Consider the following 60,948-nt stretch of genomic DNA (forward strand, 5'->3'; position numbering starts at 1 on the left):
TCCTCATTTTTCTGTGTTCCAACTGCTTTGGGAACAAGCCAAGCTCTCTCTCACCTCAGGATCTTTGCATCTGCTAGTCCCTCTGCCTGGAACTGGCTTCCCCTGGCAGTCTGTCAACCTGGCATCCTCTTAGTCTTCAGATCCAGCTCTAATGCCACCGCCCCAGAGAGGCCTTTCCTAATCTCCTAGTTAAAATATCCACCCTCTTGATTCCCAAAGGCAGAGGGCATTTGATCCAGCCAACCAGGGCTGTAGCTGCTAAAATCCAGCCAGCTCCCTAGAGCATCAGCCTCACCTAGGGTGGTGGTTCAGACCTCTCCCCAGGGGTAGCCACAAGCCACGCCTTTCCCCGAGGCCTCACTCCTCTTCATCAACTGAAGATCCTTCATGAATGGGCTGCTGCAATTAAACCATTGGAGCAACATTGGACCATTTCTTTACTATGGCACTTAGAGCTGGAATGGCTTGTTTTGGTGGCTTCTATTTTCAGCTCCGTTTCCTAGGGGTGGCAGGGAGAGGGTAGGCAATGAATCCTGGTCTATTCAAGCAAAAAGATGCTTCAGTGAATCCTAGAATTTCAGAGTCACAGAATTCTAGAGTCATTGTCATGGAATGTGAAAGCAGTTTAGTTACAGGTTCCTAGATTCATGGGATTCTAGAATCTTACACAACAAGAATTAGAATCGCAGTGTCAAACCACTCATAGTCTTAGAGCGATGGAATCTTAAGAGATTTCTCACTCTGTTGAGTTCTCTGCTGGCTATTACCTCCTCGGAAGACCTTCTCTGATGACCTTATCTACAATGTGCCCCCCTCCGCCACACCCACACTCTATCACTCTCTATTGTTTTACTCTGGTTCCTTTTGCTTCACAGCATTGGTCATCACCTGACGTCTGATACATATATTTCTCTGCTTATTTGCTTATTGCCTGTCTCCCCGACACATTGGATTAAGGTCAAGAACTCTGTTTTGTTCACTGCTTAGAAAGGACTTAGAACATGTAGTAAGGACTAAAAAAAAAAAAAAAAATTCTATTCATCTAATAAATATTTTTTGAGTACCCACTTCACGTTGGCCCCTTGGAGATGTCCCAGGATGGGAAGTAGGTCTTATTTTGCATTGCTCAAATCCAATTGGTAGTAAACACCCAGGGCACTGTGTTGAAAAGGATTCGTAGGGCTCATCCAAGCTTGGGGGTTGAGGGTGGGGGGATTGATTAGCAATGTCTGACATGGACCCCGCAATGGAGAGAGGCAGCCGTCTCTTCTCTGACCTCTCATCTTACACTTACCAAAACTGAGGTCCAAAAGAGGATGGGAGTGCAGCAGAGTCGGCCAGCTTGGGGGTGCTGCGGCCAGGATTGGAATCCCCATCGCTCTGTCTCTGCTCTCCAGCCTCACCTCACAGGGCTGCTGCCTCAGCCTGAGTCTGTCTCAAGGGCATGGGTTTAATGCCCTCCCCATCCCTCCAGCCTTTTTGCTTTCACTCCTCCCAGGTCTTCCCAGGAGTGAGGGGCAGCTGAAGTCCCTGGCCCTGAACCACAGCCTGGGAACCCAATTCTAGAATGCTGCCTGAATGCAAAGCCAGTTATTTTTAAAAATCCAAAAAGGAAAGGAAGAAAGAGAAAACACTGCTTCAGTCTCTGCACCAACCCTGGCTGAGACTTGAAAGGAACAAAGGGTTTCCTCAAACACGGCAGATCAAGGGCTTGGCTTATGTGGTAACCAGTAACCGACCACCGTGATTTGTGACAGATCCTTTAGAAGGTAGAGGGCTCTGTTCCTGCTGCAGCTCTGGGGGTGGCAGGGAGGCACAGGGGACATCCTCACCACCCCCACCCCCACTCCAGATCAGGCCACTACAATCATAGACTTTGAGAAGCCCTGAATGTTAGGGCCTCAAAGGCCCTACGGAGCCTGGAGTCTGATACCCTCTGTCAGACAGGCAGGAAGAAGCCCCGGAGAGCTCATGCTCACAGAGGAGCCATGGGCTAGGGCACTTCTCTTTTCACTAGGCCCCCTTTCAGGAGTGTGGAAACCAGTTAAATGTTCCGACCTCCCCCCTTACCTTTTGTACTCACTAACGCTGCCTGCGAAAGCCTTCTCAGCAACTCTCCCAACCACCAAATTTCTGGTTCCCTTCCTCCCATAGACTTCCCCTTTCAAACTTATAGGGTATAAGTTTTACCCTCTAGGTCTCCAGGGTCAGCACTGGTCAGTTCTGAGGTCACAGAAGAAGTATAGTCGAGTCCCAAATATCAACTGATTCATGTAAGGTGAAGCACGTACTACCAGGTGCTGTGTCAAGCCCCTTACAGGTGTTGCCCCATGTGGGTGGCAAAACAATCCTATGATGTAGGCACCATTATCCCCACTTTTCAGATGAGAAAACCAAGGCTCCAAAAACTGGAAAAAGTGCCTAAGGTGACACAGCAGTGGTTTGGAAGAGCTGATGCTTGGACCCACCAACTCCTAAGGCAGCCTCCTGTTCCCCCAACCCTCCCTCATGTATCAAAGGTCAACAGTGCTTCATTCGAGGCATGGGACTGAGGGAGGCCCAATGGGGCCAGGCTGGGAATGAGGAGCTTCCCTCCATCGGATGCCACCCTGCACACAAGCCATGAATTCATCCCCAGCCCAAGCCAGCCTCCAGCCTGAGCGTGGCACCAGCCTTTCCAGTCTCCTTTTCATTCACCCTGTGTCGCTGTCTCACCATGTCTCTGTCCTGTGACTCTTCCCTACTCTGCTTGTCAATCTGTGTCGTCTTCCTTCTGTGGGCCTCTCTCTGCATCGTCGTCCACCCCTGGCTCCCTGTCACCTTCTCCCAGTCCCCCTATCCCTGAGTCTTCCCTTTCTCTTTCTGCATCACATGCTACTCTCTCTCTCCGTATTCTGTGTCTCCTTTAATCCTCAGGCTCTAGCTCTGTGTCTCTACCTCTCTTGCCCCAGCCCCTCTCTCTCTGGGTTTTTATGTCTCTTTCTCCCTCTAGAACCACTTCTCTCTCTCACTCCGTCTCTCTTCTCTCCCTCCCTGATGTACCTCTCTGTCTCTGTCTCTCTCACTCTCACTCTGTCTCTCCATCTTTCTTGCCTCCATCTCTGCAGCCTTACTCACCTTCCCTCTCCCCACCCCTCCCGAGCCTGCTCCTTCCCTCTCACACCCCCATATTCCAGCACATCCCAGCTTAGCCATAGGGGCACGAGGAGGGACGGGTCAGGGGTATTCCAAAAGGTGGGAGGGGTCACGTTAGAGGGAACTGAGCCACCCCTTCCTTTTCTTCCTCAGAAATGACTGGTTGCTTTCCTGGGAGGCAGACGAGAAATCCCTGAACAGGGATTTAAAGCACTAAGCTCTGATTCCTTCTTTTTAATATTTATAAAGAGAGAAAGGGGATAATTTCAGGAAGATCATTTCAAGGCGAAAACCCACATATTTTCAATAGAATTATTCCAAAAGCCCCTTTCCGGCTCATTGGAGTGTATAATTTTGTAAGTTAAAGACACGAGGCCTGGTTTCCAAGTTGCCTAAAATGACGCAGCTAAGTGAGGGCCAAAAAAGAAGTGTAAGATGAGAAGGAGGGGATGGCAACAGAGGGAAGCCACAGATTGGGGCCACACGTGGGCCGAGGGGGCAGCAGCAGACAGTGTCTCTGCCCCACCCTCCCCTCCTCTGCCCATGTCCTTCAACAGATCAGACAAACTCAGGCATAACCATCATCAAATACCTGTCCCCAATCCTGAGACCTCTAAGTCCAGACCTGCAGAGCCAACTGCCCCTGCAAAGAGCTCACAGGCTCCTCAAGCAAGACGTGTCCAGAGCTGCCACCACCATCTTCCTTCCCAGACCTCGTCTGTCCCAACCATCCAGCTGTCAGTCTGTCTTGAGTCCTCCCTCCACCCATCACTTCTAGTTAGTTGTCAAGCCTTGTTGATTGTACACCTCACCTGGAAAATCCCTCCGCCCACACTTCCAAAGCTGGGCCTCATCATCCCTGGCCTAGACCATTGTAATGGCTCTGAACAGGGATCAGGGCCTCTGGTCTGTGTATGGTCTTCCCAAAGCCCAGCTCTAAGAATGATCTTCCCTTCTTCAGAAACAGTCACATCTCCCATCATTTGCATGGTGAGGACCAAATTCCTCTACCCTGGTATCCATGATCTAGCCACAATCTAACAACTTTGTGTCTTTGTACTCACCATCCTATCACAAACTCTTCATATGGCTAAAGTGAGCCAGTCTCTTTTCTACCTACCGGAAAGGAATGAGAAACATTTTCTACCTCCAAACCTGGCAGAGGCTTCTCCCTTCTCCTGGAATGCCAGACTGCCATCTTGGCATGTGTATCTCCAACCCAACCTCAAGGCTCATCTCAAATACCACTCACTGTCTATGAGGAATGGACACAATGGCTCATCATTCTTCCTTCTGCACGTTCTCTTTCCTTCTCTTTGACATTTCACTTTGAACATAAGACGGGTTGCAGGACCTGAGAGCAGGCGAGCTCTGTGGCTGAGACAGAGCGAACAAGAAGGGATCACTCTTTCTGACATTCTCCCAAACCAGACCAAGCTGGATTCTGTGGTTCTGATGAGTTCCTAAAATTGTTGGCAGGATCCCCTGCTAATAATTACAGTTATCAAACTAATTAGCAATGTCATTGCAAAGATCGAATATTGAGCACTTACTATGAGCCAGGCACCTGTTAAGTGCTTTGCACACATTATCTCACATAGTTCACGATAAGCCAGTATTGTGGGGACCGTTATCACCTCAGTGGTACCGATGAGGAAACTGCGGCTCAGAGAGGGGCAGCAGCTTGCACAACATCACACTGTGAGTCACAGGTTCAGGATTCTGGCCAGACCAGCCCAACGTTGGAATCCTTGCGTTTAACCTCAGATACAGAGAATGTTGACTCATCAGTGTTAGCAGGAACTGAGTGATGTGATCCCTGACTCATCCCCACTGAAGGGGGTCCACTGGCTGTGAGACCATGGGCATGGTCCCTCCATGGGGCCCAGCTTCCCAATCTCCTCAATAAACAAGTATTTGTTTAAAAACATGGACCTTTCAGATGCTGATTCTGCAAACCCCAGGGGCACAGCTTGTCTTCTTTTCCCTGGAGAAAGGCATGGATGGGAGAGGCAGAGCACAGAACTTCAAAAGAAGTCCACAGGGGCAAAAGTGGCCCTCTCCCCTGCACCAACTTGCCCTGGCACCAGACTTGGTTTGACTTGGCAGAGGTTATTCCCTGGTCTACCTCTGAAAGCCCTCAGGGATGCTGCCAGGCTGTTCCCACAAAACTCAGCCTCATTGGGACTCCCGCCAAGCGCTGTCCCCTAATTCTCAGACTCTGGCTTCATCTCTCACTAGGGCATATATACCACCCTCCTCACTGGTCTCCCTGCTTCCATCCTAGGCCTTATCTACACAGTGACCTTGTCATTTAAACAAAAATCACAAGGCCTCTTTAGTTCTTTAAACCCTCCATGTTAGTTAGAATAAAGCCAAACTGTTCATTCTGGCTTCAGGTCCTGTGTGCTTTGACCCCCAGGCCTCCCTGGGCTTCAATATTAGCCTCTCAACAGAGTCCAGAACAAACTAGGTTCTTTCCCATCTTGGGGCCTTTGTTCTTCTCTTTCCTCAGTTCCATTCCTGGTCTCTTCATTCCTCTCCTCAGTTAAAAAAAAGTATCCTTTCTCCAAGGCCTGATCCTAATTATTCACAGTAGCTTCTGCCCTGTACATATTCACACCAGTAGTGCTGTTCGTTTCTCTGTATTGTGCAGTTAAATATTTGAGTGTTTCCCGGACGTGGTCCTGCCCACCAGAAAGACAAGATCCAGCCTCATCCACCAGAACACAGACACTAGTTCCCTCCACCAGGAAGCCTAAACAACCCACTGAACCAACTTAGCCACTGGGGGCAGACACCAAAAACAACGGGAACTACGAACCTGCAGCCTGCAAAAAGGAGACCCCAAACACAGTAAGTTAAACAAAATGAAAAGACAGAGAAACACACAGCAGATGAAGGAACAAGGTAAAAACCCACCAGACTAAACAAATGAAGAGGAAATAGGCAGTCTACCTGAAAAAGAATTCAGAGTAATGATAGTAAAGATGATCCAAAATCTTGGAAATAGAATGGAGAAAATACAAGAAACGTTTGACAAGGAACTAGAAGAACTAAAGAGCAAACAAACAATGATGAACAACACAATAAATGAAATTAAAAATTCTCTAGAAGGAATCAATAGCAGAATAACTGAGGCAGAAGAACGGATAAGTGACCTGGAAGATAAAGCAGTGGAAATAACTACCGCAGAGCAGAATAAAGAAAAAAGAATAAAAAGAAGTGAAGACAGTCTCAGAGACCTCTGGGACAATATTAAACACACAACATTCGAATTATAGGGGTCCCAGAAGAAGAAGAGAAAAAGGAAAGAAGGGAGAAAATATTTGAAGAGATTATAGTTGAAAACTTCCCTGATATGGAAAAAGAAATAGTCAATCAAGTCCAGGAAGCACAGAGAGACCCATACAGGATAAATCCAAGTAGAATCATGCCAAGACACATACCAATCAAACTATCAAAAATTAACTACAAAGAAAAAATATTAAAAGCAGCAAAGAAAAAACAGCAAATAATATAAAAAGGAATCCCCATAAGGTTAACAGCTGAGCTTTCAGCAGAAACTCTGCACGCCAGAAGGGAGTGGCAGCACATATTTGAAGTGATGAAAGGAGAGAACCTACAACCAAGATTACCCAGCAAGGATCTCATTCAGATTCAATGGAGAAATTAAAATCTTTACAGACAAGCAAAAGCTAAGAGAATTCAGCACCACAAAACCAGCTTTACAACAAATGCTAAAGAAACTTCTCTAGGCAGGAAAAACAAGAGAAGGAAAAGACCTACAATAACACACCAAAAACAATTAAGAAAATGGTAATAGGAACATACATATCAATAATTACCTTAAATGTAAATGGATTAAATGCTCCAACCAAAAGACATAGACTGGCTGAATGGATCCAAAACAAGACCCGTATATATGCTGTCTACAAGAGACCCACTTCAGACCTAGGGATACATACAGACTGAAAGTGAAGGGATGGAAAAAGATATTCCATGCAAATAGAAATCAAAAGAAAGCTGGAGTAGCAATTCTCATATCAGACAAAATAGACTTTAAAATAAAGACTATTACAAGAGACAAAGAAGGACACTACATAATGATCAAGGGATCAATCCAAGAAGAAGATATAACAATTGTAAATATTTATGCACCCAATATAGAAGCACCTGAATACATAAGGCAAATGCTAACAGCCATAAAAGGGGAAAGTGACAGTAACACAAAATAGTAGGGGATTTTAACACCCCACTTTCACCAGTGGACAGATCATCCAAAATGAAAATAAATAAGGAAACACAAGCTTTAAATGATACATTAAACAAGATGGACTTAATTGATATTTAGAGGACATTCCATCCAAAAACAACAGAATACACTGTCTTTTCAAGTGCTCATAGAACATTCTCCAGGATAGATCATACCTTGGGTCGCAAATCAAGCCTTGGTAAGTTTAAGAAAACTGAAATTGTATCAAGTACCTTTTCCAATCACAACACTATGAGACGATATCAGTGACAGGAAAAAATCTGTAAAAAAATACAAACACATGGAGGCTAAACAGTACACTACTTAATAACCAAGAGATCACTGAAGAAATCAAAGAGGAAATCAAAAAATACCTAGAAACAAATGACAATGAAAACACAACAACCCAAACCTATGGGATGCAACAAAAGCAGTTCTAAGAGGGAAGTTTATAGCAATACAATCCTACCTCAAGAAATAAGAAACATCTCAAATAAACAACCTAACCTTACACCTAAAGTAATTAGAGAGAGAAGAACAATAACAACAAAAACCCCCAAGTTAGCAGACAGAAAGAAATAATAAAGATCTGATCAGAAATAAATGAAAAAGAAATGAAGGAAACAATAGCAAAGATCAATAAAACTAAAAGCTCGTTCTTTGAGAAGATAAAAAAAAATTGATAAACCATTAGCCAGACTCATCAAGAAAAAAAAGGGGCAAGACTCAAATCAATCGAATTTGAAATGAAAATGGGAAAGTAACAACTGACACTACAGAAATACAAAGGATCATGAGAGATTACTACAAGCAACTCTATGCCAATAAAATGGACAGCATGGAAGAAATGGACAAATTCTTAGAAAAGACAAGTTTCTGAGACTGAACCAGGAAGAAATAGAAAATATAAACAGACCAATCACAAGCACTGAAATTGAGACTGTGATTAAAAATCTTCCAACAAACAAAAGCCCAGGACCAGATGGCTTCACAGGCAAACTCTATCAAACATTTAGAGAAGAGCTGACATCCATCCTTCTCAAACTCTTCCAAAATATAGCAGAGGGACAAACACTCCCAAACTCATTCTACGAGGCCACCGTCACCCTGACACCCAAACCAGACAAAGATGTCACAAAGAAAGAAAACTAAAGGCCAATGTCACTGATGAACATAGATGCAAAAATCCTCAGGAAAATACTAGCATACAGAATCCAACAGCACATTAAAAGGATCATACACCATGATCAAGTGGGATTTATCCCAGGAATGCAAGGATTCTTCAATATACGCAAATCAATCAATGTGATAAACCATATTAACAAATTGAAGCATAAAAACCGTATGATCATCTCAAAGATGCAGAAAACCTTTCGACAAAATTCAACATCATTTATGATAAAAACCCTCCAGAAAGTAGGCATAGAGGGAACTTGCCTCAACATAATAAAGGCTATATATGACAAAGCCACAGCCAACATTGTTCTGAATGGTGAAAAACTGAAACCAGTTCCACTAAGATCAGGAACAAGACTAGGTTGCCCACACTCACCACTGTTATTCAACATAGTTTTGGAAGTTTTAGCCACAGAATCAGAGAAGAAAAAGAAATAAAAGGAATCCAAATGGAAAAGAAGAAGTTAAGCTGTCACTGTTTTCAGATGACATGATACTATATAGAGAGAGTCCTAAAGATACTACCAGAAAGCTACTAGAGCTAATCAATGAATTTGGTAAAGTATCAGGATACAAAATTAATGCATATAAATCTCTTGCATTCCTATACACTAATGATGAAAAATCTGAAAAAGAAGTTAAGGAAACACTCGCACTTACCATGGCAACAAAAAGAATAGAATACTTAGGAATAAACCTACCTAAGGAGACAAAAGACCTGTATGCAGAAAACTATAAGACACTGATGAAAGAAATCAAAGTTGATACAAACAGATGGAGAGATATACCATGTTCTTGGATTGGAAGAATAAATATGATGAAAATGACTATACTACCCAAAGCAATTTACAGATTCAATGCAATCCCTATCAAGCTACCAATAGCATTTTTTACAGAACTGGAACAAAAAATCTTAAAATTTGTATGGAGGCACAAAAGATCCCGAATAGCCAATGCAGTCTTGAGGGAAAAAAGTGGAGTTGGAGGAATCAGACTCTCTGACTTCAGAGTATACTACAAGGCTACAATAATCAAGACAGTATGGTACTGGCACAAAAACAGAAATAGAGATCAATGGAACAGGATAGAAAGCCCAGAGATAAACCCACACACATATGGTCACCTTATTTTTGATAAAGGAGGCAAGAATATACAATGGAGGAAATACAGCCTCTTCAATAAGTTGTGCTGGGAAAACTGAACAGCTAGTTGTAAAAGAATGAAATTAGAACACTCCCTAATACCATACACAAAAATAAACTCAAAATGGATTAAAGACCTAAATGTAAGGCCAGACACTATCAAACTCTTAGAGGAAAACATAGGCAGAACACTCTGTGACATAAATCACAGCAAGATCGTTTTTGACCCACCTCCTAGAGAAAGGGAAATAAAAACAAAAATAATCAAATGGAATCTAATGAAACTTAAAAGCTTTTGTATAGCAAAGGAAACCATAAATAAGACAAAAAGACAACTCTCAGTATGGGAGAAAATATTTGCAAATGAAGCAACTGACAAAGGATTAATCTCCAAAATTTCCAAGCAGCTCATGTAGCTCAATATTAAAAAAATAAACAACCCAATCCAAAAATGGGCAGAAGACCTAAATAGACATTTGTCCAAAGAAGATATACAGACTGCCAACAAACACATGAAAGGATGCTCAGCAACACTAATCATTAGAGAAATGCAAATCAAAACTTCAATGAGGTATCACTTCACGCCAGTCAGAATAGTCATCATCAAAAAATCCACAAACAATAAATGCTGGAGAGGGTGTGGAGGAAAGGGAACCCTCTTGCACTGTTGGTGGGAATGTAAATTGATACAGCCACTATGGAGAACAGTATGGAAGTTCCTTAAAAAACTAAAAATACAACTACCATACAACCCAGGAATCCCATTAGTGGGCATATACCCTGAGAGAACCATAATTTAAAAAGAGTCACGTACCACAATGTTCATTGCAGCTCTATTTACAATAGCCAGGACATGGAAGCAACCTAAGTGTCCATCGACAGATGAATGGATAAAGAAGATGTGGCACATATATACAATGGAACATTACTCAGCCATAAAAAGAAACAAAATTGACTTATTTGCAGTGAGGTGGATGGACATAGAGTCTGTCATACAGAGTGAAGTAAGTCAGAAAGAGAAAAACAAATACCGTATGCTAACACATATATATGGAATCTAAAAAAAAAAAAAAAGGAAAAAGAAAAAAGGTTCTGAAGCACCTAGGGGCAGGACAAGAATAAAGACGCAGACATAGAGAATGGACTTGAGGATATGGGGAGGGGGAAGGGTAAGCTGGGATGAAGTGAGAAAGTGGCATGGACATATATACACTACCAAATGTAAAATAGGTAGCTAGTTGGAAGCAGCCACATAGCACAGGGAGATCAGCTTGGTGCTCTGTGACCACCTAGAGGGGTGGGATAAGGAGAGTGGGAGGGATACACAAGAGGGAGGAGATATGGGGATATATGTATAAGTATAGCTGATTCACTTTGTCATAAAGCAGAAATTAACACACCATTGTAAAGCAATTATAATCCAATAAAGATGTTTAAAATATTTTTGAGTGTTTCTAACAAGTTTTCCATCAGAGGCAGCAAAATGGCAGACTAGGAAGCTCCAAGCTCTCGTTCCTCCCACAAAAGCATCAAAAACAAAAACAGAAACTGGGCTGAACTAATATAGGCACTCTGAAAAACAATCAAGGGTTTATAGCAACCAAATGGACACAAAATCAAGAAAAATCCACCTTCAAAACAGTAGGAAAGGGGCTTCCCTGGTGGCGCAGTGGTTGAGAGTCCGCCTGCCGACGCAGGGGACACGGGTTCGTGCCCCGGTCCGGGAAGATCCCACATGCTGCGGAGCGGCTGGGCCCGTGAGCCATGGCCGCTGAGCCTGCGCGTCCGGAGCCTGTGCTCCACAACGGGAGAGGCCACAACAGTGAGAGGCCCGCGTACCGCAAAAAAAAAAAAAAAAAAAAAAAAAAAAAGTAGGAAATATTTTGTGGTGATTTTATTAGCTCTTATTCCATCTTCCCCCTGGCACAACAGTAGTCTTGGTCTAGGGAAGGCAGCAGCCCAGTTCCTAGTTCCCTCCCTCAAACCAGAGGTTGCAAAGCAGACCATATTTGCAACATTCTAAGCTGATGAGAGCTGCCTGAAGAACTGGTCCCTGTTTCATCTAATTTGGATCTCAGATGGGAGAAACAGCAGGCACTGTTCATGAAAGCTTCAGGGAGAATGTAGAACCACAGATGCCTGGGTCCATAGGTGGTCTATTTTATGTGTCCACCCATAATCTGTTGCCCCAAGCATCTTGATTGGATGTTCAGTTGAAATAAAAAGATACTAGATGGTAACTCAAAGCTGTATGAAGAAATAAAGATCTCTGGTACAGGTAAATACTTGGGCAAATGTAAAAGCAAATATTATTGTAATTTTGGTTTGTAACTCTACCTTTTATTTTTTACAAGATTTAAAAGACAAATAAAAATTAATTATAAATCTATGTCAGTAGGTACACAATGTATAAAGATGTAATTTGTGACATCAATATCTAAAGTGAGAGAATGAACAGAGCTGTAAAGGAGTAGAATTTTTGTATGCAATTGTAATTAAGTTGGTATCAATTCAAATTAGAATGTTATAACTTTAGGATGTTATATGTAATCCCCATGGTAAGCATTTTAAAACTATGTTTTAAAGATCTGTCTAGTTATCTATAGAATATATTTTATAGATGACATACATATCTATAGAACATACGTAAAAGGAAATGAAAAGGGAATCAAAACATGTCACAAAAAAAAATTAACCAGGGACTTCCCTGGTGGCGTAGTGGCTCAGAATCCACCTGCCAGTGCAGAGAACACGGGTTCAATCCCTGGTCTAGGAAGATCCCCCATGCCACGGAGCAAATAAGCCCATGCACCAAAACTACTAAGCCTGCGCTCTAGAGCCCATGAGCCAGAACTGCCTGCATGCCCTAGAGCCTGTGCTCCACAACAAGAGAAGCCACCACAATGAGAAGCCTGCACACTGCAACAAAGAGTAGACCCCACTCGCCGCAACTAGAGGAAGCCCACTCATAGCAACGAAGACCCAACGCAGCCAAAAAATAAATAAAATTTTTTAAAAAATTAACCAAACACAAATAAAGGCAATAATGGAGGAAATAAGGGATAAAAAAAACTATAAGACATACAGAAAACAACAAAATGGCAAAAGTAAGTTCTTCCTTAAGTTATTATGTTAAATGAAAATGGATTAAGGTCTCCAATTACAAAACATAAATTGACTGAACGAATTTAAAAATTTATATCCCACTAAATGTTGTCTATAAAATCTCACTTTAGGTCCAAAGACACAAAAATGTTGAAAGTGAAAGGATGGAAAAAGGTATTCCATGCAAATAGTAACCAAGGAGAGCTAGGGTGGATATACTAATATCAGACAAAATGGACTTTAAGCCAAACACTGCTATAAGAGACGAGGAAGGACATTATATATTAACAAGCATCAATTGAACGAGAAAATATAACAATAATAAACATATATGTACCAAAGAGCAGAGCTCTAATATATTGTCCATCCTACTCCCTGAATGTCGGTCCCATGAGAGCAAGAACTGGATCTTTATCACTCATTGCTTTGCTCCAGTGTTAGGTACTGTGTCTAGCACACATTTACTCAATTCCCACTGTTCCCAGCAGGTGACCATAGGGAAAGCAGGCAGGTAGGATCTGGAAATTGTCACCAAGCCTCAGGCAGGTGATTGTCCTCAGCTCTCCCAACTACCCCCCTCCAAAAGTTTGTGATCTTTTCTTTGCCATGCTTGGGCCAGTCACGAAGAGGAGAATGAAGGTGTTTAGGAATTGTGGGCAATTTGAGTCCCCTCTGCCAAGCATTTCCAGGAACCAAAGGCTTATGGCTGCACAATAGGGAATCTGAGGACCCAAGGGGGGTGCATCATTGGAGGTCATCCAGTCTAACTGGCTCATGTCACCTATGAGGACACTGGGGCTTAGAGAAGGCAGAGCACCAGCTAAAATTCACACAGGAAGCTAATGGCAGAGCTGGCATTCAGACTGAAATCAGCCGACTGCCCACCCCATTCTATTTCTATAAAGTTGCCCAGGGGACTGATCAAGGGACTGCATATTTCATGAATTTCCTCTAAGTCATTCCCTCCCCCTCCACTTTCCCTTTCACTCCTTTCTTTCTTTTCCATTTCTGCATGACACTCTTTGCTCTCCATCCCCATACCATACGAGGCCCCTTATTTGACTCTTACAACGGCCTTGTGAAAAAAGTGCCTTTGTAAGCTATATTTTACAGATAAAATAACTGAAGCCTTAAGATAGGAAGAGGTCAGTCAGTGAAGCTATGTGGGGCTAGAACCTTGCCCGGCCTTCTGACTCTAGGTTCCAAGGCCTTGTCTGCCTTATTAGATGCCCTTGCACATATCAAGAGACTTGTTTCAGCAAAGTCCATCAAGCTCACTGCCAACTTCCTAGGGAAGCTTTCTTCCAACCACAGAGACTCCTGGCTCCCTTTCTCCTATGGATTTCCCCTTTCATCTCAGGATGACCATGGATGACCAGGTACCCTCCAAACCGGAGCATGCAGGGAGGCTGGGGCCCAGACTCCAGGCTGGAGGCAGAGGCGAGGATGTGGGGTCTCCCAGGTCTGGAATCCTCAATCTCAACTAGCTCAGCGCAGCTGCCACTTGACAGGTGCTGAGCTAGATGCTTTGCAGATATGATCCCAAGTTCATGCCCACCATGCCCAATACGGTCAAAACCGTCACCGTTTTGCAGTTGAGGGCACAGATTCAGAAGGGGAAGGGGGCAGGAACACAGGTCCTGGGGGTCCCAGGCCTGGGGGGCAGGGCTCTCAGAACTCAGCAGTTCCTCCCTTTCGTCAGTGGTGGGGATCCCAGGACTGTGGTCAGGAGAGGACTGGGGGTGGGGTGGAGAATGTTCCTCGGGGGAGGCAGGGGATCCTGGTTCCTCCACAGTTAGGGGTAGGGGTCATTGTGCCTTTAGGGAGGCAGTGGGCCGTTGGCTGGAGGCCCAGTGTTCTGGCTGCCGGTCACTTGATCTTCTTACTTCTTCTGTCAATGAGGAAGCTGTTTACTCCCAGAAAGTCATTTATTCCCTGATAAGATCAACCTCATTGTTCAAGAGAATTCTCACTTCCTTCCCCGGGAGGAGGTGAAAGGCAAAATTCCAGCACTTGGAGCTCCATAAACAGTCAGTGTGCGACGGGCTGTAGAGAACACTGTCCAACAGCCCCTATCTTCAAACTGGGGAAACTGAGGCCCCAAGAGAGGGAGAGCTGGGGAAAGGGTCAGTGGCAGAGCTGAACCCAAATCCAGCCGTCCTGCGCTGGCCAGCCCCACATCACTCTGCACCCTATCAAAGCACCCTGCAGTTCCCTGAGCTGGCTTCTGATTTTAAGATTCCTCTTGCCATCCTAAGAAAAGATGCTAACAAAACATTTTGACAATATTTTAGTGTAACATTCTAATATACTCTTATAACATAATATTCAAATACTACGTCTGGCACAGCTTAATATTCTACTTCAACGTTTTAGCGCAGTTCTAACCCACATTCTAATCTCACACTCTGAAGCAACATACTATTCTAACACATAACATTATATAACGTCCTGCTACAATATTATAAGACACTGTAACACAACATTCTAATCTAAGGATATGACATTTCTGTATTATTTTAACACAATTCTAACGCAACCCTCTAAAATAACTTTCTAAGTTATTACTCTAATACTGAGGACTCTGAGAGCCTAAGCCTCTGAATTCCACTAGACAAGGTGACACTGAGAGCCCTAGTCAGGCTGACATGCTCATGACCTAGATACAGACAAGGCTACCTCCCCCTCATCTGGCCATGCCCAGTCTGCTTCCCATCTGTGAGGCCAGAGCACCCCTTAGCCCTGGGGCCCCCAGGATCCAGGTGAAATAGACCCAGCTGCCCAGCCTCAAGGCACAAGGTGGGGCTCCTTGACCTCTGATGGCTACCTCTCCCCTCCACCCTCCAAGCTCCATGTTTCTATGGGCTGGGGTGGGGGTGGGGGTGGGTGAGGGAGAAGGAGGGAGAGACTTGTTCTGATCCCATCAGAGCACACGGGACAGGTGAAGACAATCCCAATATTTGGATCAGGATTTTCTTGCCACCTTCTACTTGGGTTACTAAAACAAGGGGTGAGAGGATCTTCCTGGAAGATATAGCCAGGATGGAAGGAGAGAATCAGGACCTCAAAACAGCATTAACTCCTTCAGGTCCGAGGAAACCAGGATGCTGGAGCTTAAGGATTGGTGAGAGTAAGAGTTTCAGAACTTCTCTTAGTCAAGGATCCATCTGTTCACCTAGAATCACACCTTGGCCGCTCCCCCTACCCCCAGATTTCTCATGATTCATTCCCTTACTTTCTTTTGGTCCCTCCTACTGCAATGCTACCTCCCTAAGCAGCCGTCTATGACCAAGAGTCTTAAACAACAACCGCCTCTCGTTGGGCCCTCCTCCCTGCGAAGCTCTCCTTCAGTACCTACCCCTGCCTGATATGTATTTCCGGTGATTTGTTCATTTGTCTCCTCCCCCAAACTTGTGGTTCTCCAAACATCACTGTGCACTGCAGTCACCTGGGGAGCTCTTTAAAATCCTGCTCCCCCACTGCAGACCAGTTGAAATCAGATCACTGGGGTAGGGCCCAGGCATCAGGGATTTTTTTAAAGCTCCCCAAGTGACTTCAACGTGCAGCCAAGGCTGAGAGACCCTGAGTTAAAATGTCAGCCCCCGGAGGCGAGGATCTCGTCCATCTTGTTAACAGTGTCTGATGGATAGTAGGTGCTCAGTAAGTATCTATTAAATGGATAAACACATTCAACAAAATATTTCCATTTTAAATCTTTTACACGTAGAAAACAATTAAACATTACAAAAGGTTTCCCAATGAAAGGTGAATTTTCTCCTCCACTAGGCTAAGTTGAGTCTCAAAAGGCAAAGCAGCATTAACCTGTCCCTACACCCCCCCCCAAAAAAAAGAAAGGAAAGTGCATTCCCTACAGAAGGCATAACATGTGCAAAGGCCCTGAGCATTATCTCTGGGTCTCTCAACATTTCTGCCTCGGAGATTCTTTTACCGTCTCAGGATCTGTCGGCCTATGCCACTCACGACCTTGCCAGGGCCCTTCCAGAAGGCCTCCCCAGGAGTTCGGCTTCTCCAAGTTTCCTTCAAGCCTCAGTTTCTTCTTCAGTCAATAGGGGTGATTATCCCCATAGCCTCCTAGTTGGGGAGGGTGGTGGTGGTATTCTGAGCATATATTGAGATAATAGATGTAAAGTGCTGTGCGTCAATAATGACCGAGAGCCCTCTCTGTGCCAGGTGTGAGCCTTGTTCTTTAGAAATGCCACCTCATTGAATCTATACAACAGCTATAGGTGAACTATTATTGTGCCACTTTGCAGATGGGGAAACCGAAAGTCAGAAAGGTGGAAGACTTATCCAAGGTCATCCAACCTGGAACCAAACCCAAGAAATGTGTTCATCTCCGAAGGCCGTGGAAGCCTCAAGGCCTCTCGACCCCACAAGTACCAGGTCTGTAGGATTTAGGAATTCCGAACTCCACGAGTACAAGGTGGCCAGGATACAGCCGACAGTCTGGTTTCATGATTTATTTCACTCCCATCCAATTGTTTGCCAAAGGGAGGGGTGGGGGTGGCTGGTGGCTAGGAGCCTGGGCTGCCCAGTCACGGGGTGGGCTTGTCTGATCGCCAGCCAATCCGGGCTGCCGGAGCTGGCATTGGAAAGGCCCTGGCCCCATCTTGCCGGGACACTCTATCTTTGTCCTGGTGCACAAAAGAGGCTTTGTCTTGCCCCAGCAGTGCTTATTCCACATGCTCCCGACTGCCCCAGCCCCTCTGCCTTGAGAAAGGCCCACTTTGTCAAGTCAAAAGACTAACTTGTTTCTTTTTCATCAAAATGTGTTGACTGACCTGGTTGATTTATCTTGGGAAAGTGGTGAGTGAGGAAGGGGAGTGAGGTGACAGAGACCAGCACAGTCCAGAAGGCCGTGTAGTCCAGCCTGACTTCAGGGTGGGCACCCAGAGAGCACCTGGGACAGAGGGATAGCCACACACTGAATATGCTCTCAGGGAGTCAGGACACTCCCCCAAGCTCAAGCAGGAATTCCACTATTAGCAATTCATATCTTTGGCTTCAACCTTTGAAAGTAGCTAAAAAAAATAAAATAAAAACTTCATTTGAATGAGACTGCTCTGTTATCACACCTGAGTGTGAATTAGTTTTCCTGAGAATAAGGGTGAGTCAGTAGCAAGAGAGAGCAAGCAGCAGAAAGGGGGCCACTAGGAGCGCAGAAGGAAGGAGGAGGGTTCTACTCACAGATAAAATGGGATTAAGTGAGTGAAGACATATAAGTAGATGTTTTCTTTGGTAATTTTTCCCTGAAATCAGTCCTCTCCCTCCACATGTACCAACTCCATCGTTCAGTCTCTTCATTCACTCATTCATTCATCCATTCAAGAAACATTTGTTGAACACCTACTCTGTGCCAGAGATTCCTTCAGGCGCTGGGGCCACAGTGGAGAATAAGAACCCCGCCTTCAGGAGGCATGCACGCTATGGGGGCTACAGTCAGTAGACAAGCAAGCAGATGAATTAACACACGTATTGAGATGGAGGGCGGGCGGCTGGAGTGTTGCTGGGGTGGGGGAAGAGCTGCTTTGACCAGGCTCCCTGAGGAGGGGACGATTGCCTGCAGTGGGAAGATGGAAAGAACCAGTCGTGCGGAGGCCAGGGGACAAGTGTTCCAGTTAGAGGGAACAGCACACAGGGAGGTTCTGAGGTGGGACTGACATGGAATCTTCCAGATGCACCAGAAGGCCAACATGATTGGAAGCAAGCGCCTGAGGGGGAGAGTGGTAGAGTGAAGAATCCAGAGGATCAGGGCCAGGTCCACAGGGCTTGGTGGCCCCTAGTTATGCTTACACCCAGATTTTTATTCGGTGCAAGGGGGTAACGTGATCCAACCCTTATTTTTAAACCCTCCCCGCCCACCCACCCCCCACAATTATCAGGTGAGAACTGTCAGTGGCTGGGCCCACGGGGGTGACAGCGGTGAGGGGAGAGTGGATAGAATTGAGAGATATTTTTAGAGCTAGGACATAGAATCTGAATGAATGAATGGATGGATGGATGGATGGACACTCGAGGTGGGAGTTGGGAAACGTAGGTTCTAGTTCCTATTCTGCCACGGAGTTCCAGTGTGACCCTGGGTGAAGCCTTTCCCCTCTTGGACCTCAGTCTCCCCATCTATGAAGTAAGGCCCAGGGAGGCTGGAACAGCTGACACCGAGGTCTCCTGCAGCGGGGACAGCCAGCCTTGGGTTCCTGAGCCCCTGATGCTCTCAGAGGCGGGGACTGTGATCCAGTTACTAATCCAGTCCAGCCTTGTTGGCCCAAGGGCAGCTGCGGAAACCTGGTGTTGATGCAGTGACTCATGCTTGATCCCTCTGCTGTCAGCAGAAACTGGGACAGCCAGCGGCCTGAGACTCGCCCGCAGGCTCAGAAAGGCTGGCAGGATGCCACCACACAGCTGGGGGAAGCAGCAGGCTGCCAGCGCTGGGCTTCCTGAGCCCCTCTGGGAACGTTCTAGCCACTGTGGCCACCGTACCTTCCCACCCGGCCCAGGCTTGGCACCTGGGGCTGTACCCAACATCTGTGAGCTAACAGGAGGCGCTGGCAGGAGAGCACGGCCTGCTGTGTGCCCACTCAATCCCCTCTCTTGGAGAAGTAGACATTTCTACCCCCATTTTATTGATAAGGAAACTGAGGCCCAGAAAGGTGTAGGTGGCAGAACCGGGAGTCCTACTAGATTTGACCAATTTCTTGCATTGTTGCTCTGATCTGCCTCCTAAGTGTGGAGAGAACAGGAGTGAAAAAGACAGAAAGAAAAGCTAAATATATTTTAATAAATATAGAAACTCAAAGTCACACCTCATATTTAACTGCGGCTGGGGACTTTCAAACAAAACTTCTTCATTTTACAGCCTAAAGTGCCTCTTTTTGCAGTGTCGATAAGCCACTTGACCATTGTTCACAGCTCTTTTGCTGCTCATTTATTCATTTGCACTTTCAGCAAATATTTGAGAGCCAAGGATTCTGTGAGGCCCTGATGAGGGGGTCACAGCCATGAACAAAAAGTGACTTAGTGCCTGTACTCACTGGCTTATAAAATATAGAGGGTGAGACAGATATTAACAAAAAATTTTGGAGACTACAGTCATTTTCTTATTGTGTCTTTAAGTTACTTCCTTCTCTGAGCTTCTCTCTCCATGAGGCTGCAGTAAGGATTAGATAAGGTTTTGCCCAGCCTACTGTATATGCTCATTAAATGTTAGTTGTTGTTCTTATCGTTTGCTGTGAGTACCTTCAACAGCTTACCAGCTGACTGTGTGAGCCGGGTCCACTGAGAAGCAGATGTCGAGATTGGATTAAACAGGCTAGAGATTTTGAGAGGGAGCAAGGGAAGGAACAAGGTGGCTTGTCCTCGCAGGAACAAGGTGGCAGGTCCCAAGGGGCAGCAGCTGGAGCTGTCAGTCAAACCCGCTCCCTGCAGCGGCAGACCTGAGTGGTGCATTTTCACGGCTATCACAAAAACCAAACTTGGCCCTGGTGCCAGAGTCCCCAAATCCCATATCAGCCCATCAAAATGACTTAGCACAGCGTGCTGTGCCCTCTGCGTGATGAGGTCACTGGCTAGGGGAACTTTGGGGATGGTGCTTGGCAAATGTCAAGCACACACCCTGGACAAGTTTTAGACTGTACAACGTGGAAAATATGATGGGAAGTGGACCAAACGGGGGCCCATTTGGACCAGACACAACTGACTTCAGAAGGGGAAGTTGGAACTCCTCTTGCAACAGTAAGGAGAATCCAAAAATATAACAAGGAGACAGCTGCTGAGAGCCCTTGCTGTTCTGGGGAAATGAACTCTGGGGAGGGCTCTCCCCATCATGGAGGAAAGGTTGCTGGGGTGCTTGGGTCCCACCCAATCGGAAGGGACTTGTGTTTCTAGAGAAACTTCCCTGCTTAGTGAGGGAAGGGACCTTTTCACTCATCAGGTCCAATCTTCTCGTTACACAGATGGGGAAATTGAGACCCGAATGGGGACAAGAGCTGCACAAAGTCCCCTACGAGTTACAGGCTGGTCACACCCTGTTCTCTGGGGCAACTGTGCTGCCACCAGAGGGGGAGGGACTGACACTCTCAGGCATTAGTCAGCTCATGGTGGTTAAAAAAAGAAGCTTCATGGCACTTGTGAGGAACACATCTCCCAGCTTCGGGTGCCGAGGGGCTGCTGCCTCCCCCTGAGCCAGCAGTTGGGTCCCACCACTGGGGCGGGGTCATCAGGCACAAAGGAGGAGGGGCCTGGAAAGGGCAAGGACACCCACTCCCGGAGGACTTCCTCCCGCCTCACAGCTTTGAAACGGTAATAAGGACACAACCCCATTGGCAGTAGTGTTTGTGATGTCATCACTCTTGCCACTGGCCCAAGGATGCGGGGACAGCCGTTCACATCCAGACGCTCCAACTCCTGGCCATGAGAGGACGTAGCAAGCATAGGCCTGGCCAGAGGAGTGGCCTGTGTGCAGGTGAGAGAGCCTAGGGAGCTCAGAGGTCCCTGGCTTCATTCCCCACCTCCCACTGTGTGGATGGGAGAGCTGAGGCTCTTGGAGGGCAGTGGTAGTCCGTTGCCACATGACAAGTTGCCAGGTCTAACCCCAGGCCAGGGGTAATGCCAGAAAACCCAATGGTGCTTAAAGAGCCTGCCCCCTGGGGAATGGGAATAGTGATGGTTACCGCTCATTAGTGCTGACTCTGTGCCAGGCACAAGTTACAATTCCTGCAGTCCTCGGTAATTCTATGAGGCAGGTATTACTCTGAATCCCATCTTCTACGTGAGGCAGTTTAAATGAGGTGCCAAAGCCCACAGAGCTGGAAACTGTAGAACCAGGACTTGAACCCAGTCAGGAAGACTCCAGGGCCCAGGTCATTAACCACAAGATGCCTGCCTCCTGTTGAACAGGTAAAGACAAAACTCAGCTAATAATAATGATTGTTTACTTGAATCTGCCATTTATTGGCACTTATAATGGAACGTGCTGTGCTAAGTGCTCTATATAAATGCATCCATTTACCCAGTAAACATTGGGCATCAATGTATGTCAGACACTGGGCATTCAGCTGTCAAAAATAGGGTCGGGATGCCTGCCTTCCTAGAGCATATGTTCTAATCTTCACATGTGGGGAGTAGTTTTAGCCCCATTTTTAGATGAGACACAGAAAAGGGGTGTCCCTTGCCCAAGATCACATAGCAAGGAGTAACAAAGCCCACATTTGAGCCCAGGCCTGGCCGAGGCCTCATCCTCTGCTTTTAGGGACTCTTTTCCAGCAATATCCCCAGAAGGGACTAAACCAGAGATGGCTGCACCGATGTTATGTCCAGGACTCATAGCCCTTCAGAGCCCCCGAACACACCATCCCACCCAGCCTTAGCCTCGGTTCCCAGCTGGCAAACACGCTAATGTCCCCTTCCTCTTCAAGCTGCTGTGAGATTCCTTCCTTTCTCCCTCCCTCCCTCCCTTCTTTCCTAAAACTAATTATGATGCCTCCTGACATTGTACAGACATCACAGTTTATGAAGCCCCTCCTCTTCTTCTGGAGGTTATTTTTGCCCAATTGTGCAGAAGAGAAAACCCAGGGGGTCAGAAAGATTAAGTGATTCACCCAAGGTAGTGACCGGATCAGAATTGGAGCCCAGACATGTGTGCCTCGACGTGATCCCAGTCAGGGCCCTGGCAGGGTCGTGGCAGGAGCAGACGGCACTAGCCAGTTGAGTCCTTTGATCCTAGTTTCATAAAAGGATGATTTACAAGGGGATGGGCAGGGTATAGGAACTCACACAGGATAAGGCAGTACCTCAGGGCTGGTGCAAATGGATCTATTATCAACTTAAAGGGCGAGGGGAGAGAGAAGCTGCTGTCACCCCAAGACAGAAAGCCCCCTGACAGCAGCTGTGGCCTTCAGTTGGGGGACATAGCCCATCTGAGATGACCCTTCAGGGAGGGAGCTGGGGAATAGATACCCCAACCTCACCTCCTCCCTTCAGTGTCCTACCAGTGCTCCCCACGGGCCAGGTCCAGCTGGAGGCCAGAGGACAAGGGAGGTCATTGACACGGTCCCTGAAGGCCAACCTCCCAGGACAGAGTAGGGAGAAGGGTGGGAAGAGGACCCAAGAAGGAAACCACAAGCTCTCCAGCCAAAGTAAGGTGTGCTTTTTCCCTAGTTACCACCCTGCCCTTGCATGGGCAGAGCAGGCTCTGTTTCCCGTACCAGCAAGGCCACTAATGCATGTGTAAGAGTCAGTATGGCTAGCTCATGACGCAGAAACAAACAACTCCCAATTCTCAAGGCTTCATATGGTGGAAGGCTTATGGCCTGCGAGCCGGCCACTCACTTTGGTAAATGAAGTTTCGTCGGAACGTAGCCACAAGCACTCGTTGACGCCTTGTGCACGGATGCTTCCTAGCTACGACGGCAGAGTTCAGCGGCTGCCGCGAGCCTAAAATATTCATTTTCTGGCCAAGAAAGTTTGCCAACCTCTGGCTTAAAAGAAACAAAGGTTTGTTTCTTACTCATGTTACGTGTCCATCTGCAGTTGGCAGGGCCTCGGCTCCATATCGCCCTAGTCAGGCACCCAAGCTGGCCAGCCCTCCCGTCCAGAGCCCACCAGTCTTCCTGGCAGAGGGTGGAGGAAGCAAGCCCTCCCCAGCGGCAGGGTTTCTGCCAGGAAGAGGCGTGCCTCACTTCTGCACATGGATCTGTCACTAAATCAAGCCCCATGACCATGCCTAACTTCAAGGGACAGGAAAGCACAATCCCTCCACGTGCCCACACAAGGAGAACCGGAAATAATCAGCGGACAGCACCCCTGACAACCGCAGCCTGTGAACATGGCGAATGGGGGTAAAACAAAGAAATGAGACTCCATGACTTGCAGCAAAACTCACCAGACTTCCTGCTGGGCATAGGGCTCAGCTAAGCCAGGCAGGTTCAAGCCTGGGGGTGGAGAAACTAGAGAAAACAGACATGGCACCCCAGCCTTGCTCCCCAGCTTTATTATGGTGTCTAGGGAAAAAACTTGAGATCAGAGGGGCCCTGGGTCCTTTCCTTGGGACTCAGCTTTGAAAATGTGTATGGGGGGAGGGATGGGGGCAGTCTTGGGCCTAGACTCCTAGGGGCTCCCTTCTCTCCCTGTCAGGGACCAGAAGCTGGCCCAAAACCCAAGAGATCTTGTCTCAGTTGCTGGCTTTATGACTAGACACCTTCCAGCTGTGTGGACGGGGCAGGTCACTCCCCCTCCCTGAGCCTCCATTTTCTCAACGGTAACCATCACGTCACCATGTGGTCCTCAAAGTGAGGTCCTGGGGACAGCAGCGTCAGCATCACCAGCGGACCGATTAGAAATCAAAGTCTCGGGCCCCACCCCACATACACTGAATGGAAATTCTGGCTGTGGGGCCCAGCATTCTGGGTTTTAACAAGTCTCTCAGGTGACGCTGGTGCTCCCTCAAGTGCGAGAGCAGCTGGTAGAAAGTGAGACTTAAATGAATTGAGATGTGCAAAGCCCAGGCACGAACCTGCTTTCCCTGCAGCTTCCCCACCTCTGTACATGACAACTCCATCCTTGCTTAAGCCAAAAAGCCCGCAGTCATCCTGGATCAGGGTTCTCCTACCCCAAGCCTGCAGCTGAACCTTTAAAATGTATCCAAAGGGGCCCCCTCGTCACCACCCCCTCCACCCCAGCCTCCATCGTCTGACACTCACATACCGCAATAACTTTCCAGTTCACCTTCCTGGTCTCGCTCCCTGCAGCCCCTCCTCACCCCAGCTGCCCGAAGCATCCTCTTAAGAACGAAATCAGATTATTCCACTCCTCCATTCAGAACCTCCGATGATTCCAACTCACTCCAAAGAAAATCCTACTGGACGCTGCTGGTCTGATACCCACTGACCCCTCCACCTCCTCCCCGCCAACTCCCTCCCCTCGCTTGCTCTGCCCCAGCCACGAGGACCTGCCCTCTGCTCCTCCAACATGCCAGACACGCTCCCACCTCCGGGCCTTGGCTCTAGCTGTTTCCTCTGCCACAAACCCTTCTCTGGATATGCTCACATGGCTCACACCCTCACTTCCTTCAGATCACCATTCAAATGTCACCACCTCAGAGAAGCCTTCTCTGACCCTGCCATCAGGCACTGTCCCCACATCCTGCTCTGTTTTTCTCCATAGCACTTATCAGCACCTGACATACATCTCTATTGTTTTCCTATTTATCGTCAGCCTCTCCCCACTCAGAGGGAGGTCTGTGAGGCCAGGGACTGCCTGTTTTGTTCACTGCTGTATCCCCAATGCCTGGAATATTGCGTGCACAGAATAGGCCCTTAATAAATATTTGTCAAGTGAATGAATGAATAAATAAATTTTTAAAGCAACAACCACCACAAACAGGTAAATGCTGTTTCCTCTCCCTGCTCCTACTGTCAATGCTTTGGCCCAGGGCCCTGGCTGCATCCAGCATGAGGCTGCCCCATGGGCACTCCCAAGAGTTACACTATAGAAAGATCCCAGGATTAAGGACTGGGGCTCTTGAGTTCCACTCTGGAATCAGCAGGCCTGTGTTCACATCTCTGCTCTTCCACTGTCTAGCCCTGTGACCTGGGGCAAATCATATCACTTCTCTGGTCCTCAATTTTCTCATCTCTAAAATGGGGATGGGGCTTCCCTGGTGGCGCAGTGGTTAAGAATCCGCCTGACAATGCAGGGGACACGGGTTCGAGCCCTGGTCTGGGAAGATCCCACATGCCACAGAGCAACTAAGCCCGTGCGCCACAACTACTAAGCCTGCGCTCTAGAGCCTGCGAGCCACAACTAATGAAGCCTGCACGCGTAGAGCCTGTGCTCCGCAAAAAGAGAAGCCACCTCAATGAGAAGCCCGCTCACTGCAACAAACAGTAGCCCGCGTTTGCTGCAACTAGAGAAAAATCCGCGCGCAGCAACAAAGACCCAGCTCAGCCAGAAATAAATAAAAGAAAATAAATAAATTTTTTAAAAAATAAATTAAATTAAATTAAATGGGGATGATGCGAATAATGTGTACCTTACACCTTAAAGGGCTGTTGCAAGGACTAAATAAGGGACAAGTGAAGGGTGCAGCACTATACCTGCTACCAACTAAGCACTCGTTACATAGAAATTGCTATTGTTTTTCTTTCTTCTACCCAAATAGCCAATGGCCTGAGGTATTTGGGCAGCAGGAGGGTTTATTAAGAGTATAACTGGCTTCAGGGAAAGGGGGCCTGGGTTTGAGTCCTAGGAGCTGCCATCTTGCTATGTGACTTTGCATGAGTCACTAGTCCTCTCCGGGCCTCCATGTCTCCATCTGAGCAGTGGCAGTAAGAGGTGTCGCAGGCGGTAGTCTTGATGGTCCTTTCAGCTTCCTCCCCAGGTCCTTCTGGAGAAACAGCCCCTAAGGCTGGGCTCACCGAACCCTCTGTGTGGCCCACACCGTGGAGGCCCCTGGGCTGAGCCGTCTGGCTCAGCTACACGCTGTCCTCTCTCACCATCCTCACTGGCTCTGTGGTGGGGGAGGTGGGGGTGGAGGGGCCGACAGGGACAAGAGGCAGTACCAGGATGTGGCTGAGAGGACCGGAACTCCAGCTCTAAACTGGAACTCTACGTCTCGGGGCAAGTCACTTAACCTCTTGTGCCTTGGTGTCCTCATCTGTAAAACGGAGATAATTGATTGGGAGGATGAAATAAATTGCTATGTGCAAAGTATTTAGACAAGTGCTTGGCACAGAGTAACAACTATTATTAGCTATTATTATTACTAATAGCCGCAGCCAGTCTTTGAAGACCAGGCCCATGCTAAGCGTTTTACAAACGCTGATTTGATTCGCACAAAAAACATATGACAATTTTGTCACCATTTTAGAGATGAACAAGTTTGGCTCAGAGACTTAAGCCACTTGCCCTAGGTCACACAGCTTTCAGATGGAGCTGAGTTTGAACATAGTGCTCCCTCAAGCCAGCCACTCTCCATGCTGTTTCCCTTAGCTCTCTGTTTTACTGATGGGAAACTGAGGCTCAGAGAACTCAGTCTGGGCTGGAGTCCTGCTGGGCCTTTCACCAGGGCATTCCTGAATTCAGGCGACCTGGTACCTGGAGGCAGCGCTATGGGGCCGTTCTTACTTTCATTAATGGAGAAGGAAGCTGAGGTTCAGGAGACAAAGGAGCTCTCCAAGGCCACTCAACATGCGGGCAGAGACAGGTCCCAGGTCTGGTTCCCTACTAGCCGGATGACAAGGTCTCTGAGGAAAGAGATCCCAGCACCCACTTGGGCAGCAGGTCCCTCCTTCAGCCCTGCAACCCCCTCTCCTCCTCCCATCCCTCTGCTTTATGACCTGTTTTATGAGCCCGGCCTGGCAGCTTCCACGTTGCCATGGGAACCAGCCCTGTGCAGGCTCCTGGCAGCTCTATCTGAGACTGGCAATTTTAAGTCAGCAGCCAATCGTGGGGTGGGGGTGGGGGGCGCGTCCGAGGATTGGGGTTATGGGACCCCAGGGATGCATGGTGCCTGCCTGCCCCTCTGCTCTGCTCCAGCTCCCATGTGCCAAGGAGCTCAGGGACTTCACAGCTGGGAGACCGTTGAGCCGTTAGAGCCCTGGAGGGGACTGGAGCTGGCTGGGAAATGAGATGGGCCACCAAGTGGGGTCATGGAAAGCTAACAGAGCTAGAAGGGTGGACACACATGCTCAGGGACACACAGAGACACAAGGACAGACAACACAAAGGTCCTCACAATGGTGTACATAGACACACACAGACTCAGACACACACACAGAAGCAGAGATATGCACACAGCAGCCTCAGGAAAAGACATACATAGACACACAGAAATCCAGAGGGATGCTTGGGTGCCCAGACACACAGACATCCAGAGACACACAGAGACACATGCAGGCACACACAGACACACACACCTCACCAGCTCTGTGAGCCAGGCACACTGGCCAACCTCTCCAAGACCTAGTCTTGCAAACTGTCAAGTGGGTGTCATAATCCCCAGCTTGTGAGGATAGGGGAGGAGTAAGGGACAAAATGCTTACAAGTCTTCATTCATCTGCTCAAACAATACAGACTGAGCACCTACTATGTGCCAGGTATCTCCTCTGAGCTGCTAGAGAGCTAAAAAGGACCAGCTTAGGAAGCTCACAGGCTAGTCAGGGAGAGAACAAACATAAACACACAAACAAAACAGTTTTAAATTGTGAGACTTGCCATGGAGACAATAAAACAAAATAAGAGTGACTCAGCAGAGAAATGAGTTAGGGTAGTCAGGGAAGGCTTCTCTGAGGAGGCAAAATTAGTCTGAGATGGATGTGATGGAGTTGGCCATGCAATGGTGTAGAAAAGACCAGTCCAGCCAGCAGGACCAGCACGTGCAAGGGCCCTAAGGTCCAAAGGCAGGGCTCCATGGGTCCAGGGAGCACCAAGAAGGCCAGTGCAGCTGCAGCAGAGGGAGAGGGGCAGGTGGTGAGTCTGAGGAAAACTGGGGGCCAGATCAGGCAGGGCCTTGAAGGCCAAGTTATGGACCGTGGGTGTCATTACACATGAGGTGGAACCCACTGAAGGGTTTCCATCGGGAGATGACCTGGTCATAATTGCATTTTAATAGGCTACTTGGGTTGCTGGAAGGAGACTGCCTGGATGAGGCAAGACGGGACATGGGGAGACCAAGGTGGGGCTGTGGCAGCATCCAAGCGAGGGATGACTGCAGGCTGGACCAGTAATGGCAATGGCAGTAGAGAGAGATGGTCCATGAATTCACACATTTAATGCATTTTTATTGGGTTTCTACACTGTTCCAGGCACTGGAGACACAGCAGCAAACAAAGCAGACAGAAATCCTCTTGGGGTGTAGGATCTAGAGGGAAGAGAAAGGTCAATGAGTAAATAATTATAACAGAATACATCAGCGGGTGATGGTGGTGCTGAGTGCTATGGAGAAAAACAAAGCAGGGAAGGGAGGGGTGGAGAGGTCAGGGAGGGATGAGCCGGTCTGCACTTTTAAACCTGAGTTTTGGGAAAAGCTTCACTGAAAAGGTGACATTTGAGCAAAGACCTTAAGGAGGTGCAGGAGTGAAATTGGGGGTCGGGGGAACAGAGAATTCCAGGCAGAAGGAACAGCAAGTGCAAAGACCCTGAGGCAGGATCATTCCAGTGTGTTTGAGGAAAGCAAGAAGGTCCATGTGACTGTGGTGAAGTCAGATGTGGGGGGAAGCAGGCAGATCACTGCAGGGAGGAGAGGAAGGAGAGAGGAAGGAAGAGGGGGTGGGGCTGAATGGTTGGGAGAGATCACAGGACCTGGATGCCTACTCTGGGGAGGGCAAGAGCTCCAGGTCACCATGGCCCATCTCCATTCTGCCCAGGGGGCCCTGGCGCAAGGAAACAGAATCTCCTCCATTCATCCCCAAACCTTCATCAGCCAAAAAGCAAAAAAGTAGGGGGAGGAGGGACAAGATGTCTCCATGAAAGGAAACCAGTTAGAGGGTACCCTCATCCAAGACAGACACCTGCCCAGGTCGGAAGGAACTTCTCGTGGCTTTGTCAGAACACCCACTGCCCTCAAGAGCAAAGAGGGAGGTAGTGGCAGCCACATCGTCGGAATCAGGATGACCTGAGTGGAGCCTGCCTCCAAAACAAGTCACCCCATTTGCTGCTGGCCTGACCCTACTCTCCCTGGGGAGAGTAGGAGTGTGTACGTATAGGACCGGACCCGGGAGTTCAAGGAACGCTGGTCGCTCACATTTAATCTCCTGAGCAGGTATCTTAAGGTGGACTGGGGCTGGGGGCGTGACCTCCATGGACTGGTCTGATGGGGCTTCAGAAGGCACAGAACAGGGCGCATGGCCCTCAACAACTGGTCGTTGGGCTCCCCACCCTGCCCAGAGACACCCCAGCCTTGACACAGTGCAGCAGGTGGTTCCCAGGGGTTAGCCCCTAAGCTGCAGGTGAGCAGAATGGATTTCCTGCGTGGCAGGTGGTTAATAAGGGTACTGCCTCCCGTGGCTCTCCAGGGCCCAATGCCCTAGGCTGGATTTCAGGCTCATTAGCATCTTGGAACAAACACCTCTCCGCTGCCCAGCCCTGACTGATGGGAGCCGGGGTGCTGGAGGGGGACTCACAGTGCCATGGTCCACCCACCAAGTCAGCCTCAAGGCAGACGCCGGTTCAAGGCAGCTGGCTGAGAAGCCCTCCCTCCCTCACATTCTTATCTGTCCAGAGGGGACCATAAGCCTTGCCCACCTGCCTCCCAGAGCTGGGTGAAGTGAATTAAAGGATGGAAGTGAAAGTACCTGAATCATTAAAGAGTCGGGAGGGCCTCTGCCTGCCACCTGGAGGGATCCAAGGTGAGTGAGGAAAAGTGCCCTGTGCCTGCTGCCCCCCACCTGCTTCTGCCCTTCCCTGGGGCCCCTCCACCAGCAGCCCAGCGATTCTGTTCTGTAAGACACTAGATCAGAGAATGACCATAGGATCCAGCAATTCCACTTCTGTGTATAAATCCAAAAGAACTGAAAGCAGGGACTCGAACAGGTATTTGTACGCCGTGTTCACAGCAGAATTATTCACAACAGCCAAGAGGTGGAAGCAGCCCAAGTGTCCATCGACAGATAAAAATAGGTAAACGATATGTGGTCTATACGTACAATGGAATGCTATGCAGCCTTAAAAAGGAACTTCTGACACCTGCTACAGCATGGGTGAACCTTGAGGACATGATGCTAAGTGAAATAAGCCAGCCACAAAGAGACACGCACTCTGTGATTCCACTTCATGAGGCATCTAGAGTAGTCAGACCCCTAGCGACGAATAGGAAAATGCTGGTTGCCAGGGCAAGGGGGTACGGAGTATAGGGAGTTATTGTTGAATAGGTACTGAGTTTCAGATTTTCAAGATGGAAAGTGTCTGGAGATTGATGGCGGTGGTGGTGGTTACACAACAATGTGAATGCACTTAATGTCACTGAGCTGCACACTTAAAAATGGTAAATTTTAAGTTATATACATTTTACCACTATAAAAAAATTGCAGGCACATACACACACGTGCAGACACACACACACACGCACCACCACCACCACCACCACCACCAGATCAAGCCTCTGCTCAACATTTTTCTGTGGCTCTCACCACACGTCCCACAGCCCTGCATGCTCTGCACCCCAATCTCTCTGCCCAGTCTCCTACCCCTCCCCTCGCTCATCCGCTCCGGCCCCACTGGCCTCCTTGTCCTTTTTCCAACCCACTAATTTCATGCCAACCTTAGGGCCTTGACACCCGCGAACACTTTTGCCAAGAAGGCTCTGCCCCAGAAATCTACAGAGCCTGTCCCTTCTCATCATCCAGCTCTCACGTCAAATTTCACCTCCTTAGAGGTGCCCCCTGACCACCTGGACTAACAGCGCCCCCAGCCCCACTCCTTTCATTCTTTATCCCTTTACCTGAATTTATGTCTCTTCACAGCGTCCATCACCACCTGAAATCACACTTTATACTTATCCACTCTCTACTTGATTAGAACGTCAAGTCCGGAGGGCAGGAATCTTATGTGAGTAGCCCTAGAACAATACGTGGCACATAGTAGGTGCTCAGTAAACAGCTGTTGCATGAATGGAGGATGGATGTACAACATTTGTTTATGACATACGCGTTTTGTTATGTCGGTGCAGGCCTGGAAGTGTTCCCACAGGCCTACAGTGGTGAACCAAGGCGAGTGGGCAGAAGGGGCTGCAGGCCGTGCCTGGCAAAGGACCTTCTGTGGTTTGCTCAACGCACCCAGGTATTGCCTGAGACTTACAGTGGAGATTATGGTCATGTGGTACCTCTGTAATTTTTTTTTAAAGAGCTCTGAGATAGCGATGCTCTGTTCCACATAGTAAGTGTCCAAGTGTAATGTTCTCACCTCACCTCCCAGCAAGTCCTCAGGTTGTTGTGATCACCCTCATTTCACAGTGAATCTCATTGTCCATCCCCCTGAGAGTCCCTGCGCTCCTGTTACATGCCAGGAGTGTGTAACCATTCTCGGCTCAGAGACACCACAGTGGAGAAACAATCCTGTCTTCACAGAGCTTTAGTGGGGAGGCAAGCAATAAACACATAAGTAAAACTTGTCTGCAGGGGAAGGACTCTATGGATGGTGTAAAGGGGTGACAGGTGAGAGTAGGAGGTCAGGGAAGGCAGTGGAGGAGGGGCTGCAACTGAAGGAGGGAGACCAGGCAAACCTTCACTGGGAAGGTGACTTTGAAGCAATGACCTGAAGGGGCCAAGGAGGGAGCCATGTGGATCCGTGCAGGCAAAGGTAAGCGCAAAGACCCCAAGGCAGAAGCATCCCAGTCCCCTGCATGCTGGAGCGCTAGCCAGGAGGTCCCTGGGGCTGGGGGCAAGCTTGAAGGAAGGGAAGCTCAGAAACGTGAAGTCCTTTGCCTCACAAGGAGGAGGGTCGCCTGTCTGACTGTAAAGTCAGGGCTCTTAACTGCAACGGGCCTGACACTAGTCCTAGAACAGGAAGCCGTAGGGGTTGAGCACATCTTAGGTGCACTGGGGAATCACAGGGGTGAAGCCCCTTCTCCTGGGGCTGCCGCTCCAATGGAGGGTGGAGACGAGCCTGTGAGAAGTCAGCAGAGAGCCAGGGAGATTTCTACAAGAATCACGTGATTGTTTTTTCCACTTCTGTGTGTGTTGAGGGGGGCACACGTGCACACAGCACGCGTGTGCTTACCTCCAAGTGTGTGTCTGCCAGAGCCCACATGCTCCTGCACAACCATGCAGGGGTCTCGAGTTAGATGGCAGTGTGCTTAGCCCTCTTCATCCGGGTGAGTGTGAGCGAGTGGGCTCCTTGTGTTGCCCTTGTGTTCGCGAATCCTGGAAGGGCTCCAGGTCCATCCTGGGGCTCGTACCTGTGCCTGCACATCTGAAACTGGGAGTGTGTCACTGCACATGTGTGTCTGGGTGTGTGGAGTGGTTCTGTCTCTGGCGCATGACTCCCTGGGGTGACATCTAGGTTCTGCCATTTATTTGGTATGACATTGGCAAATCACCTAACCCCTCTCTGCCTCACTTCCCCATCAGTAAAACGGGGACATTAATAAGACGTACCTCATAAGATTGTTGTGAGGATCAAATAAATTAATATATGCGGAATGCTTGGAACAGCACCTGGCAGATGTGAAGAGCAATGTGTGAGCTGTTATTACATCAGGGCTCCGTCTGCATGTGTGCATCTGAGTGCATGTCCTGTCTGTGTATCTCTCTGTGGGCACAGCCTCCGTCTTATCCCTGCATTTGCTACCTTCCTCTCTGGCCAATGAGAGCAAATGTGCTGGCTGGGGTGGGGGCCTGGGGAAGGACTGGTAGGAGGGGGCTCCCACCACAACCTGGCCAGCTGGACTTTTCACAGCCCAGTGACTCTGTTCCTCTGAATGGCCAAGCGGCTAGACGGGCAAGTGAAGGAGGGGCCCCTCCTCTGGGTTTCCCCGAGCCTGTGCTAGAGCCATCTCTAGTCCCGACCATAGCGCCTGGACTTATATGTCTGATGCCCCTCGGGATTGGGGGATCTCAGAGGGCAGGGTCATGTCTGAGCCACCTCTGTGTCCCCACATCACAGCATTCACTCTTAGTGACAGCTGACACTCACTGAGAGCCTGGCTGAGTGTCAGGCCCTATACTCGCACATGGTCTAATTCTCTGAATCCTCACGTTGGTGTATTGAGATAGGTCCTCCCATTATTCCCACTTTACAGTTGAGGAAACTGAGGCCCAGAGAGATGAATTGCTTACTAAAATCACACAGCTGGTAAGTGGAGAGGCCAGAATTCAAACCAGGGTGTCTGGCTCCAGAAGCTGTAATTTTTTATCATGTCTCTTTTACTGAGTTAAATATACTGAGTTAAATTTACTAATTAAGTATATATTAAGTGAGTGAATCAACGACCAAGAAACGAAAGAATGAAGTTTAGCGCGGAATGAAGAGGCTAAGAAAAAGGTGGATAGTGATTCTGGCAGAGGAAGGGACCAGCTTGGCTCCCTGCTGGGAAGCCCTGGGGATGGGAGAGGAAGGTGGATGGGGCCAGATGGTGGGGGTCTGGAAGACCAAGCAGAGGGGCTTGAATCTGAGCTGGCTCTGCTATTCTGAGACCTGGCCACAGTCAAGCGCCATGGGGACAGGTCACCTGGATCCTTCCTTGTGGATAAATTGGTGAGCTGAGCCCAAGCCTCTAGGACTCATGGCTGAGGATGGAGTAACAACAGAGTTGGTTAGAACAGAAGTCCTGCTGTCAATCTGAGGTTGGAACCACAGTGCCCTTGCTTCCTGGCCAGGGGACGTTGGGGCAAGTCAGTGAGCTTTAAGTTTCTCATCTGAATCAACTTGTTGAAGAGATAAAAGTCATTAGCCCAATGCCTGACACAATAAATAATCATTTACTATCTAGCAAGAACTTTAAAGTAACTATAATACGTTGATCAAAGGATCTAGTGGAAAAGGTGAACAACATGCATAAACAGATGGGGAGTTTAGGAAGAGATGGACACTATTTAAAAATAAAGAGCTGACAGGGCTTCCCTGGTGGCACAGTGGTTGAGAGTCCGCCTGCCGATGCAGGGGATACAGGTTCATGCCCCAGTCCAGGAAGATCCCACATGCTGCGGAGCAGCTGGGCCCGTGAGCCGTGGCTGCTGGGCCTGCGCGTCTGAAGCCTGTGCTCCGCAACGGGAGAGGCCACAACAGTGAGAGGCCCGCGTACTGCAAAAAAAAAAAAAAAAAAAAAAAGAGCTGACCGGAAATGCTAGAACCATGCTAGAAGAGAAACTACCACAGTGGAAGAATTCTTTTGATGAGATTATCAGCAGACTATACCCAGGAGAGAAAAGTGAACTTGATGGTGGGTCAAGAGTAATTCTCCAAACTGAAAACTGAAAATAAAAATTCATAGTGTAGTCTTCCCAGATTTGTTAAGACGGTTGAAGCCCAGAGACAGAAACACGATGCTCAGCGGTATCATTCCTTCAGTCATTTAACAAATATGTATTGAGCTCCTAATATGCATCAGTGTTTTCAGACTAGGATCTCAACAGTGGTCAAGAGGACAAAGGCCCCTGCAATCATGGAACACACGCCTCAGGAGAGAGACAGACTAATAAATAAGTAAAACATATAGTTTGTTACATGATGATATGTCCTGTGGATAAAAACACAGGAGGGGGTCAGAAAGAGTAGAGGGAGATACAACTTTAGATAGGATGGTCAGGGAGTCCTCAATAGGAAGGTGACATTTGAGCAGAAGTCTAAAGGAGGTAATGGAGAGAACCATGTGATTATCTGAAAGAGCATTCCAGGCAGAATGGATGGTTGGTGCAAAGGTCCTGGGGCATGAATGCTTACAGTAAGTTAGTGGAAAAGCCAGAAGGCCAGGGTGGCCAGAGCTGAGTAATCAAGAGTGATAGGAAACAAGGTCAGGGGGGTAAATGGGAGGTGAGGGCCACCAGTAGGGAAGCAGATGATAATGTTGGGATTTTTACTTCAACTGTGAGTAAGATGGGATCCATTGGAGGATTTTGGTCGGAAGAGCGGCGAGATCTCTCTGTGTAGAACGGACTGGAGAGGGCCAGGTGGAAGCAGGGAGGCCGGTGGGAGGCCTCCAGTAACTATCCAGGTAATATTATAGCACCTGGAACAAAGGTGATGGCAGAGGAGGCAATGGCAGGCTTTAGATTGGGGGTGCATTTCGAAGGATGGGCTGATGTCAGGAGCGTGGTAATTGTTATTGTTGCTGTCATTAGGGCCCCTCACAAGCTTTCTCAGGGAGTCCCCACCCAGACAAGCAGGAGCAAAGGTGCCCACCTGGTCCCTCCTGCTAGGAGAATCTCATTGATCTTGTTGGGTGGCCAATTGCCAAGAACCATCTCCCAGTGCTGGGTGGGGCAGACGCCTAGCCCCCCCAGGGAGCCCCGGGCTAGAGGCAGGCTCAGGTGTGCTCTGCGCAGCCCCAGCTCCACAACGGCAAGGCTGAGTTGTTTACTCAGAATCAGCAAAGGTCAACAGCAGATTCATCTGAAGAAGCTGGTCCCTGCAGCGCCAGGCAGCCCCCTTCTCCCCCTAAACCGTCATGGAGAGAGGAAGCAGACAACCTCTCCAAGACACCCCCAAATGCTCAATTCCCGGGCTCCTCCCCCTCCTTCTCCACCGCACTGTTCAGTCTGGCCCCTGCCCCCGCCTGGCTGGCTGTCACGGGCTCCTCGATGGTGCCTCTGCCTCCATCCCACCCTCTTCCATCCATCCCACTAAGGGCAGGAGAGGGGCCTTTCTGAAAACTACATCAACAGCATGGAATCCTCTTCTCACTTCTCTATGCTCGGCAAACTCCCACTGGTTCATCAATGCCCTCTTTTCCAGAAGGTCTTCCTCGGCTACCCCCACGCTGGGTTTTCCTCTGACTCCTACAGCCCCTGTGCTCACTCCTCCTTATTCCATTCACATTGTGTTACAAAGACTAGACAAACAGGCAGGCGTGCCCCTGCCCACCCTCCGCGGCAGACATCACTGAATGGTCAAGGTGCTCTTCCACACTGAGCATGGATATGGCCTCAGGATCACAGCATTCTAGGACTAACAGTGCTAGAAAGAGGTGAACAGGATAAAACCTTTTATTTCATCTCCAATTGTTAATCATATGCACTACACACACACACACACACACACACACACACACACACGTGCACGCACCATCACCTTTAGACAATTGCTTTCTGGAGGGCAGGGTTAAATGTCCTATTCATCTTCCTCTCTCTCTCTAGGACACCACCGAGGGTCTGGTACTGAGGAAGTGCTCTCAAAGGCTCATCCAACACCAGCCCTGGCTGCGGCCTGGGACGGCTCGGAAGAACATCACGGACAAACTGGCCCTCTCTGCACATTTCAGATGAGACGACTGAGGTCTGGAGAGAAGGCATCAGCCCAAAGCCACCCAGAAAGACAAGCTGCACCACCCAGGACTAGGACTCCAATCACCTCCACCTCCTCTGCCCAGCTGAGGCTCTTTGTGCTACACTGAGCCTCCTGGAATTTCCTTGGTACAAAATTCCAATTAGCATTTGTGTCTGATCTCTTTGACATTGGACTTCCCTCGGAGGAAACACACAGACCATTTGGGGAAATTTGAGGGAACCAAAACCTTTACCCTTTCTCGACTCTCTTCATAACTTTGTCTACATTAACTGTTAACTTCCATCTCATGTTAAAAGCCGAGGTCTATAGTGTAGGGGTTAGGCTTGACAGGTCCCAGTGATGACCTATGTCCCGTAATAAAAGCATTCTGGGGACAATATGTCCTGGAAATGCTATGTGAGATCTTCCCCATTGCGAAGCTTCATGTTACACATTAGCATATATGTAAAAGAATCTAACTGAAGCCAAAAAAAAGAAAAAGCTTGTCAAACTTTGCTTAATCTTGTTCTTTAAAGTTATTTAACCACACAACTTTTTTTTCAAAGTTCTTCTTTGCATCTCTATCGGTTACGATTCTTTGAGTTATATCAGAAACCTCAACTGAGCTCATTTAATACAATAAGGAGAGTATGTTAGCTTTTGTGACTGAAAAGTCTAGAAGTGATGAGGGCCTCAGGTATAGTTAGATCAAGGCCTTGGCTCCATTTCTTGGCAATTCCCTTTGGGTCTCTATCCCCTCCCCTGTGCATTTGTCAGCTTCGTCCTCAGTTTGGCTTCCCTCATGGAAACAAAAGGGCTGCAGCAGACCTGGGCATCACATCTGAGTACCCCATGGCACAGAGGAGGAGCCTTCTCTTCTCCCCATTATGGACTGGATGTCCTCACCCTATTTAGACCAAGTGTTCATCCCTGAGCCAATCACCAGGCAAGAGGAGGCCACCCCAAGGATGAACTTAATGTCTTCCACAAAGCCCATGACAATGTCCCCTCCCTGTTAACACTCATCCCACCCACCCACACCCCATTTTTCCCAGCTAAGAAAACTCTGATTTTTCCCATGGCACTGGTGTTCCACTGTTCTCAAGGAGAATGTCCCTACCTGAGCCCTGAGGGTGAGACTTGATTGTTCCAAAGGGCATATAACCTTATTCCTCTTCACCAGCAAATTAGTTCTGGAATGGCTGTACGACTTGGTTCTGGCTCATGAGATGCAATTAAAAATCTGCTAGGTGGGGCTGCTAAGAAAGCTTTTGCCTTTTTGATGTAAAGAACAGACCTGGCTGGCATATCCCTTTGCCCCATTACCATTCCTTTTTCTTCAAACCTAGTATGAGGATTTGATACCTGGAGGTGTGGCAGCCATCTTGGGACTACGAGGCAACAACCATGAAAACAAATGCCACTGTGCCAGAGATGGCAGAACACAAAGATTGAGCCTGAGGCACAGACAGCATCATTGGGCAGCTGTGCATACCCTGGACTTCTATTTTAAGTAAAAAATTAGAAATTCATATTTGTTTAAGCCAAAGACATTCTTAACTGACACAAAGCCAAGTCATTTTTTGCAAACTAGGACTTGTGAGAGCATAAAGACACAGGCTTGGAGACACAGCTCAAGTTTAGTCAAATTCCAGATACTTTCTTAAACACATTCTGCTCCGGGGATGTTTGTGAGAGAGCAGATCATCGAAGCCTTCCACTCCAGCCGAGAGTTGAGTAGGGTGTCAGGAGCCACGAGGCAGCAGGCTACAGAAGGGGGCCACTGCCTTATCTACTGCCATTGCAGGGCATCCCAGGGTTGCTTTGGGGCTTATTTCAGAAAGTTTTAGTTATGACAACACAAAAGCACATTCTTGAATCCAGATACCGAGTTGGGGTTCAGCAAAATCTATCCATAGCCTCAAACTTATCTCCCCCTTCCGTCCCAGTCATCTTACTTCTAGAATCTCCCTTGAGAAAATAACCCAAAATCAGAGGAGAAAAAGCCAAGAACCTGCCATCATAGCCACATATACAATAGCAGGAAAAAAAAAGAAAACTAGATAAACATAAATGTCCTAAAAGAGGGGAATGATTAAGAAACTAATGGACTATTACATGGACATGAAAATGATGTTTACAAAGTTTGCAATAGCAAAGGGAAATAGTCATGATATTTGTTAATAAAAAAGCCAATTCTAACATCATATATATATATATATATGTATATATGGTATGATCTCAATTATATAAAAATTGCATTGGAAAAAATAAATCAGGAAAAAGTGTACTGATGTGTTAATAGTGATTGTGCCTGGTTGGGGTATCATGGGTACGTTTTGGGGGAATTTCTCCTGCTGTTCTGTATTTTCCCATTTTGCCTATATGTTCTACTTTTGTAAGCAGAAAGAATAAAATTGACTTTTCTTTTTAAAGCTTCCAGGACCCTCTACTGTGTGAGATCATTGCTGTCATCTCCCCTCCAGTAAAGCGGATAATCAAGGGCTTCCTAGAATGGGTGACCCCCTTCTGCACTGAGCCAAAATAAAAACAGCTTCCAAACCTGGCGTGTTTGATTAATAGCTTGACATTTTTTCAACAGGCAAAGGGAGTGGTGGGAAAAGGGGAAGATCAACACCCTATTTTTAAATGGTGACGTGAGCTCACAGGAACTAAAGACAAGAAGAGGTACACACCATTCCAGGCCTTATGCAAAGCTATGCAAATGAGACACACTCCCTGGCTAAGCAAGAATTCTGGGTCTGAGTTCGCACCTGGAATCCTGTGTCTCACTGAGCTGAGCGGGAAGGGAAGAGGGAGAGGAGGGAATAGTGATGACCATCATCGTTGAACACCTACTAAGTGCCCAGCTTGCAAAGCATTTTCACAGACTGCAGCACTTCTGGCCCTCACCACATCTGTGCTGTAGGTAAAAAAATCATCTCTACTTTACAGATGCATCAAGTGGAGTTCACAGAGGCAACAGCCAACTCCAAAGCTGGTGGTGTTTGTGACCAGGCTAGGCAGCCCTGGGGAACAAAGGGTGTGGCAGCTCTGAGGGTGTCAGTCCTCGATGGGGAGGAGCGGAGGGGAGAAGAGAGATGCAGGCTGCTGGGGGCCCACGGAGCACAAAGGTCCAGAACCCCTGGATGCGATGCCATTAGGCTTGCAGGTGGGATGCATGCAGCGACGTTGGTCCTCACCTGGCCTTTGTGCTCTCTATGCCTCTGCCTGGAACACCCTCCCTCACTATACCTCCTCAGTCAGCTTTTTGCTCCAAGGTCACCTTATCAGAGGGGCCTCCTCTGACTACTCTACCTAAAAGAGCATCACCTGCCCGTCTCTCCCACCCGCAACATCTATACCCTGGCCTGCCTGGTTTCTTCTCATAGCACTTATCACCTCTCTGACTTACATAAATGTTTGCTTATGGCAAGAAAGTGTGCTCCATGAGAGGAAGGAGTTTAGCTTTTGGGTTCACTTCTGTGTTTCTAACACCTGGTACATACTTGATATTCAAGGCATATGTGTCAAAAGAATTAAGGAATAAATAATGAATGAATGAATGAATCTCAACTGCTCCAGAACCAAGTTACACACCTTAGACAATGACCCAACAATAATAATAACATCATTATTAATGGTACAGTGTTATTATAACTAACATTTCTAAGCACATCTTTTTACATTCCTTTCCTCATTCAATCCCCACATCAACGATCCAAGGCAGGAAACATAATTATCCCCGTTAGACAGCTGCAGAGACTGAGGCTCCAAAAAGTCAGGTAAACTGCCCAGAATCAGAGAAAGTAACCAGCAGAGCCAGGTCTTGAGTCAAGCATGTCTGATTCTAGAACATACTTCTCTACCCACCACATGGTGCCCCAGGTGAATGCCACCCAATGAGAGGGCAGGTGCTACATCCGCATTATTCATCACTGTATTCCCCGTGCCTTGCAGCGAGTAACTTGCCCTGGATGAGTATTAGTTAAAGAAATCAATGTTTCTCAAAGCACAGTCCCTGGACCAGCAGCAACAGCATCACTGGGAACCTGTTAGAAATGTTGGTTCTCAGGTCCCACAGCAGACCTCCTGACTCACACCAACATGTGCTGGAGTGTGAGAACCACAGGGATAAATGAACGGGGGCCTGCAGTCTATTGCCCCATCCCTAACGCAGGGCTGATTACCCAGTAGGGTCATAGTGACGGTAAAATGAGAATCTCACCCAGCACTGGATCTGGCAGGGGTTCAAGCTCTCCTGATTCTCTCCCACACACAACTGGAGGAAAAGTTTTCAGCTATAATTTCAGGCCTTTGATTTCGGCCTCATCTGGCCGAGAAGATGCCAGCTTGTCAGGAGGAGCAGAGAGCCGGGAGGATCTAGTATTAATTACCATGTAAGTTGATTAAGAGCCCACAGGGCACCGCAGCTGAGGAGCTTGGGAGAAACTCCACTCCTGCCTGGAAGGGCAAATGATTAGCAACATTATGAAAGGAAATAGTCATTCTGTAGCAGCCCTGAGCAAACCCCTCCAGGGGTGGGGAATTTTCCTTTCCCACGATCTCTCTGGGAGAAGGCAGCTGCTTCCAGAGCCTGGGGCAGGTTCGTTGGGGCAGGAGGGTGGAGTATTTGGCCTCCAACCAGCCTGCAGGCCTGGGGTGGATGGATAAACTAGAGAGCACACGCTCCTCCACCCAGTTCTAGGGAGCAGAGATGCCCAGCCTGGCCTCTTGAGACAGCAGTTTAAGGTGCCGAGATCTTTCTGAGTTCTTGAGAGATAGAGGCAAACTGGATTTAGATGTGTCAAATCTCCTAATTTTTAAATCTGGTTAAGACAAATTCTGGGTTGGCAACTGTTCTAGCTACTCAGCTGCCAGTGTCAGGTTTAATCCTTTCGACAACCCCATCTCCATCTTCTCTATGAAGAAAGTAAAGGCTCACCACTCACCAGCGAGTCGGGATCCAAGCCCATCTGGAGCTGGGATCCAAGCCCCACCTGTGCTTCCTGAGCCCTTGCTTGCTCCAACAGGCCACTCAGGCACCCTGTCCATGTGCTTTTCTGAAAATATTTCAGAAAGTCTGTCCTTGCCCAGTCCAGGCTACACCCCTCCAAACTGTGTCTCACATCAGATACAGCATAGAAACGCTTAGTTTGACAACACATCTAGGTGTTCGGATTTGAACACCTGGCCATCCCACCTATACTGTATTCCTGGAGGTAATTCCCTGCTCCTCCCAGAACCAAGTGCCCATGAACCAGCTCCACTCTCCCACAGGGCCTGCTTCTTACCTTTGACCCCATGTTTCCCAGAGTGTCAAGTGAGACTGACCAATTACCTCTCACTTTGCACTACAGAACTCTATTCTTTCCTGCCACTGACTAGGTTCAAGCTTTAGGCTAGACTCTACCCTTCTCTGGGACTCGATTTCTTCTCTGTGCCAAAGAGAAGAATTCTTGGCTTTGGACCCAAGAAGCAAGTTCCTGACCTCATTAGTTCCACAATTAAGCCACTGACCAAATCATTCCTAAACTCTGAAGCGAGAAGATAGACTTCATCGGTGGTGATGATGACATTGATGATGATACCAGGTACTAACATTGTTTTGATGCTACCTACGTGTCAGTCATTTAATGTGGATTATCTTGTTTAATCCTCACGCCAACCCTACAAATGAAGTGGTATTGTAAGTGCCATTGCATAGAAGATGAGGTTAAGGCTGAGAGTGGGAAATGAGTCCAGAGCCCACTCTGAGCCACCACCCTGATGTCCACCCTGCATCCTCTCCCATCGCCCCAAAACATGAGGCTTGTTGGCCCCCTCTAAATTTCTCCATCTATAGTCCAGACCATAACAGGTCTGAGGCTGGGGGCTGAGCAAGCTGCTCTGTTTCCCAGGAAACCATTTTGAGCCCTGAGGACTTATTAAGGAGTCCATGAGTTCAGGGATGAGATTTCAAACTGGTGCAGTGGACCACAGATCCCCAGAGACGGAGTGAGCTCCCCATCCCTGCCAGTGTACAAGCTGAGAAGAGGCAATGAATTTGGGAGAATGTTGTAGCAGGGATTCCAACATCAGATGAGGAGGCAGAGGGGATAAGCTAAATCTGTAGCTTTCTGGGAGAAAACAGTAGTGAAGAGGCAGCATCTGAAGAAGTAGAATCTGCCTGCGTTCAGATTCTACTTACTTTGCTGTGTGACCTTGAGCAAGTTCCTGAACTTCTCTTTGCTCAATATCCTTGCCTTTAAAGAGGAACTAGTAACAGGCCCTACTTCGTTGCACTGCTGTAAGATTACACAAATTAATATGTCTGAAACATTTAGCAGAGCACCTGGCACGTGGTAAATCTTTAAAGCATTAGCTATTACTTTCAAACTTTTAATTTTAACTTGGGAGTGCTCTTCCAGTCAAAATTTCAGCGGATGCCAATACGGGAAATAGATCAAAGAGAAGCTGACTGCCTGAGGAGGTGGGGGCTGGGGGCCCAGGAGCCCTGTCGGATCTACCGCCCTTCCCACAACAGTCTCAGCACCACATCAATGGTCAGTGGGGCCAGTGTGACAACCACAGCTTATGCCACAGCAGGCCCTCCGCCCCAGAGGCTCAGAAAAGCTCCCTGCCTCTCAAAAACCATGGCGTTCCACCACCACGTGTCACAGAGGGGGAAACAGAGGCCCAGATAGGAGTGGGAGCTTGCTGAGGTCACAGCCAGTGGAGGGACGTATTCCCCCGGGAGGGCAGAGGGGCCCCCCCAGCCCCCTTCTCAGAAAAAAACAAACACCAGGTCACAGAGGGGCCAAGGCCTCGTGGACACACCTGCCCCAGTGCGGGCCCTCCCACTGTGGGAAGCTGGCTCCGGGGACAGTCGTTGCCTGCTAGGAAGTCAGCAACAGGAGGTAATTTCTGGAGAAGGAAGGAGGGTTGGCAGGAGACCGGGAGAGAGAGAGGGGCACGGAGCCTGGCGTGGGGCGGCTCACACCTCCCAGAGCACAGAGGGGCTCTGCCAGCGCCAGACGCCCGGCCTGGGAGGTAGGGACCTGGGGTCAGCAAGCCCAGAAGAGCCCCCAGATTGGCAAGGTTTCCCCTCCCCTGGACGCTGCTGCCGTCCACAGCAAGACCCACTCTCAGGGAAGGGATGACCATTGGCTGCCTGAGGTGTTGCGTCCGAGTCCCATCAGGGGAAGCCTGTGATGACACTCGGGTTCCAGACCCTCATTATACAGAGGAGACTCCAGCCCAGAGAGGGGCAACGGCTTATCCAAAGTTACACAGCAGGTGGGGGTAGAGCTGGGACCACCTCCTCAGACATTTGGGGTCTTTCAACAATAATGAAAACATTATTGTTTTCACTGGCATAAAAGCCTTATCCTAGGAACCGTGGTCATAATAATAACAACAACAATAATTTAAGAACTACATTTTTTGAATCCCTACTATAGGGCAGGTACAATTCTAAGTTCTCATAAAACAAACCCCTGGGGAAGGACCATGATCCCCATGAGACTCATCAAGATAAGAGAACCTGCCTGAGATCACACAGCTGATAGTGGAGCAGTAGTCACACAACCCACATCTTGGTCAATACTCTGTGGGGAAGGGACCTCTCTAGAAGTTCAAGCATTAGTGTGAATGGGTACAGGGAACCTCAGGGCTTGAGGAACCACCGTAGAGCTGTTGAAACTATGTATGGGCAGCTGCTTTCCACACAGACGACAGCTCCTCTCACACTGGCTACCAAAAAAAACCCCAGAAAACTAATTTTCCCAGCTTCCTTTTTGGCCAAGAGTAGCATATGACAATGATCTGGCCAATAGATTTAGGTAAAGTCCCAGAGGCAGCATTCCTCCACAGTTAGAAAGCCCTTTCCTTTGCACTTATCCCTACCCCTTCTTCCTACATGGAACAGAGACACAATGCCTGAGCTGTGGCAGTCATCTTGGAACCACGAGGCACCAGGAATGAGGACAAAGGCCTACACGCTAAAGATGGCAAAAACACTGGCAAGCAGAACCTGGCCACCAGTGACAGCAGTGAGAGCCACACTGGTCCCAGTGGCCCTCCCTGGACTTCTTGCCATATAGGGCAACAAGCACCAACCGGGTTATACCTCAATAGTAGGGTTTCTGTTATATGTGGCTGAGTACATTCCTACCCTTCCTAATGATGGGCATGAGATGGGATCCACGGCCTGGCTGACCCCAGACCCACGCTCCCACCATGGAATCACACTGCTTCCAGGGGCCACTCTTTCTGCCTCCCTCTCTCCCCAAATGCACTAGCGTAAGCCTCTGCTCACATCAGGCTCAGAAAACTGAGCAACTGCCTCTCAGGCCACATTGTCACCAGCCACCAGGCCGACTGATGTGAACCCAGTTGAGAACTGAGAGGAACAGAGTGGGTCTTGCCCTGAACCATGAAAATTCCAAGTATCCAGCAAACTAAACCTCCAGGCAGCACATTTGACTGGGCTCACAATTACCACCTGCACCCACCCTTCATCGGACCGTTAAACAAACATGTATTATGGGCAGGCTGAGTTCCAGGTGCTCCCAAGTGAACGTACCAGCCAAGCCCCACCGTCAGAGCTCACGTCAGAGGCAGACAGTAAGCAAGGGAGTGACGCGTTCCGCTTGATGCCACCCTCGCCTCTACAGGCACTTTACAGTTTACATTCCCTAACTTCATCCCCTCAATGACCCTGCAGAATAGGGACTATTTTACAGATGAAACAGAGGCACCGAGCGGGAACTAAGAGGAGACTTCCCCACGAGCACCCAGCCTGTCCAAGAGGCAACAAGATTTGAGCCTAGCTCGGTCTGGTTGCGACTGTCCCCAGCAAGGTGTGTCTTCTGTCCACCAGAACAATCAAACAGGCCCCTGCAGACCCCAAATAAAGTCGGGCTGGGACGCAGCGTTGCCAGCTACACAGCAACCCCCCGCCAGCTGGCGGTGCCTGACGGTGCTTTCATTATTCATCCCCATTGAACGCGCAGGCCCAGGGCTTCAGCCATACTTTTCAGAGCTCGCCCATGGGGCAGCTGGGTAATGAGTCCAAGCCTGTCAGGAAGCTTGGGATCTGTCACCCACAGAATGTTCCCTGGTCCTCCCACAGCCACCCCGTCAGGCAGAGTGGGGGATGACAAGAAGCCAGGACACTTCAAAGACACCAGGGCCCGGGGTGGGTTGCAGTTTTGATGGCCTGATTTCCATCCTTGCAGGGCAAAATCTTTCAGACTTTGAGCTAAGCAGACTGTCAGGCAAGTTGGGAGGGTTGGTGAGGGGTGGGAAGGTCATTTCTTCAGGGGAATGGGTGGGATACAGTGACTCAAAGAAGCCCCAGACAGGGAGAAGATCTCCTTTTTCAACATGGACAGAGCCAAGCAAACCTAGCTTAAATGTTGGCTCTGTTGTTTGCTAGCTGTGTGTCCTTGGATGAGTCACTCACCCTTTCTGATCAGGTACCTTGAATACAAAATGTAGAGTCGCTCATATCATAAATGAGCATTGGGCCCGTAATATGTTCCAGGCACTGGGGATACAGCACTGAGAGTAACAGACGAGTACCTGACCTCACAGTGGGGCTTTTGTAAAGATCGGAATGCATATGTCTAAAGCATTGGGTCCCATACATAATAAGGACTCAATGTATGGTCATTATTATTACTTGTATTATTATAGAGAATATAGGTTTAATATATACAATTATTTTCTCTAACTCACCCTGTATGGTCACTTTTACCACAGCAGAAAAGAATTCCCCCATGCCACATACACAGGCACACGTGCACACACACACACATACACACACACACACACAAGCACCAGCCATTCTGAAGGAATTTATTTCATCTTTCAAAATTGCCTCTGACATTCATTTTCCCTAGCCTGTGAGGTTTTTGCCCCATTCATTTCCCCTAAGTCCTAACTTATCCTAACTTGTCCTAACCTAGCCTGGCATTTAGCAGGGGACAATAAATGTTTTCTTCACTCACTCATTCATTCAGTTGACAAACATTTATTAAGACCTACAGTGTAGGGCTTCCCTGGTGGCGCAGTGGTTGAGAGGCCGCCTGCCAATGCAGGGGACACGGGTTCGTGCCCCGGTCCAGGAAGACCCCACATGCCGCGGAGCGGCTGGGCCCGTGAGCCATGGCCGCTGAGCCTGCGTGTCCAGAGCCTGTGCTCCGCAACGGGAGAGGCCACAACAGTGAGAGGCCCGCGTATCGCAAAAAAAAAAACCAAAAAACAAAAAAACAGACCTACAGTGTGCCAGGCCCTGTCATGATCAAGACAGACAGAGTCCCCACCCTCCTGGTGTTTACATCCTCTAAGGGAAGACAGACAGAAAGTACACTATACCCCAGGCGTAGGAGAGAGTGGAGTGGACGGGTCGTTTCGGATCGACTGGTGAGGGAAGGTCTGGATGAGAAGATGACATCTGAGCAAAGATCTTGGGGGGGCTGGGTGGGGAAGGGGGCCCTGTGGACTTCTGGGGAAAGAGACCACCAGGCAGAGGGAAGGGTAGGTGTCAAGCTCTAAGGCAGGAAGAAGGCTGGCAAGGAAAGGGAGCCCGGGGCAGGCTGCCCTGGGTCCCCACCCTGCCGCAGTGGGCAATCAGGCAGAAGCACACAAACAGGCACCAGTGATGTCTGGCAACTCCTTAGACTCACTTAGAGTCCTGGGGTGGGGGCCTGAGGGTTATCTCAGACTCCAACCCCTCCCTGATGAATTGGGAGAACAGGGACCAGAGAGGGAAGGGGCTTCCCAAGGTCACACAGCCAGCTATGGCTGGTCGGACCAGGTCTCACACGTCCTAACTCCAGCTAGTGTTGTCTCCACAAAACCACTCATTTTCTTTCTGGCTGTCAAATTAAGGGGTCTGGGAAGATCCCAGGAGACACAGGGGGTCACAGAGGTTCAGAGACGGACAGGAGAGAGAGAAACTCGGCCTCCCTCCGCCCCCAGTGGTGCTTGTCCTGCCGCTCAGAGAACCGCGGGGAACTGAGAGGGATGCGCCCCCATCCTGGCTCTGCATCTGGGAACCATGGTTACGGCTCCCTTTTGATTGGCAGGGGGTCTGGAACGACTTCGAGCCACACCCTGGTTCCTAGATGTTGTGTCCGAAGCAGGAACGAGGGCCAGGGGACAAGCCGAGGGTCACCAGTTGCCCCGTGATACCACTCGCTTCACCTTCCCCTCCCAAGCCGTTCATCCGGGCACCCTGCACCACCGCGAAATCTTTTTTGGAGCTCTGAATTAAAAATAAATTTGCAAGCACATAACCAGATGTTACATGGGGAAAAGATAAATAACTCAGCCTGTCAAGGAACTGCCTCATCTCAGTCAACCCTCTCTCTTTCACAAGGTTTTAATTTTTAATTTCACAGCGGTAACTATAGCAACCTGCAAAAATAATATATTCCAAAGCAAAACAAGTTTCTTGGCTCTGGCTCAGCATCTCTGTGTTCCCTCCTTCCCTCCTCTCTACCAACTTCATGCAGGTCTGTGCCCTGAGTTGATGAATGTTCTCAGCTTTGAACTCTCTCAATCGTTAAGTAATTAATTCATTCATTTACAGGTATCTCTTGCCACCCACGCCCACGCCACTCAGTTCAGGGGGCAGGATGCTGGACAATGGATTCAGAATCGCGAGGGATGCCATGTTATCCTCATCTATTTGGTTACTAAGTTTTGAGTAAATAGGAGCAAGAGTCTGGCTAGCAAGGGATATCTGTATTCACTGGAAACCTAATTTGTTCCAGGGTCAGTGCTGGGCATCAGGGAGAGAGAGTTGAGGAGGGACTGAGCTCGCCAAGGGGAGACAGACATTTAAACAGATGATTATAAGAAGGTAAGACAAGTCTTGAATTAAAGGGGTGAATAATGTACCAAAGGGCACAAAAGAAGGGAGGGTTATTGATAGCTAGGGTGGTCCAGGAAAGCTTCAGAGAGGAGGTGACTTCTGAGATGGGCCCTGCTGGATGAGTAGAAGTTTTCTGAGTGATCAAAATAGGAAAGGGCATGCCAGGCAGATGGAACAGCAAGTGCAAAGGCAGAGACACGAGAGACACGTTCACAGGGCCCAAGCACCGGGCAAGGGTGGTGCCTGAATGGGATGCTGGAGGGGCCGATGGAGCAGAAACACAGAGAGCCTGGGACGCTGTGCTTAGACACAAGGGGAAATCTGCAAAGTAGTGGGGTGAACAACACGTATTTTTAAAAGGTGACTTTGGGGACAAGTATGGGGAATGGATTGGAGGGGAGAGAGCCTGTGGGGAATGTGAGTGGGAGAGGCCAGAAGTGGGTGGTGGCTGCAGGGAGGAAGAAGAGGGTGGATGTCTTAATTTGGGTTCCATGAGAAGCGGACCCTGAGCCAAGGATTGGAGTTGATGTGGGAGGGCCATCCCGGGAAGCGCTGATGGGGGCTGGGGAAGTGAGACACACAAGGGGAGGGAAGGGAGCCAATGAGTGGTTGTTATCAAGCCAATTACCACCTGAGCAGCTGGGGCTGAGCCCTGCTGGGGAGTTCAGGGAGCCAGTGCCCAGGACGCCTCAGAGTCGTGCCCCCTGAGGGCAAAGGAGCTGGAGTATTTAAATGCCAATTCCTACATTAATTGGCTGAGGGCTGCTCCCAGGAGACATCAGCTCCCTGGTACTTCTGACCTGCCATGCATGCTGGAGATTAGAGCAGGCTCCAGGGGCCAAAGAAAGTGTCCACAGACTCCTGTGCTGGCAGCTGGACGAAGGCCAGTGTGCCCTGAAACAAGGAAGAAAGGCCCAGGGGCCAATGGTGGGGCCTCCCCAGCTTCTGCCCCAGTAAGTATGCACAGTGGACGAGCCCGACATCTGGGAGGGTGGGCAGGGGCACTGGCACAGGCAGCCTGGTACGGGGATAAGGCAACACGCCCCAAGGAAAGACGGACCCAGGGCCATGCTGGATCAGGCTGGCTAAGGCTGGTCAAGTGGAGACTGACCAACGCTGGACAGCAGGCCCAGTGCAGCCCTCAGGACCCACAGGGGGTGGGCTAGACCTTCCTTCCAAATGGAGAGTCCTGTCTCAGTGAAGCAGAGCTGCCCCCTCAGTCCCTGATTAAAAGTGGAACGTGGCAAGAAAATGTATGGAGTGGGAAAAATGCATGTTCAAGGGTGTGTTCTTGCAGAAACATAGCAGGGATGTGTGACCTCAGGGGAGGGACATTACCTCTCCCAGCCTCAGTTTCCTCATCTGTAGTAAGACGTGGTTCCCAGAAGTGCCAACTGCATAGGCTTGCTGTAAGAACATAATTAGATGATGCATCGTGATGCCTAGAAGTCACCTAATAAATATTACCTGTTATTATTGTTTTTTTCGACAGTATTTTTTGAGCATGGCACACATGCTAGGCCCTGGGGCACAGCGGTCATCCAAGAGACATGGTTCCTGCCCCCACCCTCGTGCTGCCTACGGCCTCATGGACGTGCTGAAATGCTTTATATAGAATGTTAAAGAAAGCAGGATAGGAAATTATGCATAAAGGATGAGTCTAATTTTGTTTAAACACACACACTCACAAAGGCCCAAGGGATATACACCAACATGTAACGACAGTTAACACTAGATGGTGGAATTGAAAGTGGCTTGCATCTTTACAATTCTTTCCTCTGTGTTTTTTTTTTTTTTTCTTTTAAAATTTCACAGTGGGTTGTATTATCTGAATAGTCATTTTCTGAAAAGAAAGGAAAACAAACATGCTTCTTTCTCTGACTCCCTGCCCCTCACAAATTTTATCTGCTTCTTCGGGCAGCAGGAGCTCCCCCCATTAGCAGACACTTGCTGGTTCTTCCCAGGATTCCGGGGCCTGGCCTCACCCCCACTGTTGGGAAAGGGGGTGGGGACCACCGTGAGAGCCACAGTCCTGCATCAGTGAGCGGAGAGCGGGAGTCGAGCTCGGGGTCTGAGGACAGTGGTCTGTGCTTGTCTGTCTACCTGTGACTGGGGAGGCAAGGTGTCCAATGCTGAGGGTGGGCGCTGGCAGGCCCAAGCCCCATTCGCTTTCTCCAAAGCTCACATCTGTTCACCTCTTGACTCCCATGTCTCCTTCTACTGATTCTGAACTTAAGTGGGGGAAAAAGAAAAGTCATGTTGACACCATAAAATCACATGGCCCAAATCTGGCTCCTAGAAATTGGCAACTAATAAGGATATTAATTAGCCACTGATTTTTCTCAAGTTTCCTGTCCCCTTTGACATCTAAGACAGTGTGATAGGCCTAGCACTCTTGGAAAGTTCTAGTAAGGTTCCCTTTAGTAGACTTGATGGTATTATCTGTCTGGGTCACTTTTTTGAGAAAATGACACCTCCCCCACACCACGTGGGCTTCATGGGGCTTCCATCAAGACCACCCAAACAAGGGTGGTCGCAGGTCCCAGGGAGGACCAAAGTGATTTTCTGGGCCTGGTATGGAGACATACACATGGGTATATGATGTGTGGGGGAAGGAGCCCTCTCTTCTGCCAGGCCTACTGATCTTGGGGCACCTGTGAGTGGCCATCTTCCCTGCCACATATTGAGAGCCTGCTCGTAGGATAAAGCCAAGAAGAACAGATGAGTGTGTTGAGTCCCTCTGTCCAGCTATTCCTGAAAATGCCTTCCTCAACCAGAACCAATAGATTCCTTTTTTTTTCTAAGTGAGTTTAAGTTGGGTTTTTATCAACTGAATCTGAAAGAATCCTGACTAGCATCATGGAGTGGACATCTATTGGTTAGAAGTTTGAGACTGCCCTCAAATCCACACCCCCTTCCTAACCATACACCACTCCTCGTTCACTCCTAGGTCACTACCTGGATCCCCAAACAGAGCAGGTGAGTTGGTCATAAGTCCCTTCCAAGCCTGCCAATAAAACCTCCTACATGGTCCTCCACACCCTGTCCTTTCCTCTCCTCTGCTGGGGGATGCAGAAGACCTAGAAAAGAATCCCAGACCCCAAAGGATGACAGAGGCACTGGAGGGAAGGGCCTGGACCTCTGAATAACTGTGAAGACTTGACCCACGTAGGGCGGACATGAGTGAGAAATAAACATTATGGTGTTAAGTCATTAAGATCTGGGGGCTGTCTGTTACAGCAGCTGCCCTGCCCTGATCAATACAGTATGGCAACACTTTGAAGATCGTACCTGAGAGCTATGATCCTGCGAGAGGCTCAGAGCTTTTCAACCGCAAATATATGTTGAGCTCCTATTCTGTGCCTGCGTGGCCCCTGGGTTTCTCTTTACTCGACCCACTATTGCCTCCTTCCTCATCTGTCTTCTCCACCTGGACCATAAGCTCCCCAAGAGCCAGGTCCTCATCTGCCCTCTTTCTCTATACTGGGTCCCTGGGATCTAGCCTAGTGCCAGGCTTGATAGATATTGATTGATTGGCTTTGCAAAATGACCAGACGCACAAAATTGTTGTGAGGCTTAAGTGAGGTTCTGATGGTAAGGCTATAGGACACTCAGTAGGTCCTCAGCCAATAGCCCCAGAGTAAAAAGGAGCTATCTAAAGACACATGTGTTCTGGGGAAGGCTTTCAGAGGGAAGGCTAGGACTTGTCCTACCCCAAACCCTTCAGAGTCAGTTCTCTCTGGTCCCTGGCTGGCCCCAGACTCAATATGGGAGACGGAGCCTGGGCAGAGCAGGGGAGGAGAGGGGACCCACTGCTTCTGTGAGGGAGCCCCAGCCCCAGAGCATTTGGGCTGTGATAAGGGTAAGGCGACACTTCAGAAAATCATATTCCAAAGGCTTTTGCTGTGCCAGCAGACTTCTCACCCTTGCCTCGGCGTAGAGGTGGGTGTGGAATGACTGATACGCTTCTGAGGTAAGGCTTCCCTTTCACAGCTTGAAATCTCATCTCAGGAAAGGTTAACTCCTTGTACCCAGTCCTACTTACTGGAGACAGGCTCCAGGGATCTAGAAGAAGACTCCTAGGATAACGTCCAAGGTGCACGCCAGGGCTGAGGATGAAGGTGGGCACCCAAGCAGCATAGTGTAGTAGTTAATAGCTTGAGCTCTGGACCAGAGAACCTGGCTTCCAATCCTACCACTGGCTTCTTATTAGCTATGGGATTTTATGAGATTTATGAGATTTTATTTTACTAATTAGATGAGTCTCAGTTTTCTCATCTATGAAGTAGGATGATAGTAATAGTAACCACACTAGAGGGTTGTTGGGAAAATTAAATGAGTTAATACAAGACAGGTTCATGATACCCTGTGACCACCGGGCCTTTCTCTGGTGGTGGTGGTGGGCGGTGTGAATTTCATGTCTTTACTCTTGTGGCACTGCAAACCAATTACAAGCTCTGATTTCATTAACCCTGTGATTGCCCTATGCTGCATTTTGGATCTTTGGGATTACATGATTGGATCTTTGGGGTTACACTTACTATGTCCCAAAAGTCGGGCAGTAAATCCTTCCTTCCTATGGGGGAGATGGGCACCCACCATATCCCCTTACTTGCTTTGTGATCTGCCTTCTCTCAGCCTCAATTTCCTCATCAGCAAATAGAGGAAATGACTTGCAGAGGGATGATGAGGATAACATGAGATCATTGTTGCTATTCGTATTTATTCAACAATTGCTCTTGTTGAGCACCTACTATGTGCCAGGCGCTGTTCTAGACCTTGGGGATATAGCAATGAACAAAATAGACAAGACCCCAGTCCTGATGGAGTTGACATTATCATAGGGGCTGCCAGACACTAAATAAATAAGTAAAATCACTTAGCATATAAGGCGGTGATAAGTGTTGTGAAAAAGTAATAATTAAACCAAGAAGGGGAATAGGGAGTGAGGGGAGGAGGCCATGCAATTTTAAATAGGATGGCCAGGGAAGGCCTCTCTAAAAGGAATTTGGCAAGGCGAGGAGGTCACGTACCTATCTCAGGGAAGAGCTTTGCAGGCAGAGGGGCCATGAGCGTGTGGTTGGAGCCAAGTTAGCAGGGGAGACGGACTGGAGGCAAGGTCAAAGGAGCGGCGGGGGTCAGCAGGACAGGGCACTGCCGGCCGCTGCAGGGACTTTGGCTTTTCTCCACCTGCACTGGGAGCCAAGGGAGCATCCTGAGCACAGGAGGGCTCGACCTCACTTTCATCTTACTAACAGAGCGGAACCCAGGTGACCAGATGAGATTGCAGCCACCTCCTCCCCTCTGCGGGGGCACCTGAGGGGGCCCATGAGCTCTGCCCACCCGGGCAGATGCTCTCTGCTCACTCGGCCCTCCAGACCTCCTCAGCCCCACCGGCAAGCCCACTGCTGGCTCCCCACACCCCACCCTTGGGACTCTGGTCCCACTTCCCTCCCCCACTTCTCTGTCTTGACTCCTACTTGTCTTCTGGCCTAGGCTACACCCCACCTCCTCTGGGAAGCCACCCAGAGCCCTAACCTGCCCTCATCCCTCCCTTCCCAAAGAACCAAAAAGCAGGATCAGGGGACAGGTCTTAGCACTGAAGCACAAGGTTCAAATCCTTCCTACTTAGAATTCCTATGCCTCAGTGCTCTTCATCTATAAAATGGGAGTAATAATAACAGACTCACCCTCATGTTAGTGGACTCCCAAAGGTCCAATCCTGTAAAATGCAGCATGGGGAAGTCATAGAGTTAATGAACATCATCTCACACCAGTCAGAATGAACATGAGAGCTTTAATTGGTCTGCGCTGTCACAAGAGTAAAGACACGACACTCACACTACCCACCACCACCCAAGGCTCACTTCCTAACCTCCCCCACCCCACTTCCCACTCAGCCTAGGACCATCTACATTTCAGAACAGGTGCTGGGCCAAGGCTGGCTGTTCCTCACCACTCAAATTATGTTCACCACCTGCAGAGAAGGGTAATGAGTCCATACGTGAAGAATCCTTGGGGGTGTACCCGGCGTGTTTGGTGAATTGTCAGCTGCCGTCACAGCACCCATCGCACCATGTGGGAAGGACCTCCTTCCCCCTCGGCTTGCCTCCAACCTGTGAGAAAGATGCAGGTAATGGCCACGTGTGTCACCAATGCCTGGTATACAGCAAGGGCTCAATAAATACTCTTTGGAGGCAACCAGAGCACAGCTAGATGTGGGTGTGTGTCCTGGTTGTACCATTTCTGGGTGTTTGGCCTGGGGCGAGTCTACTCTGAGCCTCTGTTTCCTCATCTGTAAAATGGGAGGACTCATTCCTCCTGGCAGGGTGAGTGGGGCACCCCCCAGGGCTCCCGTGCCTCAGCTGTGTACCTCACCAAGGTACCCAGAGTATCCCTGGCAGATGGACACAATGGTCCATCAGAGCCAGGGCAGCACCCGGGCAGAGAAGATGGTGTGAGCACTCAGGAGTCCCAGGTTGGGCTCCGGATAAGACCTGGTGAGACTCGCAGGGGCTGAGGGCCCGTAGCAACAGATGGGAGTGTGAGTGAGTCGTTGTTTCTGCTCCAGCAATGATTCTGGGTTTGGTAGGTTTTCCCTGGGCTCAGAGAAGAGCAGGACTCCCTGGGAGCCTCTGCCCCTCCCTTGCCCCAGTTTAGGGCAAAGAGCCCCAAGAAACCCACCGTTAGTGAGGGCCTTCTATACTGTCCCTGGGCTTCTAGATGCTTCCTGACAGCTAACTTCCTGACCATAATTGACAGTTACTGAGCACATACTAGCAGTAGGTCTGCTCTGTACACATCTCATATTCCATCTCAGATGAGGCCTCACAGCAGCCCTCTTAGCTCTGTCTTTCTAGTATCTCCAATTTGCAGGTGAGGAAACTGTGCCAGGGCCACACAGTAGTAAGTGCTGGAGCCAAGATTTGGGCCCATGTCTGAGACCCTGCTCTGTCCACCTGGTGGGAGACTGAAAGCAGACAGGCCACCAGCCTGTGGCTCCTGAGCTGGAGTTGTCGGCGGGTAGAAGGAGCTCCGCTGCACCTTAGAGCTGAAGCCTGACTCTCCACCTGGTTTCTCCTCCCCCTCAGTAGCTTTCTGCTGAGAGAGCCTGGCCTGATGGTTAGAGCCATGACCTCTTCCAACGCCAGGCACCGGGGTGCAAAGCCTGGCTCTGCCCTTTGTTCTCCATGCCTCACTTTCCTCGTCCAGAATGGCAGCGACAGGACTGTCTCATTAGGCTGTTGTGAGGGTCGAGCTAGGGCTGTGTTTAGAGTGATGGACAGTCCATGGTCAGTAAATCTCGCCCTGGTCCCACCAGATCCTGGCCCTTCTCTTAGTCTGCAGACTCCTTGCCACATGTCTCTTCCTGCCTTACTCCTCTCCTGCTCTCTGCCTTCTCTTCTGAGGCATATCTGTCTTGCTTTGAAAAGCTTCTCTTTGTCACTTTCCTCTCTTTCTCACTCCCTTCTGGGTCCTAAATCCTGGCTCTGCATTACATGTTGCATAAACTTAAGCAGAGGGCAGAACAGCCATCCTGACAGGGGACACCTCAAACTTTTCTCTCTAGAAAATCCTCCTCGGGAATTCACTAAATGCAGATTCCTGGCCCCACTCCAGCGATTCTGACTCCATAGGTCCAGGGTAAGTCAGGGAACCTGCATTTTAACCAGGACCCTCTCCCGCCACCTCCCAGCTGAGATAGGGTGGCTCTTGGGCTATACTTTGAGAAGCACTGCAATTGCCCTCAGTTTCCACATCTGTAAAATGGTAGTAAACAGAACCCACCTCCCAAGGTTGTAAAGAGGAAACGAAATGATTTGTCTGGAAAATAGTGCATGCTTCTTCATTTTTTTCTGTCTTGGCTTTTGTATGATTTCTTTTGTCTCTGTCTTTCCCATTCTCTGTTTCTGGTGTTTGCCTATCTCTCCCACCCTCTACCTGGAAGTGAACCTGACTCCAGAGCCAAAATGGAAGAATTGAAAAAGAGTGGCCTTTCTGTAAGGGCTGGGGGCCTCAAAGACCACCCAAATGGCCCATCAGCTCCTCCCTGCCTGGCACTCCGGCTGTCCCCCAAAACAGAGCATCTCCCGCCCCTGCAGCCCCCCCAGCAGCAAAGCCCAGGGAAGATGGGGGGAGCCATTGTGCAGGAATGGCCCTGCTGCTATGGAAACCAGTGCTTAGGAACAGCTCAGAGCAGATCCATTGGGGAGGAGCCCGGCCTTGGGGGAGGGGGAAAGGCCAAACTGCACCTTGGACTCTGCCCTCCCATTACCCGCCCTGTGACTCTGGGCAAGTCACTTAACCTCTCTGAGCCCTCTCTCCCTCACCAGGGTGGGAGCAGCAGCCCCCATTAGCAGTGGACGATAACAGCCTCAATGACTGAACGCTGCTGCGGCTTTCAAGCCTGAAGACACTCCAAACTGCGGTTTGTTTTCATTACTACGAGTTCGAAATATTCTAGTGCCAGCTTGCTGTGTGACCTCATGTCACCCGAGGGTCACCAAACAATTTCCATGATAGAATTCCGTCTCGCAGAGGCGCAGGTCCGCTCTGAGTCACCCTCGGACACGCACGCACACGCACCAGCCACCGAGCTAAGCTCCCCAAACACCCCGTGACCCCAGTTGAGAAACACTCTGAGAGGAAGGGAAGAAGTGAGCGGGCAGTCTGAGCAGTGACTCCATCCGCAGCCCCAGTGCTTGCAGCTGCTCTGCAGCACCAGGGCCCTTGTCTAAGGGCCCATTTCCCCTCCTCTCCCATCCCCAGCGCCCCGGGCTCCTCAGGCCTCCAGCCCTGTGTCTGGGTGCATCAGCCTGAGGCCCCCAGCACCGGCCTGAAAGTCTGCCCAGGGACGCTGCCCTGTCCCCCTGCTCCTTGGCGTCACCCCCTGGACTTGGTCCCCACGAGGGGCTGGGAACTGCCCTCCCTCCCCGCGCTGAGGGTCACGAGGCCAGGGCTTTCCCCATCTGTGCCTTAGCTTCTTCCCACACAGTGCCCACCACGCTCCCACACACAGCCCAGCGCAGGGCCAACGTCGGTCCCACGGACGCCTGGCCGTACTCTGAACAAGCCTCCTTGCCTTTGCACACATCCCTCCAGCACTCTCCAGGGTCCTCTGCACGCCACCACCCCTCCTCACTAACCTATCTGGATTTCCAGAAGACACTGTGACTTGCCCAAGGTCACACGAGAAGCGTGTGCCTGAAGAGCCTGTGTCAGATCCCAGATCTCAGCGGGACACTGAGTCCAGCTGCTCCAAAGAGCATCCACACATTCACACAGCCAGCCAGGCGTCTGTGTGTTTGGTTTCCCGGCAAACATTTATTACGCCCCAGGCAGGCTGCTCAGTGCTGGGGACCCAGCCATGAACAAGGCCAGCAGAGAGAGTGTGCAGCCCAGAGAAGCAGACAGACGCTAACCAAGTAATTACAAGTGTGATGGATGCCGCGAAGGAAAAGCAGGGAGAGTCCTGGGAAGGGCCGGGAGGGGGCCGCCACGGCTCGTATTGGTACAAGGTTTTACCCCAGGGCATGGTCCTCCAAGCCCCTGTATCCACACCTCTGGGAAGCCTGTTTCAGCCCCCTAGGCCTGCAGGTCAGCAGCCCCTGGGGAGAGATGCTTCCTCCTGAACACATGCCCAGGGAAAACTGCTCTGAGGTGTGAGGAACACAACTTAAGGGGCCTGGAGGGAGTGGAGGGGTACGTGTTTTCTAATCACCCACCACGTCCTGAGCTCATCTGCTTCTTGCCAGGCCTCTGAGATAGAGAGAATAGCCTCAGTTTACAGATAAGTAAGTTGAGACCCAGAAAAACCCAGTGACTAGTGAGTGCAGAGCCAGGATAACAAGCCAGGCCTGTCAGACGCTAAATCTCCAGAAAGGTCCTCAGAGATGGTCCTGCTCCTGGGTGCCCAGCACGCAGCCCTGCTGAATGTGAAAGAGAAAACAACCAGCCCCCGGTGAGCCCCAGGTTACTGATACAAGGCACCACCTGTACTTCACAATAGAGTATCTTCATAAGACGGTGATAGGAGGCTCTGGCATCAGAATGAGTGGTATCTGACCAGGTGCCTCTGTGTACCAGCTGTGTGGCCTCAAGCAAGTTGTCTAACCTCTCTGAGCTCAGTTTCCCTACCTGTAAGATGGAGATGATGATGGTGGGACCACCGCCGGGTGGTTGTGAGGAGTTTCACCCCTCTGGCTCCATCGCCTTCCCTCTCCCTCCCCATCCCTGCACTCCAGCTGTTCTGGCCTCCAGGCTCTTCTCAAACATGCCAGGTCCTCTCCCTGCTCAGCTGCTTTGCACATGCTGTTCCCTCCTCCTGAACACTCTTCCTCTAGATGTTCACATTGTCTCTCTCACTCCACTGCATCTTTGGGTCTCTGCTCAAGTGTCATCTTTTCAGAGAGACACTCGCTCATCCTTCCAGTAAAAATAGTCCCTGCACCATCACCTGTGTCCCCTCATGCTGCTTTATTTTTCTCCCTTGCACTGTCTCCAGCTTTTACGTCTCCCTGTGTGAGAACATAGGCTGCATAGAGGCAGAGACGTTGTTTTGTTCACTGCTGTTTCCCCAGTCGAGTTGACTAGGGCCACCCAAGCGCATGGCCTCGTGTATCCCCATGGCCTGTGCAGACCCTGGTGGCCCAGCATTCCACCTTTAGCCTGGGCAGACAGCAAGGCCCAGGCAGAGCATGTTCGCTGCTCTGAAAACCTGCTCAGGCCTCCTCAACCACAGCTAAGGCTCTGGGGACAGGAGCAATGAATCCCCCGGGGCCCCCTCCCTGAGTGCCCTGGAACCGCCAGGCAGTGGAAAACCAGGCCCAGGCTTGGCAGGGGCCTGGCAGGGGCTCAGTGCCAAGGGGCAAGGCCCTGCCAACCTCACTCCCCAAACAGCAACTGATTGTCCCAGCAGCTCCCAAGTCCCCTGAAGACCTCCCAGCAGCCACTCTCTCACAGGGACACTCGCTCTGAAAGGGGCTGGTATCTTGGTTGCTTCCGGCCACGACAGGGCATGGTGGTCCCAGCCTCACAGGAGATCCTGGGACTTCCGGGCCTGCTGGGAACTCACAGCCTGGTGCTTGGTGGAGAACAGGCGGGGACAGATCCCGGGTCCCGCCTGTCCTCTTGGCATTTGTATGCAGGTGCAGGCCCCAGACATGAGCTGGAATCAATCGTCAGAAAATAAAACACTCAGGGAGAGCAGGCCTCAGAAAACAAACGGCTGCAGGGCGAAGGTAACACCCACCCCGGCTTGCTGAGCCCTCACTGTGCCTCTCTCTCAGGGCGCCTCTGGATAGAGAAGCCTCCAACACTCACAACAGGGAGGTGGGATCCCCACTTTCCAGAGAGGAGAATGGGGCCCAGAGACGGGAGGCCACTTACCCGGAAGAAGGAAGCCAGGATTAGAACCCAGGCCTCCTGGCTCAGAGGCAGGGCTTTGACTGCTCTGCCCCATCCCCAAATTTCCCTGCTAGTGCAGAGGACGCGGGTGAGGAGGGGCTGGTTACAGGAGTCATGTTGCCATGGCAAAGCTCTCCCTCATCACCCTGTAGAGCAGTGGGTTTGAGTCTGGCCTCAGACTACCTGCTTCAGAATGGAATGCAGGGAACTTGCTAAAAAGCTTACTCCCAGGCCCGTCCCAGAACTGCTAGGCTGACTAACCTGCCTTTCTCACACAATTCTAACTGATTCTGATGCTCATCTGAGTTTGAGAACAACTGGCTTAGAGATAATTCTGACCTAGACAGAACTAGCTTTTTAATCGTTAGGTGAACAGACCTTTAGAAGAGTAGCTTATGTGGGATGTGGAGTAATAATAAGAGCTAATGTTTATTGAGCATCTACCATGTGCTAGGTACTTTTCTAAGTACTTTATGTTCATTTCATTCTCAAAACAACCCCATATAGGAGGTAATATTATTATTTTGCCCATTTTACAGATGAAAAGGCTGAGGCACAGAGAGCTTAAGTTCCATTATACAAGGTTACACAGCTAGAAAGTGGCAGAGCCAGGATCTGAACCCAGATCTACCCAGGTGGAGGCTCCAGAGCCTGCCCTCTTACTGCTAAGCTAAAGTCAGAGTCCCATCTCCAACTGCCGACCCCCCCACCCCCCCACACACACACCGCCCCGACCCCAGCCTTGTCCTGGAGCTCAGGTCTGGTGAGAAAGGAAGAAGCAGGCACAAGTTGCCACTTCGTGAGGATGTTCACTAGGAGAGGGGCATGCATGGGCTGGGGAAGCACAGGAAAGGGACCCCAACCTGGAACGGGGAGCTTGTTGGAAAAGCCTCCTTAGAGGAGGCCCTTGAGAGTTGGGCTCTGACAGATGA

The 60,948-nt window shown here is 49.3% G+C and overlaps 1 long non-coding RNA gene across 1 annotated transcript; it reads left to right on the plus strand.

Moving 5' to 3' along the window:
• Positions 1-43,526: 43,526 nt before the first annotated feature.
• On the plus strand, positions 43,527-50,113 carry LOC125961509 (uncharacterized). The gene is made up of 3 exons (XR_007472299.1): positions 43,527-43,643; positions 48,510-48,598; positions 50,103-50,113. It is a non-coding gene; the product is annotated as an uncharacterized LOC125961509 (long non-coding RNA).
• Positions 50,114-60,948: the final 10,835 nt, after the last annotated feature.

This window comes from Orcinus orca, chromosome 16 (assembly GCF_937001465.1).
Source record: "Orcinus orca chromosome 16, mOrcOrc1.1, whole genome shotgun sequence".
Taxonomy (NCBI): domain Eukaryota; kingdom Metazoa; phylum Chordata; class Mammalia; order Artiodactyla; family Delphinidae; genus Orcinus; species Orcinus orca.